Below are 68,399 nucleotides of genomic sequence, written 5' to 3'. Positions count from 1 at the left end.
TTAACGTTCTCACCTACAAGTTGTTTTAATATTTTAAGTTTAATTAAATAATAATGTATATTGTTAATGTTCAGGCCAATCATGTAAACTTCCGAGTTTGTGAATCTTAGATCTTGTTTTGTCTTAAAAAATGAGATATTTTTACCACTAGAAAAAGGTTTTCGACATTGGTTTCTGAGCACATTTAATGACAGTTTCCAAAATCGTCTTTAAAATTGCTATAATGGAAAGTGTTCACTTTCAATGACGATTTTCCAATTGTTTTTGTATGTCACTTTTTAAGATGACTTTCAGTTAGAAATCATCTTAGAATGTCACATTTTAAAGATGATTTTCACTGAAAATCGTCTTAGATTATGTAGATTCTAAACTGAAAACTGTCTTAGAATTTTTTTTAAATAATTTAAAAAATTGAGAATTCTAAAATTCTAAGATAATTCAAAGAATCATCTTAGAATATTTTTTTTAAAAAAGAAGAAATTTTAAAAAAATTGAGGATTCAATGACGGTTTTTCAAAGAACCATCTTAGAATGTCTTTTTTTAAAAAAAAAATTAAGAAATTGAAGATTTTAAGATGATTTTTCTAAAAACAATCTTAGAATATATACGATGTAAGACGATTTTTCGAAGAATCATCTTAGAATATTTTTTAAAAAAAAAATTTGTGCCATATAAACAAATTAATACAAAATTTACATACTTTTTCTACCAAATGCTAAAATTAATACAAAAATTTGTATGTAAGTTAGTGTGATAAGACTTCAATTCTGATTAAAGAATAACACAAAAGAATTATAGAAAAATTAATATTATAAAATCTCAATTAGCTTGATAAAATTAATATTAATATAACATTGACAAATGGTAAAAACACATCCGTAAGCATTTTTACAATATGATTCATGCAAAGAGTAGAATTATCCTGAAAACAAATACAAAGTGTAGATTTTTTTATATAGGGAGATCAGAATAAAAAGTAGTGTTAGGTAAAAAAAGGCAAAATATTTAATATTTTTTAAAATCTTATAAAGAACTTATGCGGCGAAGATTATAACTAGAAAAAGTGGTGAAAATGGCACCTCTCCATGGAATCGATTACTTTTTTGTCTAAGTGAAGGTAGACACATCCCAAAGTTGCTATGAGTAAGATTGGGAAAGTGTACAAGAGAAGATAAGCTCCTGCAATAAGAACATAATAGGGGTGTATATTAGCATAAAATAATTAAGTCAATGCAAGAACTGAAATTAATAATTGAAATAAAATTAATGACACCTTTTGAACCAAGATAAGTTGTATTATTAGTCTTTGCTTTGTGTCGAGGCAGCCATGTTTTTCTAAAAGTATTTATAGGAGACATTATCCAAATGAAAATCCAACCCAGAAGCAATACCAACACTAATAGCCTTATTGAAAATTTAATTATTGTTATTGGACGATAAATTAACTATACATATATACATAAATGATTAGGCACGGACACCAACACAAGGATAAAAACAAAAAGGCATGCTTCATGTCCCTCTGCTAGGAATGTAGAAAATAGTATAATTTTTGCATCATAGTTTGTGGGCCCAAATTATGTGGGTCACATAGAGTTGACATTAATTAAAAGGTCAACAACTATTTCAGTGTTGTGACTTGTGACTAATGCCGAATGAGAGAAGCAAATAAGCACAAATTCAACTCCCTCCCCACCCCAACTTGTGCATAAGCATTTCGCTTGGAGTATTTAGTGACACAATAGTTATATGTCAACTCCAACACAATTGTCTCATTTTCCTCTCCATACCCAAGCATAGCTATAGTGTACTATAGGACATGCAACGTGCTGCTAGTTACTAGAAGGTTCCAGCTAGTGCAAAGATATAGGCAAGAAGAAATTTCACATTGTACTCAGGCTTATCAGCCATCCTCACCACGTTCATGCCCAAAGCCTGTGCAAATATAATCCCATAACAAAATTGCTTTGTTAAGAAATTGTTTTATTGTGCAATACAAATAGTATGAAGCCAACCTGATCAATCAAAGTAATCTTTGTCATTGTCCCTTCAAGGATGCCAAATGCAATATGACCTACCCATAGTAGCCCAAAAATGCTCCAGCCAACCTGATCTCTAAGTAAATAGGCTAGCACAAAAAGATGTGTCAAAATATCACAAAAATGCAATCCCATAAGTAACTGACAGTGATAGCTGCCTGAAAATATCGCAAGGCTTGGATACTAGCATTCTAAATACGTTATTTTAAAAAAAAATCTCCACAATAAATTTCTACCTGTGCTTAGAATCCGATTACATGTTTCAGTACAAGCTCTAGATTACGAAGTTCATATATAGAATTTTTTAGCTGCATAGACAACTTGACATGCAGCTAGTATATCAATTCAATCATGATATAAACTAATGACATATGACAAAAACCAAACAAAAAACAGTGCTTTAATATGTTTTGCACTTCATTCAAAGGTTAAACCACAGTAAGGGCTTACATTACTTGTATCCTTGCAAGTGCAGTGGATGACTCAACTGCTTTGTGCTCCAATTCCACTTCTCTTTCAGCCTGTTCTACCAATATCACATAATAACTAAAATATAATGCAAAACACAGAAACTTGAGAAATATTTAATTCAAGTTAGAGGGATTACAACTAACTGAATTAAAATTCAAATTAATTTGAGAATTAATTATTTTTTCCTTCCACCAAGGATAAGCATATCTGCCAATGCACAAAATATCAAAATTTGAGAGAGATTTATATCAAATATCTTTTGAATGTCCAAGTTGATTGGAATTAAATAAAAACAATGAAATCAGGGAATAACTTGATTTCACATTTGAGCAATCACCTCATTCTTGTCAGTTCGTGCACCTCATCACTGTTACAACCTGGGTACAACCAGAAAATGTCAACATGTCCAACGGTTGACCATTATTGGCCAACCAAGCATTAGTTCTACTGAAGAAACATACATTAATACGATGAAACATGATTTGCAACATACATTAACACAATGAAACTAAATACATTAACATGATGAAACCTTATCGATAATCTGCTTCTCATGCTTCTATGATCAATGACTATCCCTACAAATCAACACGAGAATTTTCAACATGCTTTGTCCTTACTCACACGCTTGCTAGGAAACTTTTCCAAAGGTCACCCATCCTATAACTACTTCACGCCAAACATGCTTAACTGTGAAGTTTTTATGTAGTAGGCTACCGAAAAGTAAATGCATCTTGTTGGTATAGGTAGTACCAATTAATTCCTTTAAGTCATCTTCAACTGTACAGTCCAATACCTGCACAACCTTTGGATCCCTCTCATTCCGGTGTGATTCGTTAGGGTGTTACAACCTACCCTTTTATGCCATAGCCACTTATCAGTTTCAAAGGCTGCTAAACAGGATTGGGTTGGTAAAGATTCTAGACAAATCCTATAGAGGTTTCTCTCTCTTAGACCAAAGAATATGACCTTTTTAGTTGATGTTTCTTTAATCAAACAAGCATTGGGTTCATACTTAACTTTATAGCCATTATCACATAGTTGACTTATGCTTAGACAATTATGTTTCAACCCTTTTTACATAATAAACATTTTCAATTTGAGTAGAGTTTGATTTACTTATTTTACTTGCTCTTTTGATGAGGGATTTTCTATTATCTCCAAAAGCAACAGACCCTCCATCCTTCTCTTCTAAAGGTCGAGGAATTTGTTTTTGTCTCCAGTCATATGTCTGGAGCATCCATTGTCCAAGAACCACAACTCTTTCCTCTTGTTGTGGAGCAAACATTCCTACATCAAAAAGTAGTAAGGTTTTAGGTACTTATAGTTTCTTGGGTCCTTATGTGTTAGTCACCTTTTTGAAGGGAATGTTCCTTTTTTTGTAACATTATAAGGTCTGGTGTCCTTATATGTTACAGTTAGAGCATTTCCTTTTAGCCTTTCTAAATTTTTTAGGCTTTTGAAAAAATTTCTGAGGATTCTTATTGAAGTCTAAACGAATTCTTTCATAAAAACTCCTTTGGACTCCAACTAACTTATCCAAATTTTTTGTTCCAGCTACAAACTTAGCTAAATATTTTGAAAGTTTCCTCAACTTTTTTCTTTCAAAACTTTGTTTTCAATTTCAAGTTGAGTTTCATCAAAAGAGATAACTCCTTTTGCAATTGTCTTCCTTCTTAGTTTTAACTGTTCAGAAAGCTTGAAATTAGATTCTTGCAGACAATGAGTTTTTTTTAAGCATTTCATTGTCTATTATGAGTTTTCTTTTTGAGCATTAGAAAGTTGTTCTTTCAAACGAGCACATTTATGAGTTAAAATATAGGAATCCTCAAGTAAGTTATCAAAGGCTAGTTCTAAAGCTTTCTAATTAGAAAAATACAAATCACTTTAAGAATCAAATACCTCATATTTTTTTGGGCCTGCCATGAGGCATAGGTTGATTGGATGCTCTTCATCTTTTTATGAGGATGATGAGTCTGTATCGTCCCATGTAGCCATCATTTCCTTCTTCTTTGGATCATTCCACTTGAAGTCTTTATTAAGGAAAGGGTAATTAGTTTTGAAGTGGCCAGGTTAGTTGCACTCAAAGCATCTGACTTGTCTAGAATTTTCTCCTTAGTGGAAGTCTCTTTTGGAGAAATTCCTTCTTGGCCTTTTTCTTCTTCTAAGCAATCTTTGCACTCTTTTGGTTAGGAATGCCAGTTCTTCTTCATATTCCTCAGAAAGCTCATTATCATTGTTCTCAACATCAGAAGCTATTGTTGAGCTTAGTACTTTCGGTTGACGCTTTGGGTTCGTTTACTGAGAAGCCTTGAGAGTTATAATCTTCCCTTTAGGTAGTTGCATCTCATCCATCAGCTTTTGTTCATGAACTTTCACATAGCCAATAATTTCATCCATAGCCCATAGCCCATAGCCAAAGTTTTCATATTCTTGGCTTCTTTTATGGTAGTGACTTTTGGTCTCCAGATTTTGGGTAAACTCCTCAAAATCTTCTTGATCCTTTGATGTGTTGTATATTTTTCTCCCAAAGCATTAAGTTCATTCACTATAGTAGTGAACCTTGTGAACATCTTTTCTATGCAATCATGTTCTTGCATTTTAAACATCTCAAACTTGTGGGTTAAAATATTAACCTTTGAGTCTTTTACCTAATCTACTCTTAAGTATTGTTCTGAGTGTGTTCTAGATTTGTTGTGTTGTTTTGCACTCTTCTTTTTTGTCATATGTTGATCTACTTGAAGCACATGTGAGAAAGAACTTGGCTTTAGAGTTTCAAAAGAACTTTGGCCCTCTCATCGAAGGTCCATTTTGTTTTTGGTTTGTCTATTTCAATTCTAGCTTGGTTTTTTTTCTTTGGTATGAAGGAACCAGTTCGTATGATGTCCCACAAGTCTACATCCCAAAACTCCAGGAGTAGCTTCATTTTACCTTTCTAGCTGTATAAGTTTTTTCCATCAAAGCTAAGAGACCTGTTGGTTGAGGCACATTCAGGTATAAACACTGTGGGAGTTGTCTAGCCATCACTTCTTCTAGGATGTTCGTCAAGTGTGCTTAACCCTAAGAGTTAAGCTTTGATGCCAATTGAAGTGACTAAAATACCACAAGAAAGGGGGTTGAATTGAGCTTTTGAAAACTTTTAAGCTTCTTTGTTGAATTGGGGTTTCTAAAGATAGTTTAGAATGAATTTGTTCAAAATTAAGAGTGAGCTCACAATGGAAATTCGAGTTGCTAACAATGAAAAGGCACTAGTTCTAAAAAAACAATTCTTTTTAAGTTTAAAGCTTTTGTTTCTAAGATAGTTGATTAATAAAGGTAAAACAAAGTTTAGTTCTATTGTTAAGATGGAAAGATAACAACTTTAATGATTTGATCAAAACCAATTTTCATATTTGTGCAAAGTAAAGTAAAGAAAAAGAAAAGGGAAGGGTGCACAAAGGTTTTAATATTGGTTCACCTAAACTTTGGGCTATGTCCAATCGTCACCCTTAAAGATGAAAATTCACTAACACAATCAGTACAATACTAGGCCAACAAACCACTGGGTTTCAAAAACCTGCCAATTCCTCATTAGACTTCATCCTAGCCTTAATTAAACCAACTACACCACTTGATTTCTCTTTTGCCAGCCATTCTGAACTTTATAAAAAAGGGTCTGTGATTAACTACACAGATTACAGATTTTCTCCTTAGAAGAGGGATTCCACTCAAGAACTTAATTTCACACTTCTATCTAAGATTATTTACAAGCTTCGAAAGCACAATACAATAGGCCAATTTCACAGAGAGGGTTGAAGCTAAAACACATATTTCTCACTCAAATATCTAACACGGTGTGTTGCAAATTTGGAATGCTTCACCTTGTTCTTCATAGCCTTCAAAAAAGCCTCTTAAAGCTCCCAATAGACTGTTGTAGTGGGATCCACACAATTGACACACTTCTGGAGCAAGTAGGTTCACTTTCTAGTTGTCATGATGTGATAGCAGACAAAACCATTTTGGGGATCCATTCCGAGGAACCTTTCTAATGGGCATTCTGAAGAACCATTAGAATAACCTTTCAGATGTTCGCTAAAAATGAATCCATACTTTGATGAATTCCCTTAATGAAGTTCAGATTGATATCTCATTCTCAAGAATCCACTCTTAACACTTCCTCAAACCTTTGAAGCATTTTGAAGCTGATTACTTCATAAAGACTTAGTAGAATTTTATGTTGTTGGTGTGTTAGTGTTCTATCCAAGGTCAGACTGAGCAGATTTCTTTAGTCCTTCAATCTAATGCTTCACATCAGTGCTTCCCATGGAAAACTTCATCATTCAACAATCTTGCATCTTCTTATACAGTTGGTTCTTCTTTTGTGATGTGCCTTCAGTGATTGTGGCAACATATGGAGGGTAAAGAACTGTCATAGTTTAGTCTACCAATATTGTTCAAGTGATACATTCTGAGCCTTTCTGAATCATTATGATATTCAGAAACTCAGAGTCAAGGTCTTCATCATTCTAATGTAGACTCTGCATAACTTCATTCTAAACCTTGATGCTCTTCATGTAGGCTTTGCTGAATATTCTATTTAAGGCCTTGTTGTTTAATATCTTGCCAAGAACTAGGTACGTAGAGGGAAGCAAACTTCATCATTCTGATGGGCTTCAAGAGTTCTTTTGAGTTTTCAACTCTAACATCAGTTCTCTAAACCTTTCTTAGCATCATTCTGAGGTACTCAAAATGAAAAAAGATCTTTACTTCTCAAAATAATAAACACTAAAACACTTAAGCAGAATTGTTAGCCATCACTTAAACCCATCATCCTTTCAATTTGCATTGTTAATGATTTGCCATAATTAAAACCAGCGGTGCAGGTTCAACATTAGGAATTTGTGCAACATTTCGAGATGAGTACCTGAGGAGGCTTAAAAATAAAAATATTGAAAGATTACTACAAATGGGATCGACGCGTGACTTTCCGAGTATGTTAGGTTTCATTGATTGTAAGCACTGGGAATGAAAAAATTGTCCAGTTGTATGGAAAGACCAATTTTTTCGAGGTAATCATGTTAACCCAACAATCATACTGAAAGACTTGTGGATTTGACATGCATTTTTTGACACCCCAATTTAAAATAATGACATTACTATGTTAAATTCATCTAATGTGTTGAATAAAGTTTTGTCAAAATGCGTGTTTGCATTGCAATACATAGTGTGTGGAACCCAATATGATATGGAATATTATCTAGCAAATGACATTTATCCAAACTTTGCTACATTTGTAAAGCCATCTCAATGCCACAAGGAGAAAAGAAAAAAAATATTTACACAATGATAAGAATCAGCAAGAAAGGATGTAGAATATGCGTTGGGAATGAAAAAATTGTCCAGTTGTATGAAAAGACCAATTTTTTCGAGGTAATCATGTTAACCCAACAATCATACTGAAAGACTTGTGGATTTGACATGCATTTTTTGACACCCCAATTTAAAATAATGACATTACTATGTTAAATTCATCTAATGTGTTGAATAAAGTTTTGTCAAAATGCGTGTTTGCATTGCAATACATAGTGTGTGGAACCCAATATGATATGGAATATTATCTAGCAAATGACATTTATCCAAACTTTGCTACATTTGTAAAGCCATCTCAATGCCACAAGGAGAAAAGAAAAAAAATATTTACCCAATGATAAGAATCAGCAAGAAAGGATGTAGAATATGCGTTGGGAATGAAAAAATTGTCCAGTTGTATGGAAAGACCAATTTTTTTGAGGTAATCATGTTAACCCAACAATCATACTGAAAGACTTGTGGATTTGACATGCATTTTTTGACACCCCAATTTAAAATAATGACATTACTATGTTAAATTCATCTAATGTGTTGAATAAAGTTTTGTCAAAATGCGTGTTTGCATTGCAATACATAGTGTGTGGAACCCAATATGATATGGGATATTATCTAGCAAATGACATTTATCCAAACTTTGCTACATTTGTAAAGCCATCTCAATGCCACAAGGAGAAAAGAAAAAAATATTTACACAATGATAAGAATCAGCAAGAAAGGATGTAGAATATGCGTTTGGAGTGCTCCAATCTCGATCTGCTATTATACGTTGCCTGACACATTTTTGGATGCTCATACAATGAAGAATATAATTTATGCATGTACCGTATTGCATAAAATGATTGTCGAGGACAAAGTAATGACATCTCGACAAACGAAATATCTTTGGGTGCTCATCCCAACTTCAAATCATCTTACCTCCAAAGGAGAGCAAGGTTCATGACATAGAAAAACATTACCAATTTTAGGAAAATCTAATTGAATATATTTGAAAATGTTTTGGAAAAAAATAATGAAAATTAATTTTATACAAAGTTATGTATTTTTCACCGTTATGTATTTTTTTTTGTTATTTTCAATGTCATTGTATTTAATTATCTATGATTATGAAAATGTATTTTCATCGTTTTGTATTTCTTTTTAATGTTATATAATTCTCATTGTTTTCTAATTGAATATTATTATGTATTGTGAATTATCATTATTTTAAATTTATAATAAAGAAAATAGAGTAAATGTTCATCAATTTCTAATATTTAATATTTTTATACGTAATAATTCAAAAATTGAATTAATTATTTTATTTGAATCATAATTAAGTAAAAATAAAAAAAATATAGAAATGTAATTTTTTAAAATTTTCTTAAGAATGACATAACACAATGAAAATCACAAGAAATTATTTTATTTGTGCAAGAAACCCCTTAAGAAACTTGCATTAGAGACACCCTATTATCATGTATCCATGGATATGGTCTGAAAACATTAAATACAATTATGCATCCTGTTGAGTACTTTAAATTAAATAAAAAAGCAAGCATTCACTCACAATGTATCACACTTTTGTCGCTATAACAACAGGTACGTCCATTTGTTTTGCGAAAATTCATCCCCGGGTTACCAAACTTTCAAAGTGTTGTGAATTTTTTTAAAAGTTTCTATGCACCGGAAATTGATTTATGGAACTATTTAAGCATACAATTATACAAATCAAGGTTGAGAAAGACAAGTAGATAACTTAAAAGCAACAAACATTTTGAAGAAAAACAAAATAAAACATGCAAATTTCCTCCTCCCTATTTAAATTGAAACTGGCTCACTAACTGGTGAACAACAAACCTAGACTCCCCCATGCCAGCATCTACACCATAAACATCTGATATGAAAAATAACGGAAATTTTATTGATACATGGATGTCAATATATTACAATAATGACCATGCATACTACGCTTCAATTCTATCTATCTATGCAGCAAACATAAATGCATGCAAAAGTAAAATTGCTTAGCTGAGAAATAGAAGTCATTTTATTTTCCTTATTGCGGAGATAAATGTTAACATTTAAAAGAAAATCATGATACATGGCATTGCTATCTTTCACAGTCTACCCCCAAAATACCCTTTTTGTAGGTTCGGGATCTTTGGAAGTTGAACCAATTCCAGAAATGCTTCCGGTCTTCTTGAAGCTCGATGAACTACAGGACACGGAACAACATCAGAATTATTGAGAAGAGAGAGCAGGAAAAAGGAAAAATAGGGTTAAATATAGTTCAGCCTTATAAACCAAGGATAAAAGTGAATGCCAAGAAATAGTTTCTTCAAAAGATAATGATGTTGTATGTACCTTTGGCTCCTATGGATAGAATTATTCTTCGTTGCTGCAAGATTTTTTACGTCATGACTGTATAAAAATTGAAGTCAACATTCAGTTGGGTATACAAGCTTCGAGATGAATGAGTGCAACACAGAATTACAACAGACAAAATTCCAGTGAAATTCATGATAAAATTAGTTATGCTTTTTCTCTTTCTTTTTTAACTAATTTAACTGATAGGCCCAACTAGTTGATTCAGCCCACCATCAATGCAAGCTAGGCCCAAATGAGACAAACTTTGAGGGTCAAGAACCCTTGGATTGGATATTCCAGGCCGAACAATTTTTCAGTCTTTATCAGGTTCCTTATGACCATCCATGACTGCTTTTTACATGAAAGGGGAGTCTTTGAACTGGTATAAATGGATGCACCACAACCAACAGTTAACAGATTGGCCATCTTTTCTTAGAGTGTTGGAACAGTGCTTTGGACCTTCATCTTATGATAACCACCGGGCAGAGTTAGTTAAACTCCGCCAATATGGTTCAGTCACGAGTATCAACACTGTTTTGAGTCGTTGTCTAATAGGATCAATGGCTTAAGGGAGTTTCTATTGGCCCCCTACAATCCCTCATAATTCCAAGACTATTCCTTTTTGAAAAGCATTACGGTATTGTGTTTCCGTTACACAAAAAGAGGTGCGAATTTTTTGTATAATTCCATTGTGCAAATGCACAATAGAATTGTGATTCCGTTGTGTAACAAATTTGCACCCCCTTTCATGCAACGAAAACACGATGTCGTGATGCTTTTCGGGGAGATAAAAAATATACAACAGAATTACGATTCCGTTGTGTAAGGGGGGTTAAAACATGATAGTACCACAAAAGTGTGATTCCGTTGTACATGTACAACGAAATCACAATTCCGTTGTACATTTTTTTCCTTCGAAAAAAATACAAAACGAAAGTGTGAAATTTCACACAACGGAATCACAATTCCATTCTGCAACAGGTTTTGTTGCAAAATGGAATCACGATTCCATTGTGCATAAACAACACCGAAAATAATGAAATTGTGATTCCACTATGCGAAATTTCACAATAGAATCATGATTTCACTTGACCACGAAAATGAAAAAAAAAAAACAATACCTAGCAAGGTGAAGTGGTAATTGCTCTTGGCTGGTAGGGGCCAAGAGCAATTTTGTTGGGGCCAATAGTAACACCCATGGCTTAAGTGCAAAATTAGAGGAGGCCAAAATCAAAGACTCTAGGGGTATCACTTAACACACCTCATTATTTGCTTTGGTGGACCCCAAGTGCATTACGAATTGGACAATCTGCAAACTCTAAACCTAAAATCCTTAACCACACCATACCCTCCTCTACCTTATCCAACCCACAAACTCTCAAACCCAACTATAGGAAGGAACATAGACCCCAAGGGCTTTATAACAATTGTGATGAAAAGTACATTCCTAACCATTGTTGCCAATCACCAAAATTTTTGCTTATGTTGGATGATGAACCTACCTCCCACATATCTCACCCCTATGGAACCAAAAATTGTACCTGAGCCCAAAATCCTTCACCCACAAAACCTAACTCTCCCCATGTTTACCTTTCCATGCAAGCAATGCAAGCCTTCCCTTCGCCCCATGCCCTCCACTTTCATGGCACAATTTTTGGCCAACAAGTGATGATTTTAGTGGATTCTAGAAGCTCACACAATATAATACAACCCAGTATTGCATCATTCTTATAGCTGCCTATCTCCCCTATACCACCTTTTCTGGTGATGGCAGGGATGATGGCTATTGGCCCAAGATACCATTGGCCGTTTTTTGAGGTGCCTGTTTACTTGCTTCCCATGCATGGGGCAGACTATTGTTTTGGGAATTGATTAGCTTCACTCACTAGGCCCTATAGTTTTGGATTTTTCAATTCCTTGCATGTCATTTTCGTAGGATGAGAAACACATTACCCTTATTGGACTTGCTCCGACACATCCCTCCTTTGTCTCTTAGAAACAAATTTGCTACCTCTTACATACAAATTCCATAGCCACCTCTTACCTTATCCCTTGTTCCCCTACATCCGCCCCAAACACCAACTAACCCTCATCTAACCCTCTTTCCACCCTTTATTCACTCAATTCGCCAAAAAATTTTAAGAACCCCACAACCTTCCCCCATCCTATAACCACGACCATTTCATACCACTATTGCCTAACTCCAAACTCATTAATGTAAAACCCTATAGATACCCAAATGTATAGAAAGAGGCTATGTCATCCATCATTGCTGAAATGCTTATAGAAAGGCTTGTTTATGCTTATAGAAAAGGGTTTTCCAGTTATTGCATGATCATGAATTTTATGCCAAGTTACCTAAGTGTGTATTTGTTGTTTCTTCTATTGCCTATTTGGGTCACACCATTTCAGAAAAGGAGTCAACCCGGATGCAAACAAGGTGGAAGCCATTGTTAATTGGCCTTTTCCTACTTCTCTTATCGCTCTCTGTGGGTTCCTAGGCCTAACAGGTTTCTATCGTCGATTTGTCCGATACTATGTGAACCCAGCCTCGCCTCTCGTGAACATGCTCAAAGTTCCATCCTCATCATCCTTTTGGTAGTCCCAGGTAGTTGAGACAACCTTTACAAAATTAAAAGAGGAAATGATACAAACTCATAATTTACAAAATACAAATGCATAATTTCACTATTCCATTTGACTTGGAGAATAATGCATCTTCTAAGGCCATTGGCACCGTCTTTTTGTAGCAAGGGCATCCTATAGCGTATTTCAGCAAGAAGCAATGTCCTCGATTCAAACTCTAGAGCAACTCAATTGGGCTACCAAGCTACAAGGTTTTGATTATGAGATTCTCTTCGCCTGGGCAAGGAGCATCAAGTTGTAAATGCATTATTCAGATGCCAATCAGAATATTTGGGCAATTGTACATTGGGTTGCCAGTTTCTTCCCCCATTCCTACAATGTTTTTAGAATTAAGAGATTATTATCAGGTCCACTACCAGGGATAAAGCATTTGTGCAAAGTGTAAAACAGATCGAGACATCAAGAATTTTTCCTGATTTCCCATGGATTCATGTTGCACCAAGGGCGAATTCTTATTCCTAATTACCATGTCCATGCACTATAAACTCCTTCAAGAACTTCACCATTCCCCTACAAGAGGGCATTTGGGTCGCAAACCTACTCTTGCATGCATGGCCTCGTCCTTCTTTTGGCTAGGGATGACTTTGGATGTCAAATCCCTTGTGCACTTTTGCACTACCCTACCGGCAAAGTATATGAACCATCAAAAAGCCAAGGCCTCATGCAACCCTTGTCAACACCTAGAAAAGCATGGGATTAGATAAGCATGGACTTTATAACTAGTTTACCTAATTCGAGAGGGCACACGACCATTTGGGTGATTTTATATCGCTTCACTAAATACCTTTTGGGCCTTCCATCTAAGTTCTCAACAACCTCCTTAGCCTCTCATTTTTCCGTTAAGATCTGTTGACTTCATGGCATACCGAAGTCAATTGTGTCGAACCATGACAGCATATTTTTGAGTCACTTTTGGAAAGAGCACTTAAAGTTACAAGGCACAAAACTAAAATTTTTGACGGCGTATCTTAGAGCGACAAACAGACCGAGGTCGTCAATCAGTCATTGGTGGCATACTTGTGTTTCTTCGCAGAAGACTTTTCATCCAAGTGGTTCTCATTTCTCCACTTAACAGAGTTTTGGTACAACTTAGCTAAACAGTCCTCCCTGGGAATGTCCCATTTCAGGCACTATATGGTCACAGCCCTTCAACCATTCTTGATTTTTTACCTTCCCAAACTTCAGCTCCAACTGTGTCACAACTACTACAGGAACATCATCTAGTCCTACGAACCATTCAAGCAAATTTATCAAAAACTAAACAAAGAATGAAGGCAAGAGCAAACACACATAGAGAAGTTTCCTTCGTTTTCGGAGGCTGGGGGTGGTTGAGGATGCAACACTGCTTTCAGATCTCTCTCCGTTCGAGATCGGATTCTAAGCTCAGGCAGGGGTCTTCGGGCCATTACCAGATTCGTCACTGCATTGAAACTGTGGCCTATGAGCTTGCCTTACTGGAGACAACTTGGATTCACCTCGTATCCCATGTCTCCTTCCTTGGATGCTTTGTTGGTCCGATCCACACAACTATACCTTCACTCCCTCTGATTCCCAATGTAGGAGAGGTCACTGAGTCTACACTCCTTGCTTCTACTCACAACATTTCTTCTGACTCTACTACTTTCGTTGCTAAGGGTCTTAGTGACTTGACTACAACACCTAATCCCCAAGTAGTCTTGGGACCCATGCAGAGTCCATCTGAGTCATCTGCAGAAAGCATGATTCGTGTGATTCCATCATCTTCATCGTTCATCAGAAACACACCTCCAATGGGCCAAGGCCAGAATTGGATGCCACTAGCCCTTCTGCTCTTGTCTTTGAGGACAAAGACAAATCTTAATCGGGACGTCAGCCAGTTTATTCGGCCCACTATCAATGCAAGGCCCAAACATGACACTAGGGTTCTTGGATGGCTCAAAGATTTCAAATATTAAAGTGTTGTTTTAAATTTTCCTTGTTAGCTGATCATGAGCTGTCACTAGCTACGAAAACCTTTGTGATGCTGCCACCTAGCATTTTATGAACGTTGTAGCTGGGATATTTATCCATTATGAGTCATAAGAAATAATACAAGGAAAGTATAACAACATAATTTGTAGTTGGTAGCTTTTAGAGTAGCTTTGTTTAACCTAGCCACCTAGGATTCATAGCATAGTCTATCATTAACACAATTGACTCAATATCATTAGGCGGCAAAGGGAAATTTGTAAGTATCATTTGGTGAAATTCTAAGAAAATTTTTCCAACATAGGAACAAAATTATAGTGAGGTAAGAAATTTTATGGATGATAAATAGCTGAATGCAATCGTGTGCATGCTACATGAGATTGCTCACTTTCTTTACTAGATGGAAGTACGGATTGGACTAGAGATTCTTGGAAGCATCAAATAATCATAAAAGAAATGTTACCTCTTTAGAAATTCTATCTTTGCCTTCTTCATTATGTTGCTCTTCACATTTGATACATTGTATCTAGGTCCATTATCTACAACAGACCATCAAAAAGATGAAATAATAAATAAAACCTACAACTTGATCAAATTCAAAATGTACTTAACAAAAGTACAGTAGTTGGAGTGAACTAGAAGGAAACATACATGAAATATTAAAGGGTTAACTCCCCAAAATCTTCTTTTACTTGAAGGTGGAACTTTAGTGCATGTCCTTACTTGCCTACTATGTTTTCCTACGGAGATCCAATACTTGGTAACTACTTGAAACTAAACAGGTTGCAAGAAATATAACTATCCAAGAATTGCTACATTGCTCCTCAGTGTAAAATGAAAGGCTAATAAAATCAAATAAGTAATTAATAGTTATATTAGTATTCTTTTTTTGAAATAAAGCAATCATACAGAAGGAAAAAAACTAATACAAAGAAGGCAAAGGAATAGACCTTCATCTCAAATAAAGCAGAAAAAGCCCCACTAAAACTTAGACAAGCCCCTCTCCCCCAAAACCATAAATACAGAAAAACAAGAACAGTGGACTAGGGTCATACTAGCATCTTCTTTCTTGTACAGTTGCCTGATTCGATCAAGTGCTTCATTCTCAGCCTGAGCCATTTCCTTTCCTTTTGTCTGTGTATAGAATTAGAAGTGAGACTAATCACTCCACACATTTATATATTTATACGATGCAGACTTTAGTATTAATTATGAGAGGAACAGTGAAGAATGAGTAGAGAGAGAAACAGTGGAGAGAGAAACACGGGGTAGGAGAGAGTTAGGACTAGAGGTAGGACAATAGTGAGAGATAGAGTGAGCTTCCGTGTGGACCCTCGCCGGACATACTCCAGCAACAGGGATGGTCAACAGCAAAACTATAAACGAGAAAACTGGAGGGACAAGAAGGATGTTTCATCCTTCTACTTCACAAGATTTTCAGACGACATCATAGAACAGGACCTGCGGTATCGTTTCAGGAAGTGGGGCGATTTGAGGGAGATTTTCATCTCAAAGCAAAAAAATAGGAATGGTAGGAGATACGGGTTCGCTAGATTCAAGGAAGTGAAGGATGCGCATAAGTTAGCTAGGCAACTGGACCAGATTGTCATCGGAGGCTTAAAGTTGTGTATGTTAACATACCTAAATATGGGAAAGACACGGCAATGAAGGCAGCATCACAACTAGTACCAAACAGGCATGAGGGGAAACAGCAAAACGAAGCACCACATCGAGGACAACATCAAGCAACAAGGGGTTCGACATCGTATGTGGTGGTAGTGGCTAGAGACAGGTACAACGCTGGTCAACCCAAGGGATTATACAAGGAGGATACCAAGCGAGCCGAGTCTCGATCATTGCTACACCTTGACATCCCACTGAATGACAAGCAGTGGTTTAGACAAGCATGGGTTGGGCGACTGAAAGACCTGAGGTGGTATGATAGACTCAAAGAAGACCCACTGTGAGACTTTGGAGCAGAAATAACCCCGAAGTACATGGGGGATGATATGGTGTTTCTACTCAGGCTTACGGACGCTACAGCCAAACGCATGGTGAAGGAGGCAATGGAGGAAGAAGATTCCATGTTCTACTCGCTGGAGAAATGGCACCCGAACCTAAGAACGGGGAAAAGATTAACTTGGGTTCATTGCTGGGGCATTCCACTTGTAGCCTGGGATAGGAAGTATATTCAGCAGATTGTGGCTGCAATAGGGGATCTGGTGGATGTTGACGACGTTACAAAGGAGGCTCGAAGGGTGGACCATGCTAGGGTGCTCATTCGTACACCGTGGAGCCCCGCCATCCACCACATCGTAAGTGTCGACATTGGGGGGGAAGCGTACCAAGTGCAGGTAGTGGAGGAACTTAGTCGAAGTCCTGACACGTGTAATTGTTGGCGACGGAGAGAGATGTGGTCGTCAGAGGAAATTGACTCCGACGACAGATGTTTGGGAACACCGATAAAGGACACCACAGGAGCATCCAGCGACGACGAGACACAAGGTATGAAAGGTCATGGGAAAGTAGTTGAACTACGTCGGACACCAAGCGCCGACAAAGCAGGGGCTGAAACCGCCAACGTTGAAGATCCACAGAGTCGCTTTACCCAATGGTCAACCCACCGATGATGGACCATTGGACATTCACTTCGTCCAGTGGACACAACCGTCCAGTCCGACACTAAGTGCAATGGATACCTGCGCTGTCACCAGTGCCTGCCATGTGGCTCGACAGGAACTAACAGAAGGAATACAACACTCACGATTTGAACGAAACCAAAAGAAGGATGGGGAGTAGGTGGGGGTTGTAGAGAAACCCGAGGGGGCAGCAAAGGAGCACAAAAAGGGAAATCAAGAAAATGCCAGTGCAGGTGCCGTGGAAGGGAAGTTCATTTCCGTGGGAAAATTGGCACGTGAGTGCCAGTTGGAAACTGAAGTGGGGTGCAATGGGCTTGGCTTTTCTACCCACACCCCCATTGCTAACAAGACCATGTGCGGAAACAGCCCACAAACAATAAATTCCACCACTAGCAACAATTTTAAATTTTATTCCCGAACAAGGTGGCATCAAAGGCAGAAAACAGTGGGTTGTCTGAAAGAACAACACTTTCTAGTGAATAGACAACAGCAGCAAAGGGCAGAGAATGATAAAGGCGCGTCTCCCAACAATGGACACCTGGGTCAGAAAATAGACATACCAGTTACGCAAGACATACAAAATACAAAACATTTCACTTCTCAGCTAGTGGAGGTAGAAGCTATCTGGAACATGGCTAAGGTGATGGGGATGACAGGTGAAATAGACCAAGAGAGGCTAATCAACAGAATTGAGGAAATGGAGGAAAGGGATTTGAAGGAGGCAGAGAGATTGGGTGCAAGAACACAAAACCCATGAATATTATTTCCTACAATGTAAGGGGTTTAGGGAGGGGGGTAAAATGGGCTGCAATTAGGAGAATAGTCTAGAAAGAAAAAATTGATTTGTTGTGTATTCAAGAGAGTAAGAAAGAAAATATTGACATGAACTTGTGCCAAGCTTTGTGTGTGTGTGTGTGGGGGGGGGGGGGGGAGGCGCAAGGAGGTAGGGTGGGAAATGCAGTCAGCATCAAACACAGCAGGCGGGTTATTGTGTATATGGAGTGAAGAAGCTTTCAAATTACAAAGCAAAGTCATAGGCAATGGCTTCATCTTGTTGGTAGGCCAATGGCTTAAGGAAGCTCAGCAAGTCCATATTGTAAACATTTATTCACCATGTGATGTTCAGAGCAAGAGAAGTCTATGGGAGAACATAAAACAACTGAAAAGTTCACATAATGGAGGATTGTGGTGCATTCTGGGGGATTTCAACAATGTCAGAAACCCTTCAGAAAGGCTAGGCAGCTGTCACAGAGGAGAGGGGGATAATAGTATAAAGGAGTTTAATGAGTGGATGGAAGAATTGGAGGTAGAGGATGCACCATGGATGGGAAGAAAGTTCACTTGGTATAAACCAAATGGATCAGCCAAAAGCAAGATTGATAGATTTCTAGTGTCACCTGATTGGATTACCAAATGGCCTGCAACCACACAGTGCACCTTGGACAGAAATTTCTCAGATCATTGTCCGATTATCCTTAGGTCGAAATTTATTGATTGGGGACCCAAACCTTTTAGGGTTCTGGATTCTTGGCTTATAGACAGTTCCTTTATTGGAGTTGTGCATGATTGCTGGACATCTACCCAACAAAGTGGATGGGGGGGCTATGTACTCAAAGAAAAAATAAAACGACACAAAAATAGATTGAAGATATGGAATAAAGAGCAATATGGGGACACATACAAGGTAAAGCAGATCCAGGATGAGCTAAGCAATCTTGAAGAGATGACAATGGATAGGCAACTATCACCCTAAGAGGTAATTTTCAGAAAGCAGCTACAGGAAAAACTGTGGGTGACTTCCCACTCACATGAGTCCTTACTAAGGAAAAAAGCAAGCACAAGATGGATTAAGGAGGGCGATTGCAACTCAAGGTACTTCCACCTCATGATCAATGAGTCTTGCAGAAGCAGTCTATTGAAAGGAATCAGGATTGAAGGATCCTAGGTTGACGAACCTCATAAGGTGAAAGAGGCAGTTAGAGAGTTCTTTCTACATAGATTTCAAGAGCCAGAGCCACTCAGACCAACACTTGATGGAGTACAATTCCAGGAAATTAACCATCATCAGAATGATTCACTAATAGCAAGATTTAAGGAGGAGGTAAAAGAGGCGGTTTGGGAGCGTGGAAGTGAGAAAAGTCCGGGTCCAGATGGCCTCAATTTCAAGTTCATTAAGAAGTTCTGGCAAACCCTCAAGCCTGACATCATTCGTTTCCTAGATGAATTTTATGTGAATGGGATCTTCCCGAAGGGTTGCAATGAGTCGTTCATAGCATTAATCCCTAAGGTATCTGATCCACAAAGATTGTTGGATTACAGACCTATTTCATTAATAGGCTGTATATACAAGATCGTCAGCAAGCTATTGGCCAAAAGATTAAAGAAGGTGATGTCGTCCATTATAGATGGAAGACAATCAGCGTTCATAGAAGGTAGACACTTATTACATGGAGTGCTAGTAACAAATGAGGTGGTGGAGGAGGCTAAGAGAAAGCAAAAGTCATGCCTTGTGTTCAAAGTAGACTATGAGAAGGCATACGACTCAGTCTCATGGAATTTTTTATTCTATATGATGAGAAGGATGGGTTTTTGTCCTAGATGAATCAAATGGATTGAGGGTTGCTTATCATCTGCGTCTGTTTCGATTCTGGTGAACAAGAGTCCAACGGCAGAGTTCACCCCCCAAAGAGGTCTGAGGCAAGGAGAACCAATGGCGCCTTTTCTTTTCAATATTGCTGCTGAAGGTCTAAGTGGAATGATGAGGGAAGCCATTGATAAGAAACTGTATACAGGCTTTGCAGATGGCAGAGACAAAGTGGATGTTTCCATTCTACAGTATGCGGATGATACCATATTTTTCGGTGAGGCGTCAATGGAGAATTACCATAGCAATCAAAGTCATTTTAAGGACATTTGAAATGGTGTCAGGTCTTAAAATCAACTTTGCAAAAAGCAGCTTTGGAGTAATTGGTATGCTGGAGTCATGGAAGCAAAATGCAGCCAAGTACTTGAATTGTAGTTTGTTGGCCATTCCTTTTGTCTACTTGGGGATACCTATTGGGGAAAACCCAAGGAGGTGTCAATTGTGGGATCCAATCATTCATAAGTGTGAGAGGAAACTAGCAAAATGGAAACAGAGACATATATCTTTTGGGGGGAGAGTCACTCTTATTCAGTCAATCCTAACTTCTATTCTAATTTATTTTTTTATCATTTTTCAGGATTCCCAGAAGGGTGGCGGACAAGTTGTTATGCATACAAAGAAGGTTTCCTTGGGGTGGAGGAGCCGACCAACACAAGATTGCATGGGTTAAGTGGGAGACAATGTGCCTCCCTAAAGACAAAGGAGGTTTGGGAATCAAGGACATCAACAAATTCAATCTTGCATTGCTTACCAAATGGAAGTGTGACCTATTCAATCATGGTGGAGAGCTATGGGCAAGGGTTTGGGAATCAAAGTATGGCGGTTGGAGGGGCCTTGATGAAGCATCATGTGATAGTCACGTTTCGTTATGGTGGAGAGATCTAAAATTAGCTATTCACAATCCGCAACATGAGACCGCTTTACAGGGAGGAATAATATGGAAGGTGGGGAGTGGTGACAAGATCAAATTTTGGGAGGACAGGTGGCTTGATGGTGACACAACATTACTTGCAAAATATCATAGGTTGTATCAAATCTCATGCCAACAGAATTAGACCATTCAGGAGATGGGAGCCCAAGAGGTTAATGGATGGGAGTGAAAATTCAACTAGAGAAGACACCTGTTCGAGAGTGAGTTTGACATGGCTGATTGCATCCTTAATGACGAGAATGGAGGCATTATTCAACCCCATAGAAGGGATGCTTGGATTTGGAAATCAGACCCGAGTGAACAATATTCAATAAGAAGTGCCTACGATGTGTTGAGATGAGAGGATTTTGAGGGGGACGATGTGAAGGTGTTAGAAGAATTATGGAAGCTAAGGATCCCACCTAAATTTGTTGTTTTTGCATGGAGATTACTTAAAGAAAGATTGTCATCAAAAAAGAATTTGATAAGGAGAAAGGTGGAAATCACTGATATGTCATGCCCATTTTGCAGGAACTCCGAGGAAAATGAAGCACACTCATTTTTTCTCTGTGACAAAATTCTCACTTTATGGTAGGAATCGATGCCGTGGGTGAGCATTCAAGGCGCTTCCCGCTGAATCCAAGGCTGCATTTCTCCCAGCATGTGAATTGTTTGGCCAAGGGTATTAGGGATATCAGATGGAGGTATTGGTGGCTGGCCCTTACAAGGGCAATGTGGCAGCAGAGGAACAATATAATTTTTTCAAATGAAACTTTTGATGGCAACAAGGTGATGGAGGATGCTATTTTTACACTATGGACGTGGTTGAAGGGTTTTGAGAAGGACTTTGATCTTCCCTACAGCCATTGGTCATCTAACATGTCATTGACTTTTGTTTATTAGGCGGGGGTAGTAAGTACAGGAACGGGTAGCGCTTTAACAATGTATTCACCCAGCTATTGGTTCCTGTCGAGACTGATTATAGTCTGATTTTGGAACCAACTCTCTACCTGACTACCTCACCCGTGAATTTTTACAGAAAATTCCCGATGCCTCCTAAGGTGTCTAGTTCCTCCGGCAGAGGAGGAAGATCCAGTACAAAAGGTAAAGAGGTTCTACTGGCTCTACCAGAGCCAATAACCAAAAAGGCAACTACAACATCTTCTGGGTCACCTACCCAGACTGGGTCATCAACCCAGAAAGGAAAACATGAAGGGTCATTGACCCAGACAACTACCGTCAAATCTGAGTCATCAACTCAGGAATCCCCAAAAACCAACAACAACCAAACAGACCGTGGCTGACTATGCCTAGTCAATACAAACTCTCTTGGCCTTAGAGGATATAGGCCTCACCAAAATACCAAAATTAGCCAAAAAGACCTGGGCAGAAATGGCCTCAGAATCAGACGACGATTCTGAAACAGACCTGCAAAAACAAATCCAAAAAGCCAAACAGACCAAAACTGTTTGTAACCAAAAACCAAGCCAATCGTTAACTCAACAAGAATCAACGTCACAACCCGGTAACAGTTACATTTCAAAAAACAAATTTTTCAATGTTTTACAAATGGAACCAGAATACTGGGACAAGAATCCTTTCAAAGCAACCGCCAAAGTATTCCCCCCAGGATTCCATTACAGGCCAATAGCCACAAACAAAACCCGCAAATTCTACGAATTCATTCTAATAGATACAAACTCAGTATCTATTAAACACTTCAAAGACCCCAAAGATCCAAATCTAAATACCCATTCCACAATCCAAATCTTGAAGGTTATGCAGCCACGACATTATGGCTCAAACTTAAACCAACCCAAAAAGTTTTCTGCACCATTTGACCCTGCAGGATATAATTATTGGGATTACATTGACGCCTGGACCAATGTGTTCTGGCATCAAAATAGTAAATTCAAGCATTCATGGCTGATTTACTTCAAAAATAATATTGCGTATAATTTTCCAAATTGGTTCCTCCAATGGTGGAACTACTTCGGACCAATTCCACAAATATTTCCAGAAGAAGTCCAACAGGGATTCCAACAATTCAACAAGCTCTATAATAGCAAGGAATCATGTATTCCGGCAGATTTAAAGTACTTTTTCAGTTTTGCCTTGTCATGGATCTTTTCATGGCAATACAGATACGGAAAAACTGAAAACAGCAAGCAATATCCACCGTTACAGAGACACGCTTTTGTAAAATGGTGGTCACAGAGCCTGATGGGGAAGTAGGAATACTGTCTGTAAGGACATATGTTAACAAATTTTATGGATCTGGAACTAAAAGTCTTGTATAGTACATGTAATATTTTACTTTGATTTCTACAGTAAGTGTTTGAACAGTACTTCCTGGAAGTACAACAGTCTAATATTTTAGTTGAATGGTACTGTAGCAGTAAGACCCGTGTTGGATAAAGGGCAGTAAGGCTAAGGTGTACTATTTAACCAAAATATCAAGACATAATACACTGGTGGCTATAGGATTGCCGTTCAAACTATTTTTCAAAAAAAAAAATAGTTTTTCTTAAAAATAATTCAGATCCCGAAAAATTTTGTGACATATTTACTTACGGAGATATTTCTATGGAACCAAATGAGGGCAAAGATATTAGAGAATATTATAATCATGTCTAGACTATTACGATCTTTTTCCCGTATCTCTTTTCGCTCAAACTCCTCCTCATTATCCTCTTCAAGAAACTCCAATTTATTAAATGATCAAGACAACCAGACCCAAGAGGTCGCCCCAAAACACAATCTCTTCGATGAGGAAGTCCGATTCGAAGATATCAATCAAAACATGGATGACTGGAACATTCCAGAAATCCCTCAGGATCAACTATACGTTCCTGAAACAATAAAGGACAAACACAACTTTGATTACATAATCAAAACAGTAGAAAACAATATTCCTCTAGGACAAGATGTAGGGGAAGAATTTCATTTGCTTTCAAAAAATTCAATTTATGAACATAGCCGTAAGTATAAATATCTACACATCGGTTGTGTAGAAGTAGCCATCAAGCCCTTAATTGATATGGGTATAGATGCAGCAGTTTTAATGTGTCTAAGAGACATTAGGCATAATCAATTTGAAGACTCCCTAATTGGAACAGTCGAAACCAGCCTAGGACAAGGTCCAATATATTTTAACTGTTATCCAAACAAAACAGTGAGTCTGATGGACAGAAACATTCTTGACTCTCTGTTCTTAAACATCCACTTTCATGGCCTTGACATGAAAGAAGGATCAATCCCAGCAGCCTTAATATATAGGATCCAGTACAAGGTCATGAATACTTGTGCATCTAGAGTCCTGTTAAAACCTCAAAAAAGAGAAACAACTTTGTTTATCACTGATATGACAAAGGCTAACGTTTCTCTTCCGAGAAAAATAAAATGGGATGAAGTAACTCTTCCCGAAAGATGGGTTATGGATAAGGCAACACCGTCTATTCCCCGACCCGCTCCAACCATAGAGCATATTAAGCAAGATAACTTCGGAAAGGTAGAGATAACCTTCAATAGGAGAAATTCTTTTTCATCAAGGATAGAAGCCTCTAGGTCTGAATATGAGTCAGCCAGAAGGTCTTTTTCGGTTAGAACCCGTTCAATTCCAGTAGGACTAACCAAATCTGAGTCACATAACCAGTTCCCTACTGTAAACCTCCAAGGATTAGACACTACTTCTAGCATACCTAGAACAACTTACAACCAAGAACAAGAGGACGACCAAAAGTCGATCCAATCCCCAACATACTCTTCTATGGAACCTTATGATGTTATCTAACAACTTTAGCATTGATAAGGAAACCCTTAGGAAAGATTTCTATTCTCCGGAGAATGAACCTCAAAGGAGATGGTTTTTCCAACATTACAAGGGTACAAACAGAAAACAAATCCAAGACAAGTTCTACGAATTTGTCGAAAGAGTCAAGATTAATGTCCTTTTCTTTGATTGGTTTCATGCTTATGCTATCAGAAAGGATATAGATTACCCTTGGAAACAAGACATCATAGGTGATCCAACAACAAATGTCATAACAAATTGGCAAGTGAAGGATGGTGAGTTAATCCAATCGAAATTACCTCCCACGACACAATATCAACTACCAAATATCAAAGACAGTAACAATAAACCTGCCATGGCAATTCCATTCAAGACAAAAGATGTCAACGAGGAAGTAACCTCTAAAGACATTAAAAGCCTAATGGAACAGGCAAATTATACCAATAAATACTTACAAGCTTTAGGAGAAACCATTAAAACTAAGGTAGTTCCTAAACAAAAATCAATTGAGGAAGCTTCGCCAAGTGTCCCCATTGAAAAACCTTTATTCAAACCTTTCAAAGTTAGTGAGAAGGCTAAACGAAAAATTAGGGAACTTAGAAAAACTAAATCCTTAATTGAAGGCGTAGGTGACAATCATAGTGAATTACTAAACAAGATTGGTTGTTTGCTTAAGGTCATTCTAGATACTCCCCAAGCTTCGGAAAATACTTCCAAAATGGTAACAAGAAGTACCTCCAAATTAATTAATGTTATTAATGAAGATAGTGACCAAAATTCAGATAACACAACTGAGGCAAGACCTTGGGCTCTTGCTTTTCCGGATTTTTTGTTGACATAAAAAGTCGCACAAGACCTTGGGCTCTTGCTTTTTCGGATTAGGCCTTTATCAAGCAAATCCTTGATTTCCTTTTGATAGTATTGAAGAAGTTCTTCATTCATTTGGATTGGTCTGGCTTTTGTGGGAATTTGTTTTTCCCTAAAGTCTTTCTCATAGGGGAGATCAACAATATGTTTCTTTCTGTCCCAAAATGCATGTGACAATTCAAAACAGACAGTTGATTCAATATGATTTAATAAAGATTGAATTTTTTTCTTTTACTTGGGGTTTTCCTAGTTGTATCTGAATATTATTAAAAGATACTTCTTCTTTTAAGAAGTTAATTTGATTAATCTTATTTTCTATAAGATTTATATTTCTGGAAATTGGTTTAGTAGAAAAATTAAATATAATCTTTCTTCCTAAATAATTTGTGGTTATTCCTTCATTAGATATTTGGATGGGAAACAGGGCTCTAATGAAGGGCGTTCCTAAGATTACTTCATTCTTAAGGTTTTTTACCAGAAGGAAGTTTGTGTTAATCCTAAGACCTTGGTTTTCAATGATTGCATTTGATAGCTTAAAATTAATTTTTAATTTTGAGCCGTTTGCCGTACTTAATTTTTCTGAGGTTTTCTCAAAGAATTTTGTAGGAATTAATCCTTCTAAAATGCAGTTTGAATCAGCCCCTGTGTCAAATAGGGCCATTGTTTCTAAAACGAAATCATTAATAATTATTTTTATGTTTATGTAAAATTTTTGGATTTTAATCTTGTTGATTAATCCCATAAACATATCATCTTCTAAATTTTTTGGTTGATTTTCTTCACTGTTGTTGGCACTTTCAGAATCACTATCTTCCTCAAGCTGAGAAAGAATGATCTGATGAATTTCTTGTTGTTGACGAAGTTCTTTTACCTCTCTTTTTAGATTGTTTATCTCTGTTTGGAGATCTTGGATTGTCGTTGGTTTGGTTGAAGAATTTTCTAATCTCTTGAGTATGTTACTTACATCAAATTTGTTGTTCGTGATAAAATCCTTTTGTCTAGGTTTTACCTCTAATGTTTTCTTGAGTTTTTCCAGGAAAACCTTCTTTTCCTGGGGGTCAGGTATGGAATTGATTGCTTCAAACAAGAGATCTTGTTCTCTCGTTAGAGTATTGATTTGCCCATCATCATCTGTTGATGATAGTTGGTCATCTTGTTGGATTAGGTTTAGGTTTCATCGGAAAGCACGGAGGATGAAGTTTATGTTTCTGTTTCCTCCTCCGAGGTTTCTATAGGCAAATTGTTTATTTGCTCTTCAATTGAGGGTTCTAGGTTAAGGTTTCTTAACTTCTTTTTTAGTCTACAATATTTGCTAATGTGGCCTTGTTTTCCACAATTGTAGCACGTTATTTTTGGTTTTATTTTTTGTTTAGGATTTTCCATTTCTCTACTGGTTGAGGGTTTTTGAGAGTATCTTCGTTTTGAAAATCTTCTTCTATTGGCTGGCTTATGATCCTGGGCTTCTTTCCTAGAGGTTCGTTTTTTCTTTTGTTTTGGACAGGCTGGTAAGCCAAATTGTTCGCAGAAGGAACCTAAATCCCTCTTTGTTTGAGCTTTTTCTTTGGCTAATTGCCTCTGAATCTTGTCGTCCTGGCAGATTTTTAAGGCTACCTTTTGGACATAGGAAATTAATTGACCATAGCTTAAATTTTCATATGGAATGTCTCCATTGACAGATTGACTACGGATTTTATCTCTAACTTTGTCTCCTAATGATCTGGGAAGACCGACTAGAAATTTTTCTTTCCAAAAAGGTTGTTGACTATCTTCTCTTGTGTAAACCCTAGTTAGGAAAGTATCTCTATACCACCTAAAATCTGCTAAGGTTCTACACTTAAGATTTGATAATAATTCTGCAGACCTGTCTTTCCACAAGGATGGGTCTCCAATGAAATGTTGGGCTATTGTAAAAATTAACGTGTTAACAGCGTCAGGAATCTCTTTATCATCGTCATTAGTAATGACTTTTCCATTGAGATCCGTCTTAACTGCGTTGTAAATTTTTGATTTCTCCTCATTAGTGAGATAATTATCCCACCATCATTTTAGTTGTCCAGAAAATCCTACCACTAAGATATCTATAATGGTTTCTTCCGAACATTCATGGGAGGTTTGGTAAGCCGTGGCTACCATGGTCATATGTTGGAGTGTATTCATGATGTTATACTCCGTTTGTGCATCTATGTTCCATTCATAGATGTTATTTGCACTAAAACTTTTGAAATTGTTTTCACCTCTTTCTTCTAATAGAAGGTCAGGGGCAGTTGGACGTTGATAATATAATTTGGAGGGGGTTTTCCAGTGTTTGGAGTTTAATGGATTTATATTCTTTTCTGACACTGATTCTATCTCAGTTGTGTTATCTGAATTTTGGTCACTATCTTCATTAATAACATTAATTAATTTGGAGGTACTTCTTGTTACCATTTTGGAAGTATTTTCCGAAGCTTGGGGAGTATCTGGAATGACCTTAAGCAAACAACCAATCTTGTTTAGTAATTCGCTATGATTGTCACCTACGCCTTCAATTAAGGATTTAGTTTTTCTAAGTTCCCTAATTTTTCGTTTAGCCTTCTCACTAACTTTGAAAGGTTTGAATAAAGGTTTTTCAATGGGGACACTTGGCGAAGCTTCCTCAATTGATTTTTGTTTAGGAACTACCTTAGTTTTAATGGTTTCTCCTAAAGCTTGTAAGTATTTATTGGTATAATTTGCCTGTTCCATTAGGCTTTTAATGTCTTTAGAGGTTACTTCCTCGTTGACATCTTTTGTCTTGAATGGAATTGCCATGGCAGGTTTATTGTTACTGTCTTTGATATTTGGTAGTTGATATTGTGTCGTGGGAGGTAATTTCGATTGGATTAACTCACCATCCTTCACTTGCCAATTTGTTATGACATTTGTTGTTGGATCACCTATGATGTCTTGTTTCCAAGGGTAATCTATATCCTTTCTGATAGCATAAGCATGAAACCAATCAAAGAAAAGGACATTAATCTTGACTCTTTCGACAAATTCGTAGAACTTGTCTTGGATTTGTTTTCTGTTTGTACCCTTGTAATGTTGGAAAAATCATCTCCTTTGAGGTTCATTCTCCGGAGAATAGAAATCTTTCCTAAGGGTTTCCTTATCAATGCTAAAGTTGTTAGATAACATCATAAGGTTCCATAGAAGAGTATGTTGGGGATTGGATCGACTTTTGGTCGTCCTCTTGTTCTTGGTTGTAAGTTGTTCTAGGTATGCTAGAAGTAGTGTCTAATCCTTGGAGGTTTACAGTAGGGAACTGGTTATGTGACTCAGATTTGGTTAGTCCTACTGGAATTGAACGGGTTCTAACCGAAAAAGACCTTCTGGCTGACTCATATTCAGACCTAGAGGCTTCTATCCTTGATGAAAAAGAATTTCTCCTATTGAAGGTTATCTCTACCTTTCCGAAGTTATCTTGCTTAATATGCTCTATGGTTGGAGCGGGTCGGGGAATAGACGGTGTTGCCTTATCCATAACCCATCTTTCGGGAAGAGTTACTTCATCCCATTTTATTTTTCTCGGAAGAGAAACGTTAGCCTTTGTCATATCAGTGATAAACAAAGTTGTTTCTCTTTTTTGAGGTTTTAACAGGACTCTAGATGCACAAGTATTCATGACCTTGTACTGGATCCTATATATTAAGGCTGCTGGGATTGATCCTTCTTTCATGTCAATGCCATGAAAGTGGATGTTTAAGAACAGAGAGTCAAGAATGTTTCTGTCCATCAGACTCACTGTTTTGTTTGGATAACAGTTAAAATATATTGGACCTTGTCCTAGGCTGGTTTCGACTGTTCCAATTAGGGAGTCTTCAAATTGATTATGCCTAATGTCTCTTAGACACATTAAAACTGCTGCATCTATACCCATATCAATTAAGGGCTTGATGGCTACTTCTACACAACCGATGTGTAGATATTTATACTTACGGCTATGTTCATAAATTGAATTTTTTGAAAGCAAATGAAATTCTTCCCCTACATCTTGTCCTAGAGGAATATTGTTTTCTACTGTTTTGATTATGTAATCAAAGTTGTGTTTGTCCTTTATTGTTTCAGGAACGTATAGTTGATCCTGAGGGATTTCTGGAATGTTCCAGTCATCCATGTTTTGATTGATATCTTCGAATCGGACTTCCTCATCGAAGAGATTGTGTTTTGGGGCGACCTCTTGGGTTTGGTTGTCTTGATCATTTAATAAATTGGAGTTTCTTGAAGAGGATAATGAGGAGGGGTTTGAGCGAAAAGAGATACGGGAAAAAGATCGTAATAGTCTAGACATGATTATAATATTCTCTAATATCTTTGCCCTCATTTGGTTCCATAGAAATATCTCCGTAAGTAAATATGTCACAAAATTTTTCTGGATCTGAATTATTTTTAAGAAAAACTTTTTTTTTTTTTTGAAAAATAGTTTGAACGGCAATCCTATAGCCACCAGTGTATTATGTCTTGATATTTTGGTTAAACAGTACACCTTAGCCTTATTGCCCTTTATCCAACACGGGTCTTACTGCTACAGTACCATTCAACTAAAATATTAGACTGCTGTACTTCCAGGAAGTACTGTTCAAACACTTACTGTACAAATCAAAGTAAAATATTACATGTACTATACAAGACTTTAGTTCCAGATCCATAAAATTTGTTAACATATGTCCTTACGGACAGTATTCCTACTTCCCCATCAGGCTCTGATACCAGAGATCAGCGATAATGAAAGATGGGAAGTAAGATCAGCGGATGAAGTAGGAATCCTAGAAATTTGTTAACATATAAAAGTTATCTTTGCCGATAAAAAAAAATTATGAGAGGAACCATTCCCTGAATTAATAATCAACTGAGTCAGTAATAGCTAATACCACTCATTATACATACACGCTTAATTCAAACTAGTTGTATGGATGTTATCTTGTTAACACAACTGATAATTACTGTTTTTTTGGTAGCGATAATGAAAGAAACAGAAATTAAATCTAATATTTCTCTTTCATTTAAATTAACTGAGGCTTAAATGAAAAAACCAAAGTCAAAACAGCAAAGCAAATAAAAAAAAAGTTACCTCAAACAATTGCATCCATCTAAAAGACACTCTTTTTTCTTTCATCCTCTTAATCACTTCATCAGTGCTATTTGTGCCAAACTGTTTCTCAAAGAACTTTTTCCACAACTTATCAGTTACAGGGCTGAGATCTCTTCCCTGATAAAGCACACCAATCAAGCATATTAGATAACCATTTTATTCTAGTTCTAACTTCATTCTCATTTAACAAAACAACCAAGCCTATCTTACCTTGGTGGACTTCTCCACATGCATCAACTGGTCAGCTGTGCAATGCGGCAAAATTTGCTCGAGCATATGTTGGTCAAAAGAACCAACATTTCCAAGATACCTTACATTATGTATTACTTTCTGAACACAAAGGTCAACCAGGGTTGGGGTTGGCCTCTTGTGTGCACGTATTTGATCTCTTCTCATCATAGTGACATTGATCACCAAGAAAGCAACACAACAATCAAAATTTCATTAAGAAAAACAAACCATCAAAACTAACTAAATTCAGCTGATATGCATAATTTTTCCAATTTTCTATTTCTAAGTAAGCTTAGCCTCACATTATCACATAGCCAAGAAAATAATAATTACTAAAATACCACCCTTTCTTTTTCGGTACATGAATTAGTAGTTAAAATCAACAACAATAATGATAAAATTTAATTAGTATATGTTGACTTTCGATCACAGATTGTTATGTATGACAACTGACAAGTTTGTTGATTTTTTAATAATTACTTAAAGAGTTACACCTAAGACAATTTTTTATTGAATGGCATAATAAAAATTATTACACTGACGATCTATATATATATATATATATATATATATATATATATTAAACTACTACTACCACTATTAAACAATGAACATTTCTATTTTGCACTTTAACCTTTGGTTAAAAGTTAAAAAATGTTATTTTGAAAATTATCTTCATTTAGTATCCCAGAAGAAATTGTCAAATTATTTGAGTAGTTGACTCCTCACCCATTTGCATATAAAAGATTAATCAAACAATACAATAAAAAATGGGTTGTTTTGAAAATAAATGAATTGCTGGTTGTACGCCACAACAACCACCTGAGCTATGCCTATGAAGAAAACACTATCGAATTGATCAATTCGATTCAGTAAAAAAATAACTGAAAATTGGAACTTGATCGTATTAACATTCAATTTTATTAATATGTATTTTGGAACTTTTTCCCCATGTTGCAGATATTTTGAAAAAACAGAAGATCTATAAGGTTCTTCCCCATGTTGCAGATATTTTGGTTATTTATAGAAAAAAAAAAAAAAAAACAAGGCCTTCCCACGATCCCCTAATTCCCAATTAAAATCCATCAAAAGGGAAATTTAAAAAGAAATCGAATATTAATTTAAAAATTAAAAGAAAAGAAAATGGAACACAGATCATCGAGATAATCGAAACAGAAGCTAAAATCATTAAAACACAGATCGAAAAAATTTCGATGTGCTTACAGATTCGATCGAAACAACGAAGGTGGATCCGAGAGAAGGGACAGTAACATTGACGAATCGAAGTCACGAACGAAACGAAGGTAGAGTGAGAAAGAAAGAGAGTCGACAACGGTTGCAAGAAGAGGAGGAGGACAGGCGCGTGAGTCCCACTCGCTTTGTTTTTTCTCGGAGCCGAAAATGCTAACATGCGCCCGGAGGGGGTAGTGTCGTGTCAATGTGTAGTGGCACCAATAAATATTCGTGTGGCGCGTTTTTTTAACAGCCTTGCATTCTTTTTTATTTTTTTAATATGTATTTTTTTAAAATCATCTATTTGATCTTTCATTTTTATTTTTATTTTTTTATAATTTTATTTTTTTAAAACTTTATTTATCATTTATTTTATTTAATTTGGTCACTTAATCTATTTAAAATTGATTTCGTTAATCATTCATAAATAAATTATTTTAGTTCAATTTCTCCCTATTTTTTGCTTTATTTTAAAAAAAATAATTTTTAAATGATTAATAATGTCAATTTTAAATGGGTCGTAGAACTAAACTGGATAAAAAAAAAAAAGATAAATGACTAAAATAAACTTTTTAAAAGATAAAGTCTTAACTGAATAAAAAAAATAGGTAAATGACCAAATTGAACTATTTAAAGGATAATAGTTTGATCATGCAATTTGGTGTAAAATATTTTTTACCTAGATTTACCAATTACATGTAAATGATCACCATTATACAATTGATTAAATATTACAATGATCGATTTCAAATAAATAGTAAAAAAAGGAAAATAATTAATTAACATAAAATAATAAGGAATTCCGTTAAGAAAAAGAAGAGAAGTACATATGGATAGCTAGTTATATCACAACCTCAAACTTGAGGGACTAGCCACTCATGGTTAAAGCAAAACTAGAATCCTCTATGTTTCCAACTGCTATTTTCCTCCCAAGGGTAGGTTCTTACGGGTTACTCACCTATCTGCCCTAGCGGGGATATAGTGAAAGAAGTTTTGAGAATTCAAGAGAAGGTCAGAACAAGACGAGTTGTTTCTAATTAATGATATAAACATAGACATATCAATCGGCATGAACGATGATCACGATTCGTCCTAGTTGTGGTTCCCACGCTCTTCAACTCTCAAAAGCCCTCCAGGTTCTCTCAAATTTGTAAAAAGATAAGAATAAAATTAAAGATTTTTCCCCCTAAAAGAGAGAGGCTTCATTCCTTATTTATAATATTCTGATCATGCAAAATTATCATAGTCATACAAAATTACCATGATTGTGGCCTTCTGATAGCTCCCAAGATTCATGATATTTAGCTCTTTTTACATGAAACCTCTTAAGCACTTGTGTTTTATAAACTTACATTAAACCGTGAGTTTTTCCAAATAAAATTTATCAAAATGTATGAATATAACATGAAAACTCACATAAAAATACAGTCAAATCCAGATTTATCAACCCCTGTTATAAACTAGCGTCCACTCTTTTGTGAAAATCAATGTAGGCACACTATGTTCCTTTTACTTGCGTTCAATGGACTTATTCACTCACACAAACTATTTTATATCAAGTATAAATGATGTCCAATCATGTACTAGATTCATGTTAGCAAAAAAGGGAAGTGCACAAACTCGTCTTTAGTAAATTCAGTTTGTTTCTTGGATTTTGAATTGCCAACATTTGAATTTAGAATAAGAAAGGACAAAATGGAAGAATTATCAAAGAATATTCTTCCAAGTCGTTAGCACTGTAGAGAAAGGAGCACATGCAATTATTTGTACTCTTATTTTTTTCTCTCCACAAGAATGTGACACATGACAATGTCCCCAACTATGAGACAACAATCATATCAAGGAAAATCAAATTTTTTCACTAAAGTCTATAAAAAATTACTTAAACTCTGTTATTTAATACAATAAAATGAAGAGAAAAATGAACAAGAGAATTTGAAGCGATATTTTGTCACATTAGTGGACAAAAACTTATTGTGCTTAAGTTATTCATCCTTTGCTTAGCAAAGTTATTTCATTGTATTCAAGCTTAAGTGTTTATCCACTTTATTGAGTGATTTGAATCTATGTATTCATTTAAACATTATTATTTGTGAAAGCTAGGGATGACTTAGTGTTAAACAATACTTAGGTGTCTTAGATTCAGGGGGAGTTTAAGGGTGTGCCAAAAGTAGCCTTGAGAATACTATTGTAGTCAAGAGTGACATGACAAAAACTTGTTGTAATCAAGCTTTGACTAGTGAAACCCTTGATGTGTAAACATAGTACTCATATAAGGGCAAGTGTATCCTATGTAGTAGTCAAGTGATATAGTTCTTCAAATATTCAAAAAATATGTAATTTCCAACTATTTCGCTCCATTAAGCGACTATATTTCTACAAGACAAAACTAGTGTCCAAATGTGAGTTCTGCCAAGAAAATGCATAAAAATGACACAAACTCACACAAAATGTAACTCAAAAAGTGGTTTATCAACACTTTACTAGTTTGTAAAGGAGAACTAGATGTAACTTTGTTTGAGTGAATCAGTATAAACTTAAGTGTTTCTACTTCTCTCTAAAGTTATTTTTATTATTATTCTCTTGTGTTGATTTTGATACACTTCATCACACAAGTCTTCTTTTGAAAAACCTTTTTGTGAGGACTTTGTTTTATTAAGCATTGGATGATAGTCTCTTGCTTTCAACAAAATTGATTTTCATTCACTGGACGATACCGTTAGCAACTTGGTTTTAAGCATATCTTCTTATAAAAAATTTCTCCTTGTGAAAAAATTTACATATTTATCTAACATACTATTCAACTATTCTTCTAGTGTGATATTTGATATTTTAGTTATAGAATCCCGATACCTTTGTGGGTGAAGCTTGATAATTTCTATGCATGCTTAGTTTGTGCATTTAAATTAGAAAACAATTATCTAATTTATTCTCTTTTGATGCTTCTTTTGACTTAAAAAGATAGGAGTTTAAATTCTTTTGAGTTTTTATCTTAAGAATGCTAAAGTTAGTAAATTTACAATATTTTGTTCTATTTTGTATAGCTTTTCGATACATGAACAAAAGAATAGAAGATGTATGAAGCCAAGCTGGAAGCCAGTTGTATTGTGCATGAGTGCTAAGCGCTCGCTTATAGGCTTAGTGCATGGTCACTTAAGTCAGTTGTACTTTGCATGTGCGCTCAGTGTGCACATGCAGGCTTAGCGCATAGTCATTTTTGGAAGGCATGATTATGTAGTGTTTTGAAAATTATAAAAGGTTACACTGTGCTTTTTGGAGGAAGTTGCTCAACAAGGGCACAAAATAGAGCAAAACACTCACTTTGGAGTTCTTCTTCTTCCATTTCATTTGTTTCATCTTTTTGTTTTTGATCCTCTCATGACTATGAGAGGCTAAATTACCCATTTATAAAAGGTTAGTCCTTCCTTCTTTTGGAAAAGAGAGAAGAGAGACACAAAAAGAATTCAGGCGATTAGTCCTTGGCGAATTCTTTTTGGCAAAGGGAGAAGAGAATGAAAATGATGAATAGCACAAGTTTTCAAGGTTTAGAAAACCAGAAAACTTCAGAAAGCTTTTGGTACAAAGAAGAAGAAGAAGTTCAAAGAGATTTAAGGCTTGCAAAGGATTGATTGAATGAATGTAAAAAGTTATCTTAAAAAGAAAATCAAAGCCTTGCTTTTATAGACTCTTCATGTCTGGTCAAGAAGACCATTAAGAAGAGTTATAACTTTTAGAAAAACTTAAAACCCATTTGAAAAAGTCAAAACCTTTTTGAAGAGTTACATCTTTAAATTTTTCAGAAACAAACACTGGTAATCGATTACCAAATAAGTGTAATCGATTACACAAAGCTTTTGAGTAAAAGGATGTGACTCTTCACATTTAAATTTGAATTTCAACGTTCAAGGGCACTGGTAATCGATTACCAAAACATTGTAATCGATTACAGCCTTTTGAAAATATTTGGAACGTTGTAAATTCAGTTTGAAAACATTTTCAAACTCATTTTGCTACTGGTAATCGATTACAACAATATGGTAATCGATTACCAGAGAGTAAAAACTCTTTGGTAAAGGTTTTGTCAAAAACTCATGTGCTATTCAAAGTTTTGAAAAAACTTTTTAATACTTATCTTGATTGAGTTTTTTCTTCATTCTTGAATCTTGAGTCTTGAATCTTGATCTTGATTCTTGAGTCTTGAATCTTGATCTTGATTCTTGAGATCTTGAATCTTGATTCTTGTTTGTAGGCTTTCTTCTTGAATCTTGAATTCTTCTTGATTCTTGAACTCTTGACTTGTTCATGATTCTCTTGAGATGTTCTTTGATTCACTTGAGCTTTTTGTTCATCATCTTTTGTTGTCATCATTGTTATCATCAAAACATCTTTGAATCATTGTTGATTCATCTTGAAGCTTTGCTTCCACATATCCTACACAACATGCAACAATAAAGTGAAGCTTTTGTCACTCCACCTATATCTGGCCTTGACATTAACTAGACTTAACACCACTAACAACTATGGAAGCAATGCCTTCCAAGGTTATTTTGATGATGCCAAAGAATCAAGAGTCAAGCAAATTCCAAAGATTCAAGAATGAAGTTTTCAAGAATCAAGATTCAAGAAAAATCAAGATCAAGATTCAAGAATCAAGATAAGTACTAAAAAGTTTTTCAAAACATTGAATATCACATGAAGTTTTCACAAAATCTTTTACCGAAGAGTTTTACTTTCTGGTAATCGATTACCAGAAGGTAGTAATCGATTACCAGTAGCCAACATTGTTTTTCAAACTGATTTACAAAGCTGTAATCGATTACCAGTGTTTTTAAAACGTTAAGATTTTCAAAATTTAAAATGAAGAGTCACATCTGTTGATGTGTAATCGATTACACCTTAATGGTAATCGATTACCAGTGACTGTTTTCGAAAAATTCATTTCCAAAAGTCACAATTCTTCAAGTGACTTGTTTCTGAAGATTCTTTCAAAAGTCACAACTTTTCTAAGTGACTAGTTTTAAAAGAAATTACCAAGAGTCACAAACTTTGACTTGAGTCATCAAGAAATTATAAATATGTGACCATGGCATGAATTTAAACAACAATCAAGAAATTTATCTTTCAATCTTCTCTCTTAACATCATTCAACTCTTTCAACAGATTTTTTTCTGATTCATCTTCTCTTCATCTTTCTAAAAAGTTTTTGTTCAAAACTTTTTCTTTCAAGAAAAGTTCTTTGATAAAAAACTTGTGCTATATCTTTTTATTCTCTTCTCCCTTTGCCAAAAAGAATTCGACAAGGACTAATCGCCTGAATTTTTTTTGTGTCTCTCTTCTCCCTTTTCCAAAAGAACAAAGGACTAACCGCCTGAATTCTTTTGTGTCTCCCTTCTCCCTTTTCAAAGAATTCAATAAGGCACAGTCTGAGAATTCTTTTGATTCTTCCTTTTCCCTTATACAAAAGATTTCAAAGGACTAACCGCCTGAGAACTTTGTCTTAACACATTAGAGGGTACATCCTTTGTGGTACAAGTAGAGGGTACATCTACTTGGGTTGTTGTAACTGAGAACAAGAGAGGGTACATCTCTTGTGGATCAGTTCAAGTGGAGGGTACATCCACTTGGTTGTTCAAAGAGAACAAGGAAGGGTACATCCCTTGTGGATCTTTGCTTGTAAAGGTTTTTACAAGGTTGAAAGAAATCTCAAGGACCGTAGGTCGCTTGGGGATTGGATGTAGGCACGGGTTGTTGCCGAACCAGTATAAAATTCTTGTGTTTGTCTTCTTCTTCCCTACACTTTTAATTTTCACTGTGCACTTTTAGTTATCGCTTTTACTTTGGTTAAGTTTCAATTATTGTTCTTTACTTTCTTAACTTGGTAGTAAAAGCCTAATTAAATCTAGTAACATTAAGAAGGATAAGTTTTAATTAGTCAAGGTACATTAATAATTAATTAAACCCCTCTTCTTAATTATTCTGAGGCCACTTGATCCAACAAGTGGTATCAGAGCAGGTATCTTGTAGAAAGTTTAACCACTTCAAGATTCATGGCCTCTTTAAATTCTTTGTTTTTCAAAAGTATTTTTAGGAACAGGTCAAATCTGAAATCATTTCAAGATTATGATGAAGACCAAGCCAACTTGTGTCTCATGACAAAATCTCATGAAAACAACAAAGAAGAATCTGTAAGATTCAATTACTGTTCTTTACTTTCTTAACTTGGTAGTAAAAGCCTAATTAAATCTAGTAACATTAAGAAGGATAAGTTTTAATTAGTTAAGGTACATTAATAATTAATTCAACCAGCCCCTTCTTAATTATTCCGAGGCCACTTGATCCAACAACAACACGGTCAAAGATTTTTCGCACCCCGAATTCAAAGGCTTCTTGGAATCACTTTCCATTGTATCATACATAGGGGCATGTGCTTGCTAAAAAGACTTTTGTCCAAGATCACAAATCATATCCTTTAACCAATCTCCCATTTCTACATCAATTGGTTCAATTTGGGATGCCCTCTACATGTCTGTCAATTCACCATCTCATATCCATGTCGTATAATTCTTCTTAATCCCATCACACAAAAGATGTTCTTGTATATCGTTTAGTACTTGGTGTCTCCCATTCAAATAATTTATACAATGACAAAAATATTTTCCATCCTCATTTGGTCGACTTCTTTCTAAGGAAAATTGGAAGAACTCTTCAATGCCTTCTTCATCCCCAGGGCTCATGCGACTTGCATTCATCCAACTCCATCTAATTAATAACTTTACGATACTCAAAGTTATTCTATGCATGAAAATCTCACTTTTTTCATTAGTGGCCTGTCCCATTAAAGAAGACATTTTTTATAATAAATTCATACGTAAAGGTTAAGTCTCTTTTCTTAAATTTGATAAAATTTCGGTAGTATTTCTTATTGATCTCCAAGTACACGACATGAAAGTAGTGACATGACTTCCACCACAATCAAGTATGCACTTGGAGAACAAAGTGAAATGAATTGTACCAAAATTTCATCAAATTTAACAAAAGAGACTTAACTAATACATATGAATCTACTATTCCCAAACTGTCCAAATGGACGATTCAAGATTCAATACAACGATTAATCCAAACTGTTTGGAAGAATCATTGTATTTAATCTCAAACGGGAAACTAAGGTTCACTCATAATGAACATAACTTGTATATAAAACAATATTTCATCATTAATCACATAATACAAGTTATAAAAGCATTCGTAACAAAAATAATCTTGAAAATAGTATGACAACATTCGTACTTGTGAAGATGGTCACTAACAATAACAATGCATGATCATGATGGAAACAAGAAAAGGAAAAGTGCCTACAAATTACAATTACAACTATAAAATGTTATTTAAAGGGACTAATTTAAAAGCAAAAATATTTAAAGGACTAAAATAAAAAAAATTGTTACTCCTATTTTATGGGGACCAAAATGTTGATCGTTAGGTTAGACCCAATTTCAGATTAAAAATAAAAATAATAACAACAACTCAATAAACTAATCAAGTAATTAATGATGGATTAGCTTTTGTGCTGGTTGGTGTGAGGCTTAAAGTGTTGTTTTATGAAAAGAAACAAAAACAAGGGGAGGAAATGAAATACTAAGTTGAATGCTCAGTTACTACAAGCTAATAAAGCTCTCTCTGAAAAGATGAAAGTGTTTTTGTATTTGTACACTTTGATTGATAGCTAGGTAGATAGATCCTTTTTATGGAAGCGGTTGGGTCCCATTCACTTGGCGGGACAATTTGTTATAAAATAACGAGTTTTGTAAATAAAAGTAGGATTTATTATATAATTTTTCTAATATATTTCAATTAACAATAATGTGTTGGCCAAAGAATATGTTGCTAATATTTATTTTAAAGAAAAATATCTCTTTATAATAATGTGTTAGCCAAAGATTACCTTAGCACCTTATGCTAGAGAATTCTAGTCTACATATGTCCATTGAAACTAAAAGTTAAGTCTGAATCATTATAACTTACTCAACACCCTTAAACCCAAGTTCAAGCTACAATACTCTACTCCATTTGCTTACTTTTCCTTTACTCAATCATTATTTTGGATGCAAGGTTTATCTTGGAGACGTGGATTACACAATTAAGTAACGTTTGTTTTGCTCTTCTTGATAAAGAAGCTTTCCACCTTGTCTTTTAATTGAAAAATAATTACAAGCTTTAGACACCAATTGAAAAAAAAAAGTAGTTTAGAAATCCAATTCAAAATTGTCAAGTAGCTTATTATTATTCCAATAACTTTGTGTGCGGAACAATAAAAATAATACTCATAAACATATTAAAAAGCATTTAACAATGAGGAAAAAAATGTCATATACCAAAAAAGAAAAAAAGCCACAAGAAAATAAAAATAAAATAGTATTTATTTTCTAAATCTACCTCCTTATTACCTAATTAGCTCAATCTTGCAAATTTGAAAATGCACAATTGACCAAAAAATAACTTGATTCAATTTGAAGACCCCGTAGCTCCCAACTGAAAGTGGTTACGGACAGAGGGATCCAAAAAAGAAAAGAAGGGAATAATATGAAGCATTGGGGGCGCAATGGCTTTTGATTAAAATAATGTCACAGATTGGTTGCAACGTATTGACCAAGGCAAATGGGAGCCCAACGATCGAGGAAGCAGTGTCTTCCATTAGTTGAGGAGGTTTACTAATTTTGTTGATTTCAAATTAGTGTTTCATTTATCTATGAACTTAAGATTCATAGTTCTAAAACAAGACCAGCCACCAAAGGCTTTATTATACGAATTTAACATGACATGTATTCCATGGATAAGTCAAATTCAAATTACAGACGCAACAATCTCATTCACAAACAAATTCCTTACATTAACATCACATTCAAACCACAATGTATGGGCGGCGAGATGTACCTGTGGTGGCGCGAACGGATTGGAGGTGCGAGAGGTAGCGACACCAGGAAGGAAGGTGAAGAGAAAAAGATGTGAGAGTAACGGAGCTGAGAATGGACTGGAGGCGTGAGAGGTAGCGAGAGAATGGAGAGGGGAAGAGTGTTAGATAAAAAGATAATTCAGATGACTAGTTAGTTAGTTCTATCACTTGTATGTTAGTTAGTGGTAGTTATAACAGAATTAGAAGAATAACCATATATAGCTTGCTGTAGTACTGTGTAAAAAAAAGAGAAAAATTGAGTGTGAGAATAGTAATCTGTTTTCTTTGAATCTGTACAAGAAAAGCTCTCTTTCTTCCCTTCTTCTTCTTCCCTGTGAGATTGCCAAATTATCAGTTTTCAACAGTGGTATCAAGAGCAAGGTTGAAGGGTCTGTTTCTGTGTGAATCAACCCGTGAAAGGAGGGACCTGAGACTGAAGCAATCGAAGGAGATTCTGTGTGAATCCACGCTTTTGAGGAAGACGAATTCGAGCAGAGGAAGAACCTTGAGCTATGACGAGCAATGGAGTTCCGATGAACAATCTCCCAATTCTTGGTGAAAAGAATTTTGATCGATGGCATGTGCAGATGAAAGCTCTTCTGGGTTTTCAAGATGTGTATGAGATTGTCACGAGCGGGTATCAAGAACCCAGTGCCAGTGCTACTGAGGCACAACGATCTACCTACAAAGATTTGAAGAAAAAGGACTGCAAAGCCTTATTCCTAATTCACCAATGTGTAAATGATGCCAACTTTGAGAAAATTGCAAATGCCACAACCTCGAAGGAAGCATGGGATATTCTTATAAAGAGTTATGAAGGTGCAGAAAAGATAAAGAAGGTAAAGCTTCAGACATTGAGAAGACAGTATGAGCTTCTTGCAATGGAGGAGACTGAATCAGTAGCTGAGTATTTCACCAAGATTCTCACACTCACCAATCAGATGAAGTGCTGTGGAGAACAGATTAAGGAACAACTGGTGATTGAGAAGGTGCTCAGAACACTGACATCAAAGTTTGATCAGATTGTGGTGGCCATTGAAGAATCAAAGGATCTTACATCCTTCAAGCTTGAAGAACTACAAAGTTCACTTGAAGCGCATGAGCAGAGATTAAGAGAAAGGAATCCTGAGAAGCACAATGATCAAGCCTTACAAGCTCAAACAAGCAGAAAGTTTGACAAGCAAGGAGACAAATCCAAAAAGAACAAAGGAAAGTGGCGTGATGAGAAGTGGAGAAAGACTGAAGATTCAAAATGTGGTGATTCTGGATCATCTTCACAGAAAGCTGTGTCAAATCCAAGAAGCCAATTCTCAGGGAAAAAGAAATGGGTCGACAAGAAGAAGGTGCAGTGTTACAACTACAGGAACTTTGGCCATTTTGCAGCTGATTATACATTCAGTAAAGGCTCTCATGTGAAAGGTGAAGAAGAAAGGTTGGCACAAGAGGAGAATACAGAAGATTATCACTATCTGCTGATGGTTACCACCAAAAATGATCTTCAGTGTGCTAATTTCTGGTACCTAGACACTGGTTGCTCAAACCATATGTCAGGGAGAAGATAGTGGTTCACAACACTTGATGAGACTTCCAAAAGCACAGTGAAATTCGCATATCACAGCTCAATTACAGCAGAAGGGATAGGGAGCGTGATGATTCAAAGAAAAGATGGAAAGAAAGCCTGCATCTCAAATGTCTTGTATGTTCCCAAGATGAAAAGAAATTTACTCAGCCTTGGACAATTGCTTGAAAAGGGTTATACAATGGAGATGAAGGACAACATGTTGAAAGTTTTTGATAAAGACAAGAAGAGTGTCCTAAAAGCTCCACTCTCGGCCAACAGAACATTTAGAATTGAAATTCAGATTAGTGATCAGAAGTGTATGCAGTCCACCACAGAAATTGAAACTTGGCTATGGCACAAGAGGTATGGCCATCTAAATTTCAAAAGCTTAGAGCTACTAAATAGAAAAGGTTTAGTAACAGGCCTACCAAACATTAGAGTTCCTGAGAAGCTATGTGATGAATGCCTAATAGGCAAGCAAGCTAGAAATTCTTTGGTTTCAAGCATACCTACAAAAACTGTTAAACCACTTGAAGTTGTGTATACTGATGTGTGTGGTCCTTTTGTGGAGGAGTCTCTTGGTGGAAATAGGTTTTTTTGTAACCTTTATTGATGATCTCACTAGAAAGGTGTGGGTTTATCCTATTAAGAAAAAGAGTGATGTGTTTGACACTTTTCAGATTTGGAAAACTCTGGTCGAAAAACAGTGTGAGTCCAAATTGAAAGTGCTAAGATCAGATGGTGGAGGAGAATACATGTCAAATGAATTCAAATCCTATTGCACTAAGGAGGGGATTGAACATGAGGTTATAGCTCCCTACACTCCACAGCACAATGGCACAACAGAAAGGGAGAATAGAACCATCCTCAACATGGCAAGGAGCATGCTAAAGACAAAGAACCTGCCAAAGAAATTATGGGCTGAGGCTGTTTCAACATCTGTGTATCTGCTGAATAGATGTCCAATAAAGAGATTGGAAGACAAGACACCAGAAGAAGTCTGGTCAGGCACTAGACCAAGTGTGAGCCATCTCAGAATCTTTGGGTCTATCTACTATAAGCACGTTCCAGACGCAATAAGGAGAAAATTGGATGACAAGAGTGAGAAACTCATATTTCTCGGCTACCATTCTACTGGTGCATACAGGGTTTTTAATCCTCAAACTCAGAAACTAGTGTTGAGTAGAGATTTGAAGTTTGATGAGGGTCAATCCTGGAATTGGAGTGATAAGCAAGGCACATCTGAATTGAGAACCAGAATTGAAGGTCTAAACACTGATGTAGGGACAGAAGACAATGTTGTTCATGATGAAGCAGTATCAACGAGACCTCAGAGAAATAGACAAGCCCCTGCAAGGCTGGATGACTATGAGATATTCCCAGATTCCTTGATTACAGCTGATGGTGACTTTGTCCATATGGCCTTACTTGCTGAGATGGAACCTATTGGCGTGGAAGAAGCTTTGAAGCACTCACATTGGGTTGAAGCAATGGAAGAAGAGCTGAGGTCTATTGAGAGAAACAAGACATGGAGTCTCACAAAGCTACCAATAGTAAAGAAAGCCATAGCAGTAAAATGGGTCTACAAAACTAAGTTGAATCCTAGAGGATAAGTAACAAAGTTCAAAGCCAGACTGGTTGCAAAGGGATTTCTGCAGAAGCAAGGTCTGGATTATGATGAAGTATTTGCTCCTATTGCTAGGTTGGAAACAGTTAGACTTGTAATAGCAATGGCTAGCTACAATTGCTGGGAAGTACACCAAATGGATGTAAAATCTGCATTTCTTAATGGCTCACTATAAGAAGAAGTTTTTGTCACTCAACCACTAGGGTTTGTGATGAAAGGTAGAGAAACAGAGGTGTACAAGCTTCATAAGGCCTTGTATGGTCTGAAACATGCTCCCAGAGCTTGGAACAAGAGAATATATACCTTTCTCTTGCAAATTGGATTCATGAGATGCACTACTGAATATGGTGTGTATGTTAAAGGAGAAAGTCTTTCAGATACCCTCATAGTATGTTTATATGTGGATGATTTACTGATAACAGGAAAGGATTGCAATGCTATCTCGACATTCAGGCAAGAGATGAAGTCTGAGTTCGAAATGTCAGATCTTGGAGAATTATCATATTTTCTGGGCATAGAGTTCAAGAGGACAAAGGCTGGAATTTTTATGCACCAAAGCAAATACACAATTGATGTCCTAAAGAGGTTTCAGATGCTTGACTGTAACTCAGTTTCAACTCCTGTTGAAACTAGTGCTGTGCTGGATCAATCTGGGCTTGAAAAATTGGTGGATAAGACTATGTTCAGACAAATGGTTGGCTCCTTGAGGTATATATGCAATACCAGACCAGATGTAGCATATGGAGTTGGCTTGGTGAGTAGATTTTTGAAAGCACCACTGCAAGGTCATTTGAATGCAGTGAAAAGGCTACTGAGGTACTTGAAAGGGACTATTGGTTTTGGTTTGTTGTTTCCTACAAACTTGAGTAACAATTCCTGTGAGATGATTGGCTTTTCAGATGCTGATTGGTGTGGGGATAAAATTGATAGAAAGAGTACCACAGGGTATTTGTTTCAGCTAGGAAATGCAGCTATCAGTTGGTGTTCAAAGAAGCAATCCGTGGTGGCCTTATCGTCATGTGAGGCTGAATACATAGCTGCTAGCATGAGTGCTTGTCAAGCAATATGGTTAGAAGCTTTGCTGAATGAGTTGAAGGTAAAATCTGAGAATGGAATGCTGTTGATGGTGGATAACAAGTCTACTATAAGCCTTGCAAAGAATCTTGTTGCTCATGGAAGGAGCAAGCACATTGAGACTAGATTTCACTACTTAAGAGATCAAGTGTACAATGGAAGACTGAGGTTGGATTTTTGCAAATCTGCAGATCAACTTGCAGACATTTTGACAAAACCTTTGAAGAAGGAGAGGTTTGAAGATCTGAGGAGAAAGATGGGACTTAGAAGCTCAAATGAAATCTGAATTAAGGAGGAGTGTTAGATAAAAAGATAATTCAGATGATTAGTTAGTTAGTTCTATCACTTGTATGTTAGTTAGTGGTAGTTATAACAGAATTAGAAGAATAACCATATATAGCTTGTTGTAGTACTGTGTAAAAAAAAGAGAAAAATTGAGTGTGAGAATAGTAATCTGTTTTCTTTGAATCTGTACAAGAAAAGCTCTCTTTCTTCCCTTCTTCTTCTTCCCTGTGAGATTGCCAAATTATCAGTTTTCAACAAAGAGAAAGAGGCGTGAGAGGCAGCGACAGCGTGAGACCCAACAAAAACGGAGAGGAAGAGAGTACAACGTGAAAGAGTAAGTGGAGATTAGGGAGTGGAGGCATTTTTAAAAATCAAGTTCTCATACAAATCGATGTTAACGAACTCCTTTTATTTACACATATGCCATCACGTTTTTCTTAACATTGATTTTATGAAAAATGGATGTTAGCACTGTTGGAAATAAATTTGTATGTTCACGATCCAAGTCATCATGTAATCAATTCTAATTTTAATAATAAAGTATTATTTTATTTTCATTGCCATATTTCACTATTTGATTAAATAGTCCATTTGATAATATCCTTGATTAAAATTAAAGAGTTGTTATTATAATAGAGATTATGATAATGAGAAACAAGTTTGTTCTAATTTTAATCTAAATCGTTCTTGGTCATAGGATTATTGTAAATAGGATATCAATAATCCGGATAGATTAATATATATGTGATAGTATTTATTGGATAAACATTAATAGATCTCATTTATTAATTTGCATTTATAGATGAGTCACATGTTGATGTGATCATTGAACAAACTCAATTGAAATTTTCTAATGGTTAAAATTTATCATAAACTGTCAATAGAAAATTATCAAGAAGAAGTATAATAGTTTTCTTTGACTTGAGATTGTCATAGTAATTAACAAGTTATTCGTTGTATTTTGATTCTGGGCACCTAATGCTTTAGAGCACTTGTTGAATGGATATTGGATATGATTAAATACATGTAGAATTAATGATTAACCAAGAAGGAATCCATCAACTCTTGGTAATGAGTTTGAGCTTTATGAATAAAATTATATCCTGACCAGGAAAATTAAATGAAAGAAGAAATGAGTTTCTTAAGTCATTATGAGTTAACTCAAAAGGGTTTGACAGTAATACCATACGTTAGAGTTAACTCAGAGCTGTAAAGATGAAGAAATTATCACACTACTCTTCTAATGGTTCTTGAATGTAAAATGTTACTTCATGCTATCCGGATGTTAAGGAGTGTTGCTAAACGCCTACCTTGATTAGTATATTACCGGCTTAGTATTGAACTTATGGGGTCACACACAAATGAGTGTTCTAATCTCTGTTAAAGAAATTATATTTAATATTTGATGATTAATTAAATTAGAGAATTTAATATGATCAAATGATTAATTGATTTCAAAAAGGTAAAATATCATTATATTTTTGCTAGCACTGAAAATATAAATAATATGAAAGATTTGGTGAAAGAAGAGAAACAAACATGTATGATTTTGTATTTGAAATTTGGGTTGAAAAGTCGACTAGATACAAGTTTGACTTGGTCAATTATTATTTCAATTCTAACTGCTAAATGGTTAGCAATAAAAGATAACAATAAATAATATAACTTAAAAAAGGATACTATCAATAATGAGTTTGATTTGATAAGTTTGGTATCCATAGCGTGCTATAAATAGAGCATTAGGTTGCGCATTGAAAGCATCTCAATATCACTTCTCTATTTTTATTTTTCCACTTATCAAAATTGTTGATGAATAAAAGCCCGTCTCGGTGTAGATACACGTAGAGTCTTCACACTATTAAAGAATTCTTTTGATTCAAGAGCTTATCAACAGGTACACTTTTTTTTAATATGCCATTTTTTTATAATATAATTTAAATATAAAATAAATCATTTTATTTTGTAATGTGTTTTTTGAATACCTTTTCCTATCAACATCGACCTTAAATCTATATTTTTCAGTAGTGTCGTGGACCCATACTCAATCTTACCTTTAAATATGACCGCGCCAAGGAGTTACCAAAGCTCTTGACTTCAAAATGCCTAAGCACCCTTCCAGTCCTTAAAAGGGAACCTCGGCTTGGTTGTTCCTACTTCCTACACTGTGGGGTTCTATATTAAAGGCCCTTGAGCACTTGAAGGATGGTTTCATTTTAAGAGTTGGCAGTGGTAACATCTCCTTATGGTTTGACAAATGGTCGGTTGTTTGGGTGAGATGGTGGACTGTATAAATATTCAGGATACTCATATTTAATTTGTTGAAAGATATTCATGAGGATGGTGTTTGGAACTGGAATAGACTTGCTACGCATGTTCCAACGATTTATCGCTTGAAAGCTGCTAGTCTTTTATTGAATGGCGATATCGATGACGAGATCGTGCGGGTGTTGCTCAAAGGGGAGAGTATGATAGTATGATACTACTTTAGCTTGTTGGTGGCTCGCTGCTTAGTCGACTATCCGTAATACCCACAATGAAAACTGGACATGGATTTGGTCGCAAAACACTTCAGAAAATATAAAATTCTTCCTTTGGCTAGTTAGCCATGGAAGATTACCCACTAACGTTTATAGGGTTTCTCGGCACCTTGCTATTGATGTTCGTTGTAACAGGTGAGGGCTCTTCCTGGAGATAACAATGCATGTTCTAAGGGACTGCTCAAAGGCCAGGAGGATTTGGACGATGCTGGCCATCTACGGTGTCTTTCAACAGAATGATGATAACATTCACCAATGGTTGCAACGACACTGCACAGGCTCGGCAAGCACTATGTGCGGAGCAGCTTGCTGAATGATTTGGAGATCCAAGAACATGGAGGTTTTTGAAGATAAGGAGTGAACACCTTGGTACCTGATCAACCAAATCCACGTCGTGCATGACATGTTGACTCGCTATGATACTTCAACCTCAACTAAGGCTCATTTGCCCCGCCTTCATGTTTCGTCAAGGTTAACCCCGATGGAAGCTCTCAAATGCTGACCTTTTTGGTATCTATCACAGTCTGTGTTTGAGTTGGAATCATGGATACGGCAAAACTATTTGTGAGTTTGACAGCTTGGTAGCCATTAGTTTAATCAAGAATGGAGATTCTGGCTTCCATCCTTATGTTGCTATTCTTGCTCGTATTTTTGTCTCAGGACTGGGTCATTGTCTTGAAGCATACCTTCCATGAAGGTAATAATTGTGTCGATGTTCTTGCAAAATCAGGATTTGATTTTTTGTAGCATATGCTTCTTCCTCGACCTGGTTGCTGATGCGGTAGGAGTTGTTGCATTCAGTTAGGCGATAGTTTCCTTTTCTGCTTTCTGCTTTATCTTTTCCCATTCGTATAAAAAAAAAATGAATCACAAATTATATTTTTTTCAAAACCCATAAATGATATGTAAAACTTTTATATTAATCTAAAATTATTTGACTCATTATACGTGTAAATCAAAATCAACAAAATATATAAAAATATGAAACATTTGATTTTTTTTTACAGTTATTTAGTTTTTATAAAATTTGACATAAATAATCAAAGATAATATATAATTGTTGAATCAATCAGAATCACAATTTTAAAATATGTCAAGTTATTGAAAGTATAATAGTTAATGAGTGAAGCCAAATAATTATATTTTTAATTTTTAATTGTTATGTTCTAATCAATAATTATAGTTTTAAATTATAGTCTCTAAAATTTATTGGCAATTCAGGATATATTTAAGATTTGAGTTTTAAGAAAAAATGAAAAGATAAAAAAAATCCATTTCTAATAACATTTTCTAATTTATTAATATTTTAAAATAAAAATAATATAAATTCTGAAAATTTTATATTTTTATAATTTATTTTTTTATATGAATATATATATATATATATATATATATATATAAACAAAATTTCATCTATTCCTTTTTTCTTCTTCCTATCCTTTTTTTAGGGCATTTAAAAAATGAACAAGTTTGAATAAAAACGCAGCACGTTTGTTCAGTTTGAACCCCGCACTTCTAATAGATGTACCGAAATTTAGCAAATAAACTGTTTTAAGGAGAGTTGCAAGATAGAGACAGACTAATAAACACGATAAAAGTGACGTTTAGTAAACATGTTGGAATGAGATCGAACAAAATATAAGGCACTTTGGACCCTTTGGACTTAGTTTTTGTTTAAGTACATTTTAATTTTAAATTAAATGTGTTCAAATGACTCCAAACGCGATGGGTGAAGCAGGCGGCTCCGATGCAGACGACAAGACTTGCATTCATTTGTACAAACACTTTAATGCCAAAGACAGAAAGTGTAGAAGGCGAATAATAACAAAGTTAAGATATATAATTAAAGACATAAAATGTTTTGTATAAGTAAATGGCAGGAAAGGCAGTTGAGTAACTACCATGGGCCTTCAACCTCGCCAAGAACCAATAGGGCCACAGAAAGCACAAATACAAGAATGTGTCAAAAATTAAAAATTATAAGACATGACACAACTATAATATAACATATTAAATTTATCTAAAGTTAACATATAATAACAAGAGTTTATTATTTTTTTGTCTTTAAAATTTTTATAATTTTTGTTTTCAATTCTCTAACTTTCTTTTATCTATTTTAATCCTTTAATTTTTTTATAATCCTTACTTTTATAGTTTTTTTTAACTTTTTTGGGTGATTAGAGTCCCTTAAAAGGATTATAAGAAAAGAAAAAAAATCAAGACTAATAATAAGAATGAAAAGAAAGTTTAAGGACAAAAATAAAAAATATATGAACTAAAAACATAAATTCTAAAAAGTTTAAAGACAAAAAATATTTTTTCCTAATAATAATAATAATAGAAGTCATTTTAAAAATAAACATAAAATATAAACACAATAAAATACTAAGATTTATCTAATCATGGTGATATTCCGATCAATATTGATATAAAAGTTTTCACATAATATCCCGCATGAGTATGTACTTGATGTGGTTAACACATTGGCACAAATACTATTTAAAACTTTTAAATTATGAAATAGTCAATTTAAAATAATGCCACTAAAAATTGTCATTATCTTTATTTTAGTCTTATTCATCTTCTTCAATCCACATTCACCATATTACCCCAACTCCTCCCACCAACACCTAACACATGCACCATCATCATGCCAAGCTACAACCAACGCACATGATGACATCATCAACTATTCGTTACATGGGTTGCCACCACCACCACCAATTACAACCCTTGTGGAAGAGGGAATGGATGCATTAGTAATTAAATTTAACCCATAATATGACGTTAAGGCCGACACAAGCAGATAAATGGTTTTGGGCAGGGGAACAAATGGGATACTATTATGTGAATTATCATGCTCTATAGGAAATGCAGAATTTTCCCCAAGTTTTTGCTTGTTTTACACTTTTGTGGAAGTTCGATGTGCCTCCAAAAGTCAAGCTTTTTGTTTGGAGGGCAGCTTTGAAGGTTGCCCTAGGGATAACCTTTGTAAAAGGGGTATCCATGTGTTAAACGATGATTTCGGATGTGCTTTTTGTTTCCAGGTGGATGAATCCATTAATCATATCCTCTTTGTGTGTCCTCGAGTATCTTATGTTTGGTGACAGTGGTATCAGATGGTAGGAATTATCTCGGCATGCCCATGGTTTGTGGATGATCATTTTAGCTAACATTCTACACGGATCTAAAGTAACAAATCAGAGATGACAGATTGCGTGGTGCACCATTTTTTGGAGCATATGGCTTCATCGTAATGCGTGTGTATTTGATGAAACTGGGTTCGATGAAGTTAAACTCATGGAGGATAGTTTGTTTTATGCATGGACATGGTTGAAAGGAAAAGTAAAGACCTTTAACTATTTTTTCTCACAGTAGATGTGTAACACAGGAGCATGCAGGTCGAAGGTTATCCTATATCTGTAGTTTCTTTCTTAGTAGTAACCCAATTCAGTTTGTCTTTACTATCATAGGCATGATTATCACACTCTCGAATTAACTCGTTATCTCTTACGAATTTACAAATCCACTTATTTTTTGTGAGTTGACTCGTATGTAAACTCTTGTTTTAGTAAACTCTAGATAAACTCGATAAACTCTAAGTAAATTCTATAGACTCTCAATTTTACCACTTAGTCAACAAGTAAAAAAATTAGACCAAAACGTAAGTTATTTTAGGTTGTTTTCTATTTATTTATTCTTCAACATGCCTCCAATCCATTCAGTATGTTATTCCGGAATAATTTTTTTTTATCTCTACCAACCTCAAACCCTTATCCTCTGATAATATCAAACCCTCGATGGGAATATTCTATCATTATTATAACATCTAGAAGTTATTATCTAGTAGTGATGCATTACGAGACTTAGTTATTTAAGTATTGTGAAATTTATGATTTACTATTTTACTTTATTATATTGTTAAAATGTTTAATTGGTATGTTATTTATAGATATTTTATTATTATTTTTTATATAAAACATACTATTATGCACTTACAAGCCAAATTTATGAAATTGTCACAAGTTTACCATAAACTCTCGAATTTAAAAATGTTGATTTATAGGTGTTTGTGTGATGTGTGGGGTTCAACCCCTATATATATCGTACTTGTATAGGTTAGAATCTTATTTTATGCACTTTCAGGCTATGCATGATAAGATTCTTACCATGATCTTGTATCTAGCAGCTATTTATTGGCTTGTCAGCTATTTATGCACTTCTTGTGCCTTATATATATATCTCTTTGTTGGTTGATAAAAAAAAAAATCCTTCACATACATACCTCTCTCGCCGAAAACCGAAAACCAGCACAGACTCATTAACCTCCAAAACAATCACCCCAAAAACCCTACAACAATAATGCAATTACCACCTCTATGAATAACAACAATATACCCTCCACCGCAAACAATAATGCAATTACCACCTCCGAGAACAGTAGCCACAAACCAAATAGACCTAAGAGTATTGTTCAGGTTCGAGATCGAGTTAATCACCGCTAAATGAACTAGATCTCGCTGTTCAGGTTCGGGATCAAGCTAATCATTGCAAAACCAACCAAATCTCGTAGTTCACGTTTAGGGTTAAGCTATTGTGGTTGGATTTCTGCACATTTAGGTTCTTGTTCAAGTGGGTTATTTTTTTTTTACCCGATAATGTAATTAGTGGTGTTGTTGTTAGGACATTTGCAAAAGATATGGAATATGGTTTCCTGGTCAATAAAGAGGTTGGTGGCGACAACAATGAGAGTAAGGTTGGGGACTTCGACATAGGGGTAGTGATAGTGCAGTCAAAGAACAAGTTACAGAAACAGGGGTGCAATTAGCAGGCAAAACCAAAAGAAGAATTGCAAGGCCTACTTACCTTAAGGATTACGTATGAGCTGGTGCAGAAGATCTTGCTTGAATGATGCTGATCGTATAGGGGGGACAAGCATAACCAATTCTGATATTCTCTAGCACAAAAGGAAATATTTTGTTATTGAGAATTCAGTATAAATAATACTATGTAATAACAACATCATCATCAATGAAAAATACCATTTACTTTCCTTCTTCATCTCTTCTGGAGGGGCTGGTTTTCGAAACCAGCCCCTTACCCTTTATTTCCCTATCAATTTGGTGCTCTCGTTCTCGTTGCCATGGCCGATTCAACCAAAACTCCAAACAAACTCGAGGATGTTATCCTTAAACTCACTACCCATCAGCTTTCCCTTGGAGAATCCTTGCAAACCATGACCCCAAAATCGATGAGCTTCTTCATCACCTCTCACCACTAGTCTAAGTCCCTGCAACAACCTCACCCACCCCGTCCCCCTCACCTATACTTGCAGTAAACCACAAAATCAAGTTAGATGTGTCTCGCTTCGATGGGTCTGACCCCTTGGGTTGGATCTTTAAGATCACCAATTTTTTTTAGTACCACGGTACTCCAAAGCAAGAACGACTTATCATTGCTTCTTTCTATATGGACGACAGAGCTTTGGCCTGGTTCCAATGGATGACTTACAATGGACATTTCACGTCGTGGCTGGTTTTCCTCCAGGCACTTCAGACCCGCTTTGCACCCTCCCAATACGAAGACCCTACCGGGGCCTTTTTAAATTGACACAGAGAGGGACGATGGCTCAATACCTGTCAGACTTTGAAGACCTCGCCAATCGAATCATCGGCCTTCTTCCACCTTTTTTACTGAGCTACTTCGTTTCCGGCTTGACGCCAAAAATCCGCTGCGAGGTCCACGCGCACCAACCCTTGACCCTCGTCCAGGCGGCAGGCCTCGCCCGTCTTCAGGAGAAGAAGCTCCTCGATGGCTGCCAGGTGCCCCGTGGCCGAACGTCACAACCCATACCACCCCCACCTCTACTCCCCTTACCCAGCCGCCCTTCCCCACCATCTTTGAAGCGATTATCCTTAGAGGAAATAGCATCGCAGCGAGAGCGCGAGCTCTGTTTCAATTATGACGAGAAATACCATAGAGGTCATCGTTGCGCCTCTAGGGTTTTTCTCCTCATAACAGAGGATGAGGACCCCTCTCTGTCTAATATAGAAGCAAGTGACCCGCCCCTTGACCCGCCCGATACTGTTGACCCGTACCCGACCCAAATAAGCTTTAATTCTCTAGCGGGTAATGTGGCCCCGGAGACACTCCATTTTCTGGGTCTCATTAGTGATCATCAGGTTGTGTTGCTGGTGGACGGAGGAAGTACGCACAACTTCATTCAACACCAATTGGGTCTGTCGCCCCGAGCCACAACTCCTTTGCGGGTAATGGTGGGAAATGGCCAACAATTGGAGTGTAATTGCCTATGTGAAGCCATTACAGTGGACATTCAGGATACGAAGTTCACCGTTGACCTTCATGTGTTGCCGATATCGGGAGCCAATGTTGTCCTCAGTGTCCAGTGGCTAAAATCTCTGGGGCCAATCCTCACCGATTACAACTCCTTATGCATGAAGTTCTTCCACGAGGGTCGTCTCATTGAGCTCAAAGGGGATAATGAGTCCACTCTGAACTCGCTCTTTTTGCCACAGTTTCGCCGATTTTTCCGTAAACAACAGGACAACATGTATTTCCATATCGCGGTGCTTTCTGACGACCACTCTGATGGCACTAGCAAGGACATTCCTCCCACCGTTCAAGCTTTCCTCAACAAGTTCAATTCCTTGTTCCAGGCTCCCCACAAACTGCCGCCGGAAAGGGACACCAACCACCATATTCACCTGCTACCTAACACTACCCCAGTTAATGTGTGGCCATACCGCTATCCCCATTACCAAAAGCAGGAGATTGAGAGCCAAGTGGAATCCATGCTTCAAAAGGGACTCATACAGCCCATCACCAGCCCCTTCTCTTCTCCGGTACTCTTGGTTAAGAAACAGGATGGATTGTGGAGGTTGTGTGGACTATCGTGCCTTGAATGCACTCACGATCAGGGACAGATTCCCCATTCCCACCATAGATGAACTCTTGGACGAATTAGGCGACACTCGTTGTTTTTCAAAGCTTAATATGTTACAAGGGTACCACCAAATAAGAATGCACTCTGGGGATACTCCGAAAACAGTTTTCCGCACTCACCATGGCCATTACGAGTTCAAAGTAATGTCATTTGGTCTGTGTAATGCACCCTTTTCCTTCCAAGCCATAATGAATACACTTTTTCGACCCTACCTCTGTCGCTTTATCATTGTCTTCTTCGATGATATACTGATTTACAGTGGATCCTTCAAGGAACACCTTATTCATTTGGAGGTCGCCTTCCAGGTATTGCTTGACCACCAGTTTGTCTTAAAATTATCTAAGTGCTTCTTTGCTCAATCTCAGGTGGAATATCTCGACCATTTAGTTTCCCACACAAGAGTGCAACTAGTGGCTTCTAAGGTGGAAGCCATCGATCATTGGCCTGTTCCTCAGTCCACAAAGGCAGTACGAAGTTTCCTGGGTCTCGCTAGGTTCTATTGTCATTTTATCAAAAGCTACACCACCATAGCAGCACCCTTGGTTAAAATCACTACGCTAAAAGGCTTCCAATGGTCGACTCAGGCACAAACAGCTTTTGAACAATTGAAGCGCGCGCTCTATCGGAAGCACCGGTATTAGCTTTGCCAGACTTCCAACTCCCCTTCACCGTGGAAACAGACGCCTCGGGGGTAGGAATGGGTGTGGTCCTGTCACAACAAGGGCACCCAATTGCCTTCTTCAGCAATCCTTTTAGTCCCAGGCTCTTACGCACTTCCACATATGTGCGTGAATTGTTCGTGATAACCTCGACGGTAAAGAAATGGCGTCAATATTTGCTTGGCCACCATTTCACCATTATCACTGATCATCGAAGCCTCAAGGAGTTGTTAACTTAAGTGATCCAGACACCGGGGCAACACACATACTTGGCAAGATTGATGGGCTATGATTACCAAATTATTTATCGATCAGGAACTCATAATCAAGTTGTGGATGCATTGTCTATACTTCCAGAGCAGGAATCCTTTTTGCTGATGACCTTTTTTGTCTCGTGCCTCACCTTTATCGATGAACTTCGCAAGCAACTAGAAAATTGTCATGCCTATGTGAATCACTGACAAGCTATTATGCAATCGCCGACGTCGCATCCAGAGTCCACGATTGCTCACAACTTAATCCTCGAGAAGGGTCGTATTTAGTTACCACAAGGACTTCTGATGATTCCCACCCTGCTCACTGAGTACCACTCCACACCTACAGGTGGACACATGGGGTCGCAAAAACACTCGCTCGCATATCCAAAAATTTATGTTGGTCGAGCCTCCGAGATGATGTGGCGTGATTCGTAGCTCAGTGTACCGAGTATGAAACTAAGAAGATGGTGGGGTTGTTGTGCCCACTCCCAGTGCCTCATCGTCCATGGGAGGACCTCTCCCTCGACTTCATCATGGGACTTCCCTTATATCACGGCAACTCAGTCATCCTTGTTGTAGTTGATCGCTTTTCTAAGGGAATCCATCTGGGCATGTTACCTTCCTCACATACAGCTCACACAGTAGCTTCTTTGTTCATGGATAATGTGGGAAAGATTCACGGGTTACCTCGAAGCCTGGTCTCCGACAGGGACCTTCTGCTCGTTAGTAAGTTCTGACAAGAGTTATTTCAACTCAGTGGAATGCAGTTAAGAATGAGCTCTACATACCATCCATAGAGTGATGGTCAAACGGAAGTGATGAATAGGATTATCGAGCAATACCTTCGTGCATTGCAAGCCGCGAACGTGGGGCAAGCTACTCCTCTGGGTTGAATGGTCCCATAACACTTCCTGGAACGTGGCAATAGGGTCCACTCCGTATGAGATTACTTTCGGGCACAAACCATTCAATTTTCCTGAATATATCGCGGGGTCATCTAAACTGGATGCGGTTGAGGACATGTTGAAAGACAGAGAGGAAACCTTCCAAGACATTTGAAAAAGCTCCTGAAGGCACAAACCGCTATAAAGCATTTTGCGGATACGAGACGACACGAGGTGTCATATCAAACAGGAGATTGGGTATTGCTCAAACTTAGACCTCATCGCCAGCTTTCGGCCAAGGGTCCTCAGGAGATGCAGGGCAAATTGGCCAAAAGATTTTATGGGCCCTTTAGAGTTGTCAAACGCATTGGACCAGTAGCGTATCGCTTGCAACTTCTAGACAACGCCCGCATACACCCTGTCGTCCATTGCTCGGTATTGAAACCATTTCGAGGATCACTGGAGCTCGATGAAGCAATTCAATTACCCAGTAATTTCTTTCAGGACCAGCCCGTCATCTCCCCTTTGGCCATTCTGGATCACCACAAATCTTCGCCGACAGGCCCGTGGGAAGTTTTGATGCAATGACAGGGACTATCACCGGATGATACATCATGGGAAGACTGGGACAAACTACAAAAAGACTATCACCTTGAAGACAAGGTGATTCTACAAGGGTTGAAGGGTGATAGTGCAGTCAAAGAACAAGTTACAGAAATAGGGGTACAATTAGCACGCAAAACCAAAAGAAGAATTGCAAGACCTGCTTACCTTAAGGATTACATATGAGAATTCAGTATAAACAATATTATGTAATGACAACATCATCATCAATGAAAAATACCATTTACCTTCCTTCTTCTTCTCTTCTGGAGGCACTGGTCCTCAAAACCAACCCCTTACCCCTTATTTCCCTATCAGGTAGGTGGCGAGGTTCTGGAAGGCATTGGTGGATATCAGTAAGGTATTGCCGAATTTGATGGTGTAGATGTTAGCATAAGAAAGGGACCCGAAGGTGGCTTTGATGTTGGGTTTCTTTGCTTTGAAAGGCTAAGAGGGTGAGTAAGAACACCTGCTACAGGGGATAGGGCACAACGGAAAAGGAGAAGGAAAGATAAGAAAAAAGGGATAAATGTAAAAAAAAAAAATAGGTATGTTAAGGTCAAACAGTAAAGGTAAGTAAAGATAGTCATAATTTTTAACCATCATTATATTAAAATTCAAAAATTAATAGAATATTAATATTTTTAACAAAAATTATAAAAAAGATTAAAATAAAACTCTTTTAAAAATATAAATAACTAAAATAAAATTTTTAATATTTAATGTATAAAAAAAATACTAAAACATAAGTGACCCAAAGGTTCCTATGTCCAACAATTCCGAACAGTTTTATATTCCGACAAATTATTTATATAAGGAATTAACTAATTTTAAAAAAAATATATAAACATGACACAATTTAAAGACGAAACATATTATAAACCACTAGTGTATCAACTATCAAATCAGGAATCTGTCATCCAACATTAAGTGGGTGAAATTTATGTTAATTTGCATTGTTCTCGTTCCTGTTCACATACACAAAAAGTCTGATAAGTCGCAACACAAATTGTAACAATAAGGTCCCCTTTTTTTAACTACAACATTAGGAGATGACAAATTAAAGTATTATGTGGCTACTAACATGCATATTTCAATGTAACCAGCATACTGATTAAAGCCTTGTATCCAAGCAGATATAAAAAAATTAGAAAATCCGTATTCAAAAGTTTCGAGTACCTAGTTCTACACTGAATAAACACATATTAATTATTCATACAATTGCTCCCCATAGCACATGACCCCCTCATCAAAAAGCTACTTGAAGGTTTGTTATGAACATACTCAATTTCAAATAGTGAACTTTTCTCACCCAACTCTCTTTCAGTAGTGTGACTACAAAATTTGGAGAAGTATAACCTGTGCTGAAAAATACCTGTTCCATCCACCGTTGTCATGAAACTAATAGAATTATTGATAGAATACCAAAATGTAGAATGAGAAGTTATAAGTTATACTTAGTATGCAATATCATCAGCTACAATTGGTGGAACAAATCTGCAATTTTCAAGAGTTTGCTCAAAGATGTGTCCCACTCTCAGCAGCTCTCCCTGCAATTTAATTCCCAGCCAAAGGATGATTATGTTGCTCAATGTCACAAATATATTCTTGTACATCATCACATGCCACATTTTTCTTCATTATATATGCTATTCCACAAAAGACTCCAATAAGAATATCAGTAAGACCGCATTAGTTAACTTTGGCTATATGGTAACTTTCAATCTTGTAAGCAATGAAAATCACATTGACAAACAGTATCTTTCCTAAAAAATGATGGATATTTTCACACACACAGGAGGAATCACTTGTTCAAGTCAAAATCACTCTTAAATCATCTAATAACTTCTCAGAGATTAATTTTGTCCCAAAATCTACCACTGGATTTGGAGTTCCTATTATATAGATTATATTTATAAATTTTTACTTCATTCATTTTGCTGGCATTATTTTTTATGAAAACTTAATTAGTAATGTTTCCTCTTATTGTTCACCAATACCATTTAAATTGTTATAGTCTTTCAACTCAACATCTGCTCAACTTTTAGGCCTCCTGCTTCATCATCCAGCAAGCGAACAGCATCACAAAAAATGAGAGGAATTTCAATCAAAACTTGGTGCATATAACATAACATCCATGCTCACAGAAAAGAAGAATTTTGGAACAAAATACTTGAACCTTTCCAAGAAAGAAAAAAGGCAGACATCAAATCATAACATAAGATCATTGTGATTTGTACCTCCTACGCAAATATCTCATTTGACAAATAATAGAGACTAGAAAGAAAAGAAAAAAAAAGCTATAGGTAACATAGAGAACCTACAGGAAAAGCCAATACCTCATTAAATGCTGCACCAATCATTTGCAGACCAACAGGAAGGCCTGCATGCCCACCTTCAACAAATCCACATGGCAAAACCAAGGCAGGAAGTCCGGCTAGATTAACATTTACCTGTAAAATAAAAAGACAAACCACCAATAAAGAAGGGCAAACACTATGTTTGATATGTTAATGTACATTAATGAGACCTGAGACAATACACAAGATCAAACTCTTAACCATTGGGTAATTAGTTATGCTTAATAGTGACTTAATTCCAATAGCAAATTCCCTTGCAGAGCTGCTAGAACTCAAACTACTATAAACTTGGCATATGTTGAGGTAGAACTCATGCAATGCAATTATGCAACCAAACCTGCAGTTAATGGTAAGCAAGATAATCCTTGGATTGGTTTTCACCCATCTAGATTTTCTAAGGCATAACCTACAATTTTTGCCAGATCTGACCGCCATCAGTTATGTGGTCAAAGGATTTAAAGCTTTAGTAGCTCAAATGCTCAAGCTTGAGCTAAGTGGAATTGAAGAAGTTCAATAGTGCAAGTCTAAGGCCTCATCCTAACACTATTTGGTTCACACATAATCAAAACTACAAGCCAGAAATCTAGCTCTAGAAGAATGAAATGCTCACAGTCATGATGTCGCCTGCATACATAGCCAAAGGACTATTTTTCTTTTCACCTGCAAATGCCAAAGGCAATGAAACAATTAGCACTGCAGGCACTAAAGAGCAATAAAGCAAAAGCAAAAAGATGTAGATGCTTACCAATTTTATAAGCAGCTGAAGGAGCTGCAGGGGAAATCAAGATGTCATTTTGATTGAGTGCCTCCTTAAAGCTATTCCTAATTATGGTCCTTACCTGTAACAATGCACTCATAAATATCTTCATTAAAATCCTAAATCTAAAGAAGATTGTGAAATTAACACTAGAAACTTAGAACTTCTTGAAGCAACATGTATTTGCACCAATCATATGAAACTGAATTCATAATTATCAAGACTTAAATCAGACCTATCAAGAAATACATAAAATAATAGTAGTAGCACCTGCTGTGCACGTTTGTAATACGCATCATAGTAACCAGCTGAAAGAGAATATGTTCCCATCAAAATTCTCATTTTGACCTGAGACATTTAAAATTGAAAGCTAGATTAAATAGCAATACAGACACATTTTTTTTTTTTGATCAGCAAAAATAGATATATATTCATATGAAGTACCAGAGGTACATACAATACATAAGGAATTAAACCATATAGATGGTTCCAAAATCAGACTAAACACAGTCTTGATAGGAACCAACCAATGGCTGAGAAACATAGGCAGAAAGATTGATTTGATATGTGAAATCCTCAACTAAACAAAACCATTCCTAAGGTTACTTGACCACTGGTTATAATGTATTGTAAAATTCCTCTCTAAACTTCTAAGCCAGGTCCAGAGAAGAAAAACTGCATCTTCAAACACTTTGTTGCCATTGAACACTGCATTGGAAAACAGTATGCCGTTCCTATGCTGCCAAATAGACCATGTCAGGGCCAGCCACCAACATTGCCACCTATTTACCCTTATGACCTTGTCCAGACACATATGAACCATTACTTTTAAACTGGCATATGTAAAGCTACCACGCATTTGTAGCCAAATTTGAAATTAAGAAGGACTGAAAGGTGTGTACCTCAGAACCAAACCCTTTAGCTCGGGAACCTCCATAAAGAGAATCTAGCTCATCAGCATAAACTTGGTTTCCATATCTAAATATATATGAAGGGTTAAAGCCAGGCTAATGGTTATCAACAAAAAACTAAAACATAAAAAGAAACAATGTGGTCAGTTGTGTGTGTATTCAGGGGGAGAGAGATAGGAAAGGGGGGTTCAGCCACTGACCTGATACCATCATAGCGTGACAAGTTGGAAGATGATTCAGACACAGCAAGAATATAATAGGCTGGCAACCCAAGGGAAAACGATGGCAGTGATACCTGTAATAAGTTCATAGCAAATGAAAAGGACATTCTGAAAATATAAACTGTAATAATATAAATGTCCAAAGCACCTATAGAAGTTATCATTCAGAAGTATAGAAAAAAAATGATAAGGACCTCATTCACAGAGCATCCTAATTCCTCAAAATGCAAAGCAGCAGCACGAATTGCAGAAATTACTCCAGCATCAATGCCATCATCAATAGTTTCACAGATCAGACCAACTCTCAGTCCCTTCAAGGGCTTACTTTCCAAGGAGCTCACAGAGTGAAAATGAGATTGAAAGTTGGGTACATCCTGATAAATGAGATTATTTATTATTGAAAAAACATTGGCTTAATAACAAGAAATAAATAAGACTTAAATCTAGTTATTTCAGCAATCACCCATCTTATTGAGAAACAGATTTTACTGAACAATATTATTATCCCTTGTCAACAATGAGAAATAGGATGGCTTACAACAGTTATACCAAACATAGTGAAGACCTCAGAGTCCTACCTGCTTACTTGAGGTGGCATCAAATCTATCATGGCCAGCAATTGCATGAAGGAGAATCCCAGTATCAGCAACCGATGAACCAAAGCAGCCAATGGCATCAAGTGATGATGCATACGCCATAAGTCCAAATCTTGAGACACGCCCATATGTTGGCTTCAAACCTACAACACCACAAAAAGATGCTGGCTGCCTCACACTTCCACCAGTGTCACTTCCCAATGATACAACAAACTGCCTGGCAGAAACTGCAGCTGCTGATCCACCTGATGATCCTCCTGGCACCCTAGACTCATCCCATGGGTTGGCAGTCACCTATTGAATGAACATATGCAGCACCTGAGTAAACCAATCACAGTTATAAATGGGTGATATAAATAAGAAAGCTATAAACCAAACAAGAAAAAAGAACAGCCAACCCACAGGTAAGGCACAGCCAATACAACCCCACTTTTTTTTTCTATCCATTAAATTATTCAATAACAAAAAGGGAAATAACATAACAGGAATGAAAATTAGCAACATATCATTGCATGTAATGTGACTAATGTCCATCAAGTCATTCGTTGACAATTTTAGTTCCTCATTTTCTCTCCCAAGCAAACACTAAAATCCTGCTTTCATAATAGAACAGGCAATCAACATTTCAACTCCTAAAAACACAAAATAGACAACATATGGTCATAAAATTACTTATCCTCACATTCATTGCAAATAATAACACAAACCAGGCATTTCAAATAATCAAATTTGAGAAAATACATTCTCAGAAACACTGACATCGCACAATGCTCTGACATCACGCAACACCACTCAACACATGCCATGTCAACCATGCAGAATTGCAGATCAATCATCTTGTTAACGTATTGAATCTAAGAATTTAATTACAATACACAATAAGTGTAAATGTTTTTTACTCTATCATTCGATCCTAAATTATTGTGTACAGCAAGATTATTGACATTCATAACAACAAATTTAAAAGTCATATGTAAATTGATTTATAATTAGTTAACTAACTGTAAAAATATTCCCACTAATTATAAAAAAATAAAAAACTCATCTAAGGGTCCATTTGGAACAGCTTATTTACAGTTTATTTGAACTTATCTTATGGCATAAGCGCTAGCGTAAGCATTTGAATGAACTTGTGAAAAAAAATTACGGCATGCCTACAAGCTGTTTTAAGCTGATTTCAATAAGCTCTCCATGATATTTCATGAAAACAACTTAAGGCTTATATGAAAACATTTTAACTCTATTTCTTCTTTGATTATGCGTTGAATTATGGATTCAATTGTTAAGCGTTTAATAAATTGAGTTTTTTACCCAGTCGAGCCGAGAGAATGTCTCGATTTTAAAACTTTTAACAATTATTTATCTATCTAACTAACTATCTATAGTACAGTTTAGCTCAGCTTGAATGCACAATTCAACCTTGAAAATACAACACAATGACTACACTTTAAATTTAACAAAAGCATAACAATTTTCAAATTAAAAAACCCAAATGCAATTACAAAATTTTCATGTAAAGCCATTTTAGAATGAATGAGTGTATATAAAATTAAATTTTAAAAAAGAGTGTAGTATTAGGGGAGAAAGAAAGAGAACCTGAAATGCAGAAGCTTCAGTGGTGCTACCCATTCCAAACTCATCCATATTGGTTTTCCCAACAACAACCCCTCCCAACTCCCTCACTCTCTTCACCGCGGTGGCGTCGAACGGCGCCCTGTACCCCTCCAGGATGCGCGACCCGGCCGTCGACGGCATGTCGGCGGTGCAGATGTTGTCCTTGACGCCCACGAGCACGCCGGCGAAGGGGCCGGGGTCCTCTCCGGCGGCGATTTGGGCGTCGAGGCGGCGCGCGTGGGAGAGGAGGACGTCGTCGTCGGGGAGGTGGGGCTCGGTGAGGCGGAGGCGCGCGAGGTGGGAGAGGACGAGATCAGCGGCGGAGGCGCGGCGGGAGAGGAGGACGTGGCGGATGGATAGGATTTCGGACTGCGGCGGAGGGGAGGGGGTGAGGGAGGCGCGTGAGGCGAGAGAGGGAGCGAGGGGTTTGAAGTGTGGATAGTAGCATTTTTTTTATTGAGAAAGAGAAGAAAGGGAAATGGGGGAATAAAGGAATGAACTTGTATGTGGGAAGTGAGCTAACACCAGCCACTATCAGTCATGGCGGAAGCACAGAAGGGATGGATAGGTTAATGTTTTGTATATCGTTTGTTTCTTTTGTCGAATCCAGTTTCTTTTGTAGTTTTGCTACGCCTAAGGCGCGTTAAGATAGGTTAAAGGATGATAATAGGAGAAAAAAAATTAAATTAAAATATAAAAAGGTGTGGATCTCTCAAAAAAAAAATCTTTTTAATATTATTTTCATTTTTTCTTTTCAAACACACTTTTAGAAGATGAATTAGAGGTGAAATACGGAGTGAAAGGTAGATAAAAGTTTTGAAGAAAAAAAAGTTTAATTCTATGCTTCCTTTTACTTTCATATCAATATGAAGTGAAAGAGAATGAAAGTAAGGACTAATGAGACACAACAATTCAATAATAATGTACTTGTCAAAATTGATCCCGATAACAAGATCTTCATGTTGTTTTTTAAAAAAAATAATGTTGTGTCTTTTTTACCGACTACCAGTAATAATATAATCAATTGTGTTTACAACATAGTTGATTAGATGGTCATTCATTTGGACTTTTCTTTCAAGTGGTTTTAGATGAAGTTGTATAATTGATGATGTAATTTACATTATCGACTACTAGTGCTCAATTAGTTAAATAAAATCGTGACACCTTTAAGAGGAAACATGCATTCTTTTAATGGGCTAAAATGGACATTTGTTTCATCTCAGTTTTTTACTATCTTCTTTTTTTTTTTTTGAAGCAATTTCCGTTTATCATTTACCTACTATTTTAATTCAAATCTTTCATCTTTTTTACACTCTCTTTCATTGAGTAGGGGTTGCAAAACGGGTTGGCTGACCCTTTTTTGGCCGGTTAGGTTGGGGTTTTCAACCTGTCCCGTTTTGGCTCACTGAAAAACGGGTTGAGAGAAAAGCGAGGCGCGCCAACCTGCCAATCTTTTTTATTAAAAAAATAATTTAGTCTTTATTTTTGTATTTTATACATATATTTATTAATTTTTAATTAGTTTTTTGTCTAAATAAATTATTATTCAAAATTTAAGGTAATACACTTAATTTTTTTAGTAAATATTTATTATTTAATATTTATAAAAGATAAAATTAATTAAAATATATTTATTATTTATTTTTCTCAATATTTTAGTTTTGGCAAGCCAACCCAACAAAAGACAGGCTGAGCTGACACTTTGAACCCATATATGAAATGCGAGGCGGGACGGGTTGGCCCATTTTTGGCGGGTTAGTGGTGGGACGGAACGAGACAACTCGTTTTGTCACTCCTATATTTGAGCCTCATTTTTTTGTCCCATTTTATCTTGTTTTGATCTTATTTTGTTATCAGAGCCTTATGGATATGTGTTAAGTGTGAGTAGTTCAGCAGGGAAGTTGATAAATTGATAAAAGAGTCAAAAGAGAACTTCTTAGCATCTTCAAAGAGCACAGCCTATGCCCATTGCAACACAACCTATGATGTACTAGTAGGACATGTTATTCTAGCATGATCATGTTGGTTTTTCAAGAAAACTCCTCATCAGCATCACACATTAGAGCACGGTCGTGTTATTGATAACATAACCCATGTTGTTCTAGAGCCAAAAATCAGAATCACACATCCGAGTACGGTCATGTTGTCCTCAACATGACCCATGTTGACTGAGCATAGCTCGTGTTGGCCTCCACTGCGGTTTAAATTTCATTAGTAAAAATAGAAAATGGGAGGCATTTTTAGGTTAGCTTTTACTTATTTTCAAACAACAAGGGTTTTTGAATCTTAGAGTTCCACCAAGAACAATTGAGGTCCTAATCTGTAAGGGCTTTCGATCTCTTTCATTCTCAATGCTATTTTGTATGATGTTTAGCTATATTGTGAGGTTGGTTAAACCCTTAAAGCTCAAATTATGATGTAGTTGTATTCATATACTCTGTTTTCATATTTTAATTGTGTTATCCGATGTTATTCATTTAATGTATTGTTTTACTATTTTCTCTGGTGGCATGAATCTCTTTTTTACAAACCTTTTGTTTATTCATCCTTGACCCTAAATTAAATCCCAAATGACCAATTGAGAATTAATATAGGAAAAAGAGTATTTTCAAACCATGATCATGAGCTAATGAATAACTTAAGAGGTAATTGGCAATTAATCATTAACTTAAATCATACATCTCTTTTTTAGAAACTATTGCTTTGCTTAATTTTTATTTCTTTGATACAAATGGTGAAATACTTTTAACACAAGATATCCCCCCCCCCTAAAAAAATTATTTAGTTTATGTAATTTGAATTATTTAGGAACACAACTAGTACGTAAGATACAATATCCAGACTTTCGAGTTCACGATAATACTACATAGGGGTACACTTACCATTGTGCAACGATATTTTATGCATCACATATAGTGTCTTTCTTCTCAATCAAAAAACTTAACTTTCTACTCTCTTTCATCTCCTTTCATTCCTCACACTTTCATCTCAATTCATCTCTTTCTACCAAATATAACCTAAAAGACTTGTCATCGTTTACAGGTTAAATTACTTTTTTTATTAATTTATTCAATAGATTTAATTTGGTTCTTTTATTTTTGAAATTAGAAAAATACCATGTATTTGCACATGTTACATTATATATATATATATATATATATATATATATATATATATATATATATATATATATATAAAACTAAAATAATTTATTATTATATATGTTTTGAAATGACATATTTTAAGTTAAAAATAATTAGTCTAAATATAATCCAAAAACTAAATAATATTAATCTAAAACATTAGACAATAACTAATGTAAACATAGTTTTAAAAATCGAATCGATAATCGATCTGGTCAAGATATTGAGTCAATGGTCGAATTAGTGAGTCACTTATTAACTTGCATGACCCAATCTTTATTAAAAAAATTAAAAATTGTATACTTTATATTTAAAAAAACAAAAGTATCACATCACAAATTAATTTAACATTGTATTATTAATTGTAATATTTAGTTGAATATATAATTTGTATGATATATTAAGTTAATATTATTATATAATTTTATATGATATATATATATATATATATATATATATATATATATATATATATATATCAAAATTGAAAAAAAAATATATCAATTAGCTTGTGTAAATTTTGTAATATACATTGATTGTACTAATCCTTGGGTATATTGTATATATTTTGTTTTTGTGCATATGTACTAAGTGTTGGGTTTTTTAGGCCCCCTTGCTATGTGGAGTAAAGATCCAAATAAGAAGGTCCATTTTGTCTCAATTATTTAAGTGGAGAGGGGTCAAATTAGAGAGATAGACACACACAAAGAGTGACTCATTTGAGAGAGAAAAACAGTTACAAATCATTGAGAGAGAAAGGTGAGGGAAAATCATTGTGGTTTTCGCATACCCACCAGAGAGCATTTTTCAAATTGTAATTGCGGATTTGTTCACCTTTGGATCAAGCTGATTTTTGGACATCAGGTTCTACACGCGTGATACTTCAAATTGTCTGGTTGGATCATTAAAAAGATATCTAGAGAGAGAGATAAATGTTTCGCATTCATTGCATTGAGGGATTTTCCATGTTAAACAAATTGTGTCTCTGTTTTCTTTAATCTATTTTGCGCTCTATACTTTATTGGTGTCACTCATAAGTTCTTGCAAGTTTGGGGGGATTTATTTTCGTTGCATATTACTCTGTTATAGAGTTTGTTATCGTATTGTCATATTTCCCCCATCTGAGTGGTATTAGAGTTCTTTGGTTTAGGGGTTGTTTTTATACTTGCC

The 68,399-nt window shown here is 36.1% G+C and overlaps 1 protein-coding gene, 1 long non-coding RNA gene and 2 pseudogenes across 2 annotated transcripts; 1 reads left to right on the top strand and 3 right to left on the bottom strand.

The window, feature by feature from the left end:
- Positions 1 to 9,734: 9,734 nt before the first annotated feature.
- Positions 9,735 to 32,389, bottom strand: LOC114394990 (annotated as a pseudogene).
- Positions 32,390 to 41,688: 9,299 nt separating this feature from the next.
- LOC114396922 lies at positions 41,689 to 42,738 on the top strand. Its single transcript, XM_028359087.1, has one exon. It carries the CDS (start codon positions 41,689 to 41,691, stop codon positions 42,736 to 42,738), a length of 1,050 nt encoding a protein of 349 aa, XP_028214888.1.
- Positions 42,739 to 49,889: 7,151 nt separating this feature from the next.
- Positions 49,890 to 58,163, bottom strand: LOC114395600. Its single transcript, XR_003663071.1, has 2 exons — positions 57,876 to 58,163; positions 49,890 to 53,217 (listed from the first exon to the last, which is right to left on the bottom strand). It is a non-coding gene; the product is annotated as an uncharacterized LOC114395600 (long non-coding RNA).
- A 473-nt stretch (positions 58,164 to 58,636) lies between these two features.
- LOC114394684 lies at positions 58,637 to 64,721 on the bottom strand (annotated as a pseudogene).
- Between the last annotated feature and the right edge of the window lie 3,678 nt (positions 64,722 to 68,399).

The sequence above is a fragment of the Glycine soja genome, chromosome 18 (assembly GCF_004193775.1).
Source record: "Glycine soja cultivar W05 chromosome 18, ASM419377v2, whole genome shotgun sequence".
Taxonomy (NCBI): domain Eukaryota; kingdom Viridiplantae; phylum Streptophyta; class Magnoliopsida; order Fabales; family Fabaceae; genus Glycine; species Glycine soja.
Note: the sequence above shows the minus strand (reverse complement) of the source record. Positions and strands in the feature narration are given on the sequence as shown.

What these genes read in the sequence shown, in the direction of transcription:
- LOC114396922 (XM_028359087.1), top strand. Translation starts at nt 41,689, where the DNA reads ATGACGAGCAATGGAGTTCCGATGAACAATCTCCCAATTCTTGGTGAA.